The 60305-nt window shown below is 44.0% G+C and overlaps 1 protein-coding gene across 1 annotated transcript; it reads right to left on the minus strand.

Moving 5' to 3' along the window:
- Nucleotides 1-3669: 3669 nt before the first annotated feature.
- On the minus strand, nucleotides 3670-55278 carry LOC148593167 (syncytin-A-like). Its single transcript, XM_088531965.1, has 4 exons — nucleotides 55217-55278; nucleotides 54441-54535; nucleotides 33315-34061; nucleotides 3670-3812 (listed from the first exon to the last, which is right to left on the minus strand). Exons 1-4 carry the CDS (start codon nucleotides 55276-55278, stop codon nucleotides 3670-3672), a joined length of 1047 nt encoding a protein of 348 aa, XP_088388091.1.
- Nucleotides 55279-60305: the final 5027 nt, after the last annotated feature.

Here is a 60305-nt window from a genome sequence, read left to right on the forward strand (position 1 = left end):
CACTATTGTTGTAGTGGTAAATAATACTGGCAGGGAGTCTTAAAATGAATGAAAAGAGTTACTTGTCATAGACTATTAACTTAATCATTGCTTTAAATTACGGTGCTCATGATTCCTCTCTTATTAAAGGAATTTAACTTATATTTTATGCTCACACTATTAGCAGAAACTAACAGCAGAAACTAATGCGAAAATTATTTTAATGTTCCGATAAATTACAAGTATTTTATGGCGAAACCCCTCCCATCTTCCAGGGGGAAGGCCCCATGGCGGCCAGCAAGGCCCTGCCGTGCCGCAGCTCCAGAACGGACCTTCTGCGCCAGGTCCCGGCCGCGCAGCGCCCGGCCGGGCCTTCCTCCGGGCCTTCCTCCGGGCCAGCAGCCATCTTCACTGGGCAAGGGCTGGTCGGCCACAGCCTGCCTGCTTCATACGCTGCCAGGGTATTTGGAAGAGTTAATGAGGACAAAATGAGTAGAAGAAAAAGTACCCAGTGATTTCTGTTCGTTAGAGAGACACCATTTTAACGTAAAAGCCAAATCTCATGCTGGTAGTGAACCTGAATTGTGTGTAATTACCATTCTGTTATTCAAAATACTATTATTAAAATAACTCCCAGATCAAATATCCGTGCGGCTATCGTAGCTGAATTAACACAGTGCTGAAGCTCTGTATTTATTCTGTGGTTGGGCACATTTGCATTGCTATGTACGGCTGCTCGGCTGCGGAGGGCCCCAAGGGGAGGCCCTTCCCAAGGGGAAGCGCGGCCTGCCCGCCAGAGGAGCCAAGGGCCCCTTTGCCCCCTTTTTTTCCAGGATATGTTGGTGCTCATAGGGAAGTTCTGATGCCCAAGTGTCAGCCCTGTGCTTAGGGACAGCTTTTCTGCATAGGGGAAGCTGGAAACTCACCTCATGGCTCCGCCAGGCCCGGAGCTGCCAGCGCTCACACTTGTGTCGGTAGCTGAGGCCCAAGAGGCGGCATCGCATTCGAGCCCATAACAAATGCAAATGCAAAGAGCGAAGCACTCCCGCAGATGTTCTTAATTAAAGCAACCTAACCCAACCCCCATATATTCTAAAGGAATAACCCAGCAAACTGCCTTACTACTCCCATATGTTCTGAGTCACTGCTGTGGCTTACTACAGTGTTATTATTTTCATAAGATTAAACCATTTTCTAAATAATCCACCTGCTAAAATAAACACTCCCACTCTTCAAATATTGCCGTTTTGTTTTCCAGACTATGTACAATCTGGACTTATTTTAGATGAAAAGAAAAGATAAACTCTGAAGAAAAGAACTGTATTTTGGCTATTTGAAACTACCCATCTTGTGTGCACATCTGCTCCTCTGCAAGCTGGGAGTTCTTACATTAGAAGAGAATCATAGTTACTTAGCCAGCGAGGAGCTAATGAATTTCCAGCATCAGCCCACTACAATCTTGGCATTTTAACCTCCTAAGAACTTGGAATTATTTCTTTATTCACCTGACTTGACTTTCAAGTAGCCTTTGTGATAATAATCCTGCTGCTGTTTCGCATGTTCACACATATTTTTGTGCTCTTTGACACTCAGCACCTAGCAACTTGGCTCATTCACCTTCAGCTGATATTTTTCCCATGCCTTCTGAATAAGACAGCATGCAATATCATCTATACAAGTCACACACTTGATCTTTAAAGAAAAGCCATTTTTTTCCCAAAGACTCTTCCTGTTTTCCTCCAGCTACAGGCTTGCCTATATCTTTTGAACACTAAATCATGCCGGTTTGTGATTTTTTCCAAGTGCTTTTATGCATCTTTACTGGAGATTCTTAGAAAATTGCACAAGCCTGTTTTACTGATTTCACTTTGAATGCAGCTCACAAGTTAATGTTGTCTGTTAATTAGGTAGCTAAATCTGAAAAAAAAAAGAGTAATGGTTCTCATTTGAAGGTAGTATGCTGTAGAATGCGTTAAAGAGGTGAGCCCAATTTTTAACTGAGAGGCTTTAACTAGAGCTGACATATGAACTGAGTAAGCCTACCATGCCCAATATAGAGATTTTTGTATAAACATAAGTGTAAAAAGGGTTGTTTTAGCTGTTATATTCATATATATTCTTGCATGAATTAGCCTTATGAACGAGCAGAAACAAATATCCCTTTAATTGTGTAAGGAAAATGCCGCTGCTCCGGGAAGCTCCCTGGGGATCGCACTGCAGCTCCTAACTAGCTCCTGCCTCTCAGCAGCGACCTGCTTGGCATCAGATCAGTAAACACAATGCGCAAGGATAATATGTTTGTTCTTCACCCACAAAGACCCTGAATAACACAGCTTCTATCCAATTTACTGCCCAGATCTATATGTCTTTTGTATTTTGCGAAGCCCTGAGTAAATACCATGAGCGTTTCCTCCGTGTCAGACCTAATTGAAAATGGTGCAAAGCCTGGCTACAATGCGAGTCAGGTACGACGTGATAGATGAGAGTGATTCAGAAGATCCAAAGCAGTCTCTGCCAGCCTGTAAAAGATCCTGGTCTTTGATAGGAAGAGAGGAAAGAACAATATTTGACATACCTGAGCATACGTTACTTTTTTGGAAATGTTTTAATGACCTATACATCCATAGGAAATGAGAGAGTTGTATCACTGTAGGTTAGAGCCTTTCCTTCATCTCTGCATCTCAACCCTTTCCATATAGAAGCCTAGGAATTGTGTCAGTCAAAGAATAAATTTTGAACACTCTATGCATGCCAGGATAGCATTAAATATTAAAGTAAGATACTAAAATCTTCAAAAACCCAGTTCTAACCTAAAGTATGCAACACATGAATATTTCGCATTAAAGATTTCGTAATTAACTTGAGCCGTTCCCTTCAGCATCGTTCCAGAGGCCCACGAGGCAGCCCGAGCCCCATGGAGGAGGGTGCGGAGCCTGCCCGCGCCCGCGGGGCTACCCGCTCTGTCCCCTTTCATCCTCGCTGCCCCTGCCACCGGCAACCAGCCACCTCCTCTGTTTCTTTTGGGTAAAATACATGGAGTTTCCTCATCTTCAGCTGTAAAATAAGCTGCTTAGACTCGGGGTCATCTCTGTGGCTTCCTTTTCCAATCTGTCTCTATCTTGCTCAAGCGCAGACACCACTGCAGTACTGCCGTTTTCTCTCCTGAATGTGATAGAGAATTGCACACAGGACTAAAAACGCCATGGTCAGAACAGTTTAGTGAATTGAGGTTTAAAAAATATAATTTATTATATGACTTGATATGATTTATGATTATATGATATGATTTATGGTATTTTAATTATGAACAGTCTATGAAAGAAGCCTAGATTTATTAGGAGAAGGAGGCTGGAAAGCAAATCACCCCAAAATAAATTATGTGGTGTATTTCTGTAAAAAGAACTTTCTCCAAGTTATTCATAGCAGCAGATTGCTACCAAGAGGCCACTAAAGAAACCTCTAGCTTTGGTGTCTTCCAACATCCTTTCAACTGGCCTGGTCCCAGGTTCCCACCATCATAACACGGTTTGCAGTGTGCCTATCCATTAACACCCGCTCCTGCCTGCTATAAAGATTTGGGAGGGAGGCCCCTGTGAGCACAGGATTTGGCCCAATATTTCAGTGATATAAAAAAGAAGAAAACACAAACAAAACAAAACAAAGAACCAAGTATAACAGCATTTCCACTCTTTAATCATCCCCTCTTTCCTGATCTGTTTGCTTCTTCTGTCTCACCTCTTCCGAGCCCAATTCCCATGGCCACGCGTGCTCCTGCCGCACTCCTGCCGCGCTGCTGCTCATCAGCGTCATCTGGCCACTGATATCACTCACATCTGTGCAAAGCGAAGACAGACCAGGGCAAATAGCATTAAAAAGGCTGGTAGTTTCCTTCAGTCGATGTGGAGACAAAGTGACTGCACAAAGCAGGATGGTGGTCTATGATAATGGGCAGAAGAAAAACTGCAGGTTCAGTGGTACAGACTATAGCATGCATAGTTTCTGTCTAATCAAAGTAAACATGCCATTTACATCCGTGTCTAAAAGTCACTGGGTTTATGTGGGAAAAGGAAAGTCATCAGCTTTGTCGGCAGTGACAGGAGGTACCTCCAGTCATTCAGACACTAGCGTGTGTAACACGGGGAACACCGTTGGGGGGGGTTCCATCCGATGGGAACGGACGCGTGTCCCCGCTGTGTGCGGCCCGTGAGGTGCCCGGGGACCCGCTGCAGCCCCTGGGGACCCGCTGCAGCCCCCGGGGACCCGCTGCAGCCCCTAGGGACACGCTGCAGCCCCTGGGGACCCGCTGCAGCCCCTAGGGACCCGCTGCAGCCCCTGGGGACACCCTGCAGCCCCTAGGGACACGCTGCAGCCCCTGGGGACCCGCTGCAGCCCCCGGGGACCCGCTGCAGCCCCCGGGGACACGCTGCAGCCCCCGGGGACCCGCTGCAGCCCCTAGGGACACGCTGCAGCCCCTGGGGACCCGCTGCAGCCCCTAGGGACCCGCTGCAGCCCCTGGGGACACCCTGCAGCCCCTAGGGACACGCTGCAGCCCCTGGGGACCCGCTGCAGCCCCTAGGGACACGCTGCAGCCCCTGGGGACCCGCTGCAGCCCCCGGGGACACCCTGCAGCCCCTAGGGACCCGCTGCAGCCCCCGGGGACACGCTGCAGCCCCCGGGGACCCGCTGCAGCCCCTGGGGACACGCTGCAGCCCCCGGGGACCCGCTGCAGCCCCCGGGCCTCTCCCGGGCTTTCCGCCCGCGTCGGCAAAGCGCCGGGATGCTCCGAGCCCCCCGCGCGCGGTGTCAGCTCAGGGAACCGCGCGGACCCTCCCCGCTGCCCTCATGCTCTCTCTTACAGGCTGTTATGTTTTATTATTTCTGTTAATTTGCAGAACTCATTTTAGAGCCTCGCTCAATAACACATAATAGAACTAACAACATTTACTTTCAGCAAAATGTCAGATTATGGATGGAGGGGAAGAGAAGGGGTTTGAAGAGCTAAAACCATGCACTGACAAAACAATAAAAGAAAAATCAATCTTTATGACAGATGAGAGAGTGAGATTTACAGTGTAATCAGAAAGGCACAAAAAGATTCATGGTTTGTCAGGAATGGTATCTAGCAGCATTATTCCGTAGATGGAAACACAATCACACTAGCAGGAGCTGTTTCCTTATTTCCAAACAAATCTTTCAGCACACTTTGTTGACGTGGATAGCTAAAATGTACGGATCTTGGTGCTTCATCTGTATTGGTGCAGGCCACCTTTCATTGAGCTCCTGAACTTTCCAAGCCTTCCGCTTTTTTGATGTGATCAGCTGGCACACAACAAACACACAGAAAATAGCTCCGGATAAGCAGCAGCCCCGGTGAAAGCGCACGATACAGCCCCCTCCGCCCGTGCTGCTGCACATTCAGAACAGCAACTAGAACAAAAGCAACGTAGATCTGTTCTAAGAATGAGCTTCAGGCAATCAAGTGATTGTTTTGTTTTTTTCAGTTTTATATAATGCCATATACGTGAGCAAAATGATCAGTTAGGTAGAGTTTAAAGAAACACTGATCTGTGAATTTAATGCCATGTAAAGCTTAATAAATACTTCGACCTAAACCAGTTTAGACTGCTTGGCATTATTAATCTAAAAAGGGAAAATCACACAGCAAGAGCCTTAGGTGATTTAAATCATCCAGCTACACAAGTGGAAAAACAAATCCTTCCTTTTTTCCTTTTGTAAAATTCCTTCTGCTACGTGATGGTTATCCTGGCCTTCCAGGTCAATCCTTTCTCCTTTGCAGCTGGCAAGTAAGATGACATCCACATCTTACTGAAGTCTATAAAAATCCTGGCATCAGGATTTCACATATAATCCCCCTCACTTTCATGTTGACAAAAGGGGAATGGAGCTTCATTCATAGTAGCTGATATCTGTTTGAAACAGAGATCACAAACTGAGCAGCAAAGAGAGCACCCAGCACCTTCCTCTGGCAGGCAGAGAGGCGAGGAGCCGGGGCGGCAGGAAAGGAAAATGCCGAAATGCGCACCCATAAATACAATTTAGATGAGGTTTCTTTGACAGCACTAAATGAACCTGCAGGAGGGAGAGTTTGTGGGCTTCTTGTGCTAGAGTTCTCATGGGAGGTCTGTTCCATAGCCACAGACTTCACTGCAGAGAACAGTACCCTGCTACTGTCCAACTAATGGGACGAAGGAAGATCAGCTATAAAAACTGCTCAATTAAAAAATTACCGACTGTTCCGTAACTCCAAATATATCATTTAATTAATAACTCAGAATGGGTAATTCGGATTGTTTCTGTGTATCTGAATCCATTGAAAGGATTCATAGCGCCTCATAATCCTCAGTTTGGGATGACAGAATTTCCCCAAATCAGTTACTGTCTTATATAAGTTACTGTAGGAAATGTAGTAAGTCTTTCTATAGAGCATTATGCACCTTACCTAGGTCAGACTAGGTGAAAGGCTAACAGAAGAGATTTGAGATAGCTTTTCAGAATATAAATGGTATTCCACGTCTCCGTATCAGGCCAGGTGAGGTGTGTGCAAACAAATGTCTCCAGAGAACAAGTCTAACTCCACTAAAACGTAAGCCACCCATTGCAAAAGTGGCTTTCATTTGCACCGAGATGCAGCTCTTATTTATATGAGATAAGCAGGCAGTTCTGGGAGACCAGCAATGCGGAACAAGAAGCTAAGGGGACGTGCAGCCTGTTTTACGAGGCACCAGAGGAGGCGTTCAGCAGCACTGCAGGTTAAGGGCCCGGTAGCTTGTGAAATTTCAGTATTAGGAGCAAATCCGAGTTCTCTTTTCACGACCAGCACAGCGAAACGCATCCATTTCACAGCGGGGCTGTTGTGTTGGACCGTCTAGCCTTAACAAGAAGCATCAAGGGGGCAGAGGGAAGCTCTGCCTTCCCAAGGGAGAAGCCTTGTCTCCAGCAAGTTTTAGTTGTGTTTCAAAACCAATTGTTTGACAGCTCCCAGAAACTACTAATATGAAGAGGAGTCAGTGGGCACAGTATGGGGAAAATAGTCAGACCTTTATACTTAAGGCCATGTACAGTGCTCCTCCAACAGGTAACATGACTTTTGTTTACAAATGTGCTGTCAGTAAAATTCTATATTAGCTGGGCAGTTAATGTATTTTTTTTTATTTTTTACTACAAAGAAACATGCTTAATATGCTGAATAAATGCAGATAGTTTGTTTAAATTAAGTTTAGCAAGTTCGTCCTACCAGGTAGTCAGCTATAAAGGATGCCTCTAGACAAAAAAGCTGCCACTTAAAATTTGTTTTGAATGAGGTACAGTTTTATTCTGGTCTATCCTACTTCTTTTCAGTGCATAAAATTCAGACATATGAATGATAACCTAATACTTTAGTTGAATAATAGTAAGTTCTGGTGAATTAAAACCAATTTCCGTAGCAACTGAAGTATAAGCAGTGTACTGCTGAGATAACTACAAAGCATTCCTGCTACTGCTGCGACTTAGGGAGTAGGTGGTAGGTTCAGCCTGTGCAACCGATGGGCCTGCGGAAACAACTTTGTGATATAAAACAGCGTTGGTTTTTATTAACATGGTATGAACTGATTTTTTTTCTGTAGATGGTTAGAAATTCTGCAGTTTTTCTGCTGTCTTCAGTATAGGCAGTAATACACGAGGGATTATAGTTTTGCTTTGCTTATGTCTTTGAGTTTGTATCATTTTAAGTGAAGGCAAGCAAGGATGAGGAGCAGTTCGTGTTGCTTCTGTATGCTGCGGTGGGAAGCTGGGGGAAGTTGTGGAGTCATTTTCCTGATGCTGTGGTGATAGCGGGTGAATGAAGGGGGGAATCAGTGCGGCTGGGACGCGGGGCCATGGCAGGGGACACAAGTGTCCCCTGCCGCTGCAGGGCCCGGGCGCTCGGCCGCTGAGCCCTCCTGTGCAGCCGGGCACAGGGGCCTCGTGCTCAGCCGCCCACGGGGCGGCCCCAGGGACAGGCCTGTGCTCCGGCCTGTGCTCCGGCCTGCGGCACAGCAGAGCTCCGTGCTCTGTGCGGGACACCAAACACTGCCTCAAACCTAGAGAACACATAGAGCGGAGCTCCAGCTGCAGCCCCGCGCAGGAACGCTCTCTGCCTTTGCCTGGCAGATGCTGAATCACCTAGTGCTCCGCGTCCTGCACCCGCACATCCCGACCTCTTCCCAGAGCTCCCCTCGCTGCCAGCCACAGCTCTGGGGCAGCGGCAGGGCCACACGTGGAGCAGCTCGAGCGGGCAGGTTTCCGCAGGGCCCCACGTGGAGCAGCTCGAGCGGGCAGGTTTCCGCAGGGCCCCGCGTGGAGCAGCTCGAGCGGGCAGGTTTCCACAGGGCCACACGTGGAGCAGCTCGAGCGGGCAGGTTTCCACAGGGCCACACGTGGAGCAGCTCGAGCGGGCAGGTTTCCACAGGGCCCCGCGTGGAGCAGCTCGAGCGGGCAGGTTTCCACAGGGCCCCGCGTGGAGCAGCTCGAGCGGGCAGGTTTCCGCAGGGCCCCGTGTGGAGCAGCTCGAGCGGGCAGGTTTCCACAGGGCCCCGCGTGGAGCAGCTCGAGCGGGCAGGTTTCCACAGGGCCCCGCGTGGAGCAGCTCGAGCGGGCAGGTTTCCACAGGGCCCCGCGTGGAGCAGCTCGAGCGGGCAGGTTTCCACAGGGCCACACGTGGAGCAGCTCGAGCGGGCAGGTTTCCACAGGGCAGCGCGTGGAGCAGCTCGAGCGGGCAGGTTTCCGCAGGGCCCCGTGTGGAGCAGCTCGAGCGGGCAGGTTTCCACAGGGCCCCGCGTGGAGCAGCTCGAGCGGGCAGGTTTCCACAGGGCCCCGCGTGGAGCAGCTCGAGCGGGCAGGTTTCCACAGGGCCCCGCGTGGAGCAGCTCGAGCGGGCAGGTTTCCACGGGGCAGTGCATGGAGCAGCTCGAGCAGGCAGGTTTCCACAGGGCCCCGCGTGGAGCAGCTCGAGCGGGCAGGTTTCCACAGGGCCCCGCGTGGAGCAGCTCGAGCGGGCAGGTTTCCACAGGGCCACACGTGGAGCAGCTCGAGCGGGCAGGTTTCCGCAGGGCCCCGTGTGGAGCAGCTCGAGCGGGCAGGTTTCCACAGGGCCCCGTGTGGAGCAGCTCGAGCGGGCAGGTGTCCACAGGGCCCCGTGTGGAGCAGCTCGAGCGGGCAGGTGTCCACAGGGCCACACGTGGAGCAGCTCGAGCGGGCAGGTGTCCACAGGGCCGCGCGTGTCTGTGCCCGCGCTAGCATCACCGTCCAGGAGGCTGTTCTGCAGCCCCAGGGCTCACGGCATTCCCAGGCCACCTCCACAGCTTGGTCTTTCCTTGGCTGCACAGAAAGCCTTGGCTTTCGGGCCCCAAAAGCACCCTGCACACCAGTACACTGCACAGCTCTCTACGGCTCCTCTTGTTTGTCTGCTGTTGTTGCCTCCCAGGGTAAATTCAGTCAGCTCAAGATTTGTAGTAAAGCCAAAAGATCAAAACTAGTAGCAAAATGTACAAAGACAAGTTCAGATTCAGCCAGAGAAAACACAATGGAGGTTTTCCCCATCTCTTAAAAGATCACAGAGACAGACTTGCAAAGGAGATCCCTAGGGATTTGCATCCTGCACCCAGGGGTTCTCTGGCAACATCCAATTACAAGCTAAGACATCCGCAAGGTTTGAACATACGTCACAGCCCACTGTGCACATGCAGGTTTGCTCTACCCCCAGCCACTGTCACCGGTCAGTGATCTACAAAGTGGTTGCTGTAGAGCACCGCAGCAGGACAGGTTGAGGCCGGGACAGAACCTTCTAGACCATGCCCAGGTTGTCACCACTGCCATCACCACGCAGACAGATCTGGCTGCCTTGGCTCCCGTTTGAACACAGAAAACAAATGAACATGAACAAAACGGATAATTTGGATTATGAAAATGTGAAGCACCGTATATTAGATAAAAGGAACTATAATAGCAGCTATGTTATTTGCATATTACGGAAAATTAGTTCATCATTCACACAGGTCTGCTTCACGATAGCAACAAATCAGTTGACTGATAAAGGCAAAAGTACTGAGAAATCACATGATCTTTTGGCCTACTGACTCAGTGAAGAAAATGTCAGTGTTGTGCTGTCTCGGTGTCCTCTGCACGTAGGCTTTGGTTGGGGTGCTCAGCATTGCCATTTACCATTCAAAAGAATTCAGAATAGAAATCAGAGCAGAGAAAAATCTTGAAGGCATTAGCTTTATGCCACAGTGCTCCAAGGACTAAATAGAATCCTCAATTCCCTAAGATAGCTTCAAAACAATGAGTTTACCATGTGCGAGTCAAGCCATTTGTTTGCACTGCTTTCTTCTTCATTCTCAGATGGTGGGCAACAGTGGTTCTATTTTGCACAAAGTTCCTTTGCTCGTATTCATCCATAATCATCAACAAAATAACTTAATATATGTAGGCGACTATAATGACAATAAATGCTGTGTAGGCGGGATAATATATGCCTTACTGTCAATGTTGCATGCTGATTAAATACTCTATTCTGGTCAAATGCTAATACATTCTAGGAGCACTTTTCCATAAACACTCGTATAAAATGTGGCATAACAAAAAGGTGATATGAATAATATATTGAAATAATCTTATATGCATGAGTTTAAAGAACCATGATTTTTCTGTAGTGTGCTGCTTGGTATTGGCACTGAAATGATCTGCATGAAAAAACTATTCATGAGAGCTTCACTTCCACCCTAAATGCAATACACCCGTCAGGACAAAAGTAGCATCGAATCTCAATTGGAAGTGATGTATTCGTTTTTAAATGAACTTTGCTACAGCTCATTGCTCTGCTGCCACCAAAAATTATATAACATCTTACACTTTGATGAAAAATTAAGTGAAGTAGAAAACCAGTGAAAAATAAATTTCTGCAGTTCAAGTTTAAAGAAACTTAGATCTGAGCAGCACTTCTCTCTCAAGAAAGGTCTTAAAAACGATGGCACCCCCTAAGTCTACCTGTGTTTTGTTTCTTTGTTGCTGTGCTGGCTTTGAGTATTGGACCACAGTACAAAAAAGTGATTGCAGTAGTGTGATTCATATGGGAGACAACACCCATAGTAATCACGAGGACTATTGAAATGTGTTATTGGCTTCAGCAGTAAGGAGGGGTCCAGCTAGAAGGAGGTCATTAACGTCTAGTGGAATGGGAGCAAGCAGGGCCTCGTGGTTTCAAGCTGGGATGCTGCTGCCCGGATGCAGATGGGCAGATGTGCAGCGGTCTCTGCAAACTGCGTGCGGACGTCAGCCGCGCTGCAGGCACTGGCTGCTGTGCAGGGCCGGCCCCGCCAGCGCGTGGCTTTGGAGAGCAGCACGACCTGTCCCTTCGGGCCCTCGCCGCAGCGCCCGTGCTCAGGAACCGGCTGAGACGCTGCCACGTCGGGGCCCTCGTGTCACCCAGCCCTGGCACGCGTCGGCCTGCGGCGGGCCAGCAGGAGCGAGGGCAGCGGCACCGCAGTTAATGACATTTCTTGGGATATTATCATTTTCTATCCAGGCAAAAGAATGTAGGGCTGACAGTCATACTAAGCAGAGCACAGACTGATCAGCTTGATTATTTATGCAGTTCTTTTAGATCAGGGGTTGTAGGATAGATTGCTTCTCATCACAGATTCAGGGTTTTCAATTAAAATATATTAATGCACTGAATTGGGAGTATATGTATTCCGTACAATCAAATTCAGTTGCAGATGAAATAAAATGTTAGCAGTGTTAGCTTGATTCAACCAAATGTTTCTCTGGTTTCTGTACTGCACAGTCCCTTGCACGGCTGCACATCTTAATGGGATACTGCAGTGCAGAACAGGGGGGAATGTGTGCCTCGATTTTAATAACTATTGCCTTGCTTTTGATGGCTTGTAGCTATTGATTATTTCTCTTCTCTGATATAGTTTAGATTTTTCTTTTCTATTTTACAGTGCAGTAACTGGGAAACCTAGGGATACGATATCATATCAAGTCCGGAGTAAAAATGCTCCAGGTTCTAATGCATTTATATTTTAATTACTATATTAATATAGTGAGGATTTTAAAGAGCAGTAAACAGCAGTGCCCTGAATAGTGTCTTGATTCTGAGCCAGCTGTTCTTTATTCTGCAAATATATTTTCATTAGTGATCCTGAGCAAAAGGTTTAGCACATTATCACATAATAAGGTAGTTTAAAAGAACGTGTCCTGCACCACAAAGCTTAGAATTAAAAAAACAACATGACAATAATGTTTGAATGATGCTACATATATTAGAGCTAAAAACACATTAGGAAAACTGTAGCACTTACAGACAAGTAACATAAATGTTTTTCCAAAGCAGTCTATTAGAAATTGTGAATCAGTTCTGGCTTTGTGCAGACCCATGAGCAGTGGAATTGTAGTAGATAAACTGGCTGCATTAATATCTTGTTCTCAAAACATATTTATAGATACATCTAACATAGTTGATTTGCTAGGTGAGGACCTTGACATAAAATATAGATTTTGTTTAGAATCTTCCCTGTTCTATAAAGATCCTGAACATAAAAACATTAAGGGAAAGCAGATCTTTTATTTTCGTGATTTACCTCAATAAGTAATGGACTTACTGGACTGCCCAGGTGAAAAAGTGCATGGAGTCTGTGAGCAGGAAGAAGCTTATTACAGGGTGAAGTGTACATACCAAGTCACAGTTTTCTTTCATCTGAAAGATACGGCTTGGGAATCCCTGCGAAACCCCTCGCCAAAACACGTCTGGGGCCCCAGAAGGACCTCTTTAATACTTAGATATTCTATTTAATTTGCACCCCATGTGCAATGCAAAAATCAATTACAGCGGAACACTGTATTTAAATGATATCAATCCAACTATGCTATGACAGTTTGATTTGACCTTTTAGAAAGGAGTCCAGTAGAAACCAGCCTAGACATTTTCAATTAAAACTGTAATAGCAAATTAGTAAAAGGGATCTGATTTACATTTAACTGAGAAGAAGAAATAGCAGATTGGATGAGTTCCATAGGAGGCAGACTAAAGCTCATTTCTGTGACTGGAGGATGACACTATAGCAGTACTATCGCCCACTTAATTCTTTTTTTCTTAGAGCAGGTCTAATATACCCGAATATGCAGGCTTTGTACTACACCCAGGGCTTAAAAGAGCTTGACAGATAAAGCCCAGTGTCTTTGCTTTCAAGTGCTAGCTCTTAATTATGTGGCTCGGAAAACAAGATGAAAGTGAATTTAAAAGCCAAGTTACTTTCTGTTGTTAATGTTGATCTTTCAAAAAATGAATACAATGGATAATGGAATTTACATAGCTTACAAAGCTAAAGCATTGGCATGTGCACATCAAGCCATGTGCACAACCTTCAGCATTTAAATACGTTCTCTTGAAGTGAATTTATGATAAATAATTTGTTTATCATAACGAGTGCTAAGTTTTAAGCTAATGGCTGAATTCATGATTTATGCTGACTTTGGTGTTCAGTCTCTTGAGCCCCCTACGTACGTGGCCTTTGTTTTGGCATGTTCAAGGCATTTGACCTTTACACTGCATGAGCTTATTTAATTATAAGATGGTACGAGCTGGACTGCAAAATGGAATCACTCAGTGGTAAAACCTGCATGTAATGTGACGCTGCACACTGAGAGCTGGCAAGTATTACACAGTAGGGCTCCTCTTGCACTGGGGAAATCACTCAGCAGAATTACAGCTTTGGATGGCAAAGCTACTTAGAGGCAAATAAGGTCAAAAAGCATTAAGGAGCAGGGAGGGAAAGCCTAGCAATATTCATCAGTTCAGAGCATAAAGCTTCCATGTCAACTGCTAACAGTTCAAGTAAATGTTTGCATAACAGTTCGCTTACATAAATCAAACTACTGCTAGCAAATTATTTCTATTCTGTAATGTGATGACTTCTCTGCAAATGATGAAAGGATAGGTGGGACTCAATATCCTCTCTGGTGACACATTTCTGTGGTGCCAGCGGGCAGTGGCAGAACGAGCAGTGTCACTTTTGACTCTCTTGGGGAGATGCAGGTTGTAGGTTTCAGCTTTCACTGTGCGATTCCATGCAGGCAAAGGAAAGATGTTTTCTGGCGTTCATGACTTTCATGGCAATCCTAGAAAGAGCCAGTCTTTAACTTACATATCCGCACACCATGGATTGTGGGATTCCCAGGTGGAAGAACCTGAGGAAATACAAATTAGAAATTCAGGATGGGGAAAGATTGAGTCTCACCCCTTTGTTTTTATGTGTGACCCACTTACATGATGCAGCTCTTGGAAATCTGCGATGGGAGATCCTTTTTTCATGAAGTTGATACATGAAAGCAAATGTTTTCCCATTAATGTTAGTATTGCAAATTAAAAAAAAAAAAAACTTTTTGCAGAAGACCAGTGTTCCTTCAATTGTACAAAAATAATGGTGAAACATCAGTGTTATTTAGCAAGTATAAAACTATCCCTTTAAAAAGAGTATTTTTAATGGAATTGCCAGGTTTGATGTGTAAGATCTGATGACCCACAGTAATCAAATGCTCTCATTACAGAAACTAGAAAAATAAAAGGTGCAGATTTAATGAAAACCCTTTATCCTATGACTGAAAGGAGGAGGGGTCCAACGTTGGGGGGTTTACGTATGAAGTTGTGCGCATACAGCAGAGTTGTGCTAAAAAGCAACGGCGTGTTCTCCTAGTAGGGCTCCCCTGTAGCTCCGTGTACGATGGCGTGGCCTCTGGATCTCCTGCTGAAAGGCAGGTGTTGCCGTTGTGTCCGCGAAGGGCTCCCCGTGCCGGCCGCCTCGCCGGGGGTTCGGGGTGCCGCGCGCTGCTGTGCCCTGCTGAGGCTGAGCCCTGCTGAGGCTGCACTACTGTGTGCAGGACAAGAGGGATGTGGAGCTGCTGGGGAGAGTCCAGCGCAGGGCTACGAGGATGATCAGGGGCCTGGAACATCTGCCCTGTGAGGAGAGGCTGAGGGAGCTGGGCCTGTTCAGCTGGAGAAGAGAAGGCTGAGAGGGGATCTAATCAGTGTATATAAATACCTCAAGGGAGGGAGTGAGGAGGATGGGGCCGGCCTCTTTTCACTGGTGGCCACTGACAGAACTAGAGGAAACGGCCGGAAACTGGAACACCAAAAGTTCCACAGGAACTTAAGGAAAAAAATTTTAACAGTGAGGGTGCCAGAGCCCTGGAACAGGCTGCCCAGAGAGGTTGTGGAGTCTCCTTCTCTGGAGATCTTCAAACCCGCTTGGACGCAGTCCTGTGCCACGTGCTCTAGGTGACCCTGCGTGTGCAGGGGTTGGACTGGATGATCCCTAGAGGTCCCTTCCAACCCTTGAGCATTCTGTGATTCTACTGCTTTAATGAGGGAGGACAAGCTGCAGCCAGGGCAGCAGAAAGCAGAATGGGCCCTGGGTATTAACTTATGAGTTTGCATAAGGGATTCATAGTAAATACTGGACTTCCCTTCTCATTTCCACTCTAGAGAAAGTGAGGTAGAAAGTGAGGTACATTCAAATATGTAAATAAAAGAAAAAACAAACTATGAATAGATGTGTTTGGATCTTAGACATTTGCACAATAAAATACACAAGTTAATACTTATAAAATGTGTTTCCTACAATCAACCTTACTGACTGAAATACATACTAGGAATCCAAAGAACGGAAATATGTACTACATGTTCATAGACTCAGACACAACAAGCTGAATATAAAAAACTTCAGATATAACTATATGTGTAGTATATATGTGTATTCCATACACATACCTTAAACATGAAAGATTATAATTTTTATATTGTGCTCAAAAGACTACATTTAGATTAGGCAAATTTGTTCTGATTATACTAATGATTGGACAGAATAAAAATCAGTCATGACAACCTCTTTTTAATGAATTTCAGAGTTTTAAAACATTAAAAGGAAGTATTTGGATATGTCAGCAAATAATGCTGTATTTTAATACAGATCAAATAAAATAGCATATTGCCAACTTCTGCCCTTGTCTGTGCATGGGCAGCTTTCTTGCAAGCAAATCGTTGCCTAAATTGTGTAATATATACAGGAATAATCCTGAGCACAGCGTCGAAGTGTTCCTGTATAACGTGGCGCTCGCATGATTTCAGAAGCAGATTTCACGTTCTGGATGAGAACCATCACATCTGCCTCTATCTTCTGCTGATGAAATTTCTGCTTTGAGTCCAATGTACAGTATCTGTGTCAAAAGATCAGGTATTGTGTTTGTTTGTTTTCTAGCTTGCTTAGAGCTGATAACAGTATAAGCCAAGCGAATCCAAGGAAAAATAATTCTTTACAGTACACCGGTCACCCTTGCACCATGGCAAAAAGTGTTCCCATCACAAGTGTGAACCCAACTGCATCAAATTCTGCTTAAATATCATCAATCAGCAACACAGAAAGCACTTTCCTAAAGCTCCTGTAGGGATGGACGGAATGAAACCAGGCAGTGCTTATTGGCTAAAGCAGCAACCAGGTCAGTGCATTTTTCAAATAACAAATCCAACACTGAAATCACGTTCCCATTGCATACACACATCCCTTAGTCTGGCAAATTCACCACGTTAATCCTTGATTACAATAAGGATTTCATTCTAAAGCAGTATTGCAGCTAATGCTGCAACCATAACTGGTGTGAAACCATATATAATATAAAACCACTGCAGGATGCATTTCCTCTGTCTGAATGATCATTAGCCACAGAGAAGATAAAGCCATTTTAGTACAGTAAACAGATCACTTGTATAATGAGAGATGATTGAATTACTTCTCCCTACGTTCCTACTCCTTCTGTTAAAGATTGTATTTTATTCCAGAATCAGGTTGTGGACTGTACATTGTGTTACAATTAGAAAATAATACTAATATATATATATATTTCTCTTTTTTATTCATTTCTAAATAAATCTCAAGACGACAGTGATATGGCGGGAAATTTAGTTTTTAAAAAGTGGTTTACAGTAGCTACATTAAACAGATGCCTTATTTATGAGAACTGAAGGATTTTTTTGAAGAGAAACAATCCCCTACTCCAAAGGTAACTGGAATCATCGTAGCAGGGGGTGTTCTCCCTGGGGATGAGTGCGGTGGGACGGTGTCTGTGTGTGAAGCCAGCCGGACAGCGGGATGGTAGGAGCCTGTGCAAAATGAGAAGCTGATGTCTGAAAGGCGCCTTGAGAGACCCGGCTGGGGTCGATATTCCCTGGAAGCTGGGCCTAGCCTGACCCCTCTAGGATGGGCCTGGGCCTGGGAATTACCCAGCCCCTGGGAATTACCAGCCCTCTTTACTTCCACAGGAGCTGTGGGGGCTCAGCATCCACAAGGTTGCTCTGGGAAGCGCAGTTCCTTTCAGGAGGGATTCAACCAAAACAGGATATAAACAATGCTACAGTACATATTCTATCTGTCTCAGTAATTTACTATTTGCAATTAAAAAAAAGCCTCTAAAACCAATAAGGAAATTTTCCACTCGGTAACTTCCTTGTAACCTTACTACTGTACAATGCTTGGGAAGAAAACCACTCTTCCATTACTTGTCAGAAAAAAGCGTACCTAAGTCAGCGAGAGAACTTCTCTCAAGATTAAAATATAGTGAATTTTTCCCTTTCTGATTTGTTTTAATTAGTTTAACCTGAAGTTAACAGAGTCTCTAATTCTTTCCAAATCTCAGTAACTGCCTATAGGGATCAGTGTATTTATTTCCTGCATCTGTTCTCCAAATTAAATCAGAAAATGTTTATAAAGGAATGGTTCTGGGTAGTCCCTGAGGAAGCTCTTACGGAAGCGATGCATTATAGAGATGCTGCTTGCTGCCAGTGATCTTTGCATTGCAGCATGGTTAGAATCTTTCTTCGTCAAACTTTTTTTTTTTTTTCCTTCTTTTATATTGTACTAATTGTAGGGGAAATATAACACCACTGCAGGGTTAAAATCTGGCTCCGCTCAAGTCAATGGCAAGACTGCGTTTATTTCAATAGATCAAAGATTCCATTTCAGATCTTTATTGTGCTGTCAGGATACTGAGCAGACTGTGTGTCTCCAAGGTACACCGAGTATCAGATGGTCGGCCCTGGTGTTATATTGCAAAATTACTTGCGTTTGCTCTACTATTAGCAACACTGAGGGTTATTTAATTGCACGTATCAACACAAAGGAATAGTCAGTGTGTCATTAACAAAAAACCGATGCTTAACACTTACTATAAAGTACCGTGTGGAACTATGATCAAATCTGACAAGTCCAGACTTAAACAATGTACAGCATTTTCTGATGCATGTAGTATTTTTAGTAGCAACAGACTATGACATGAGGGCTGCAGCCTAGTAGGATATACCAGTGTTTCTCGCTTCTATGTCATATTTTGTATGGGTTTAGAGAAGATGGCCTCTGTTGTGCATTGTTTGTGAAATGTTTCTTATCCCAGAGAGGTGTACGATGTAAAATACGTCAGTGAAAAGTGTATATTTTATGTGAGAGGAAAATACATTTTAATAAAGGTTAAAGCTTTGTTAGCTGTAAAAATGGCAACTGTTCAAGTGTACAGTAACTTCTTACTAATGTATGAAAATCTGTGATATTTTTGATTTGATTGTATTTGTATTGCCCAAATAAAACATTTTGGCTGTATTGTTCCTAACTGTTACTTTGTTTTGAAATAGGAAAGTGCATGTATTACTCAAAAATGTATTCAGTTACAATAAGCAAAAATCCATCTTCAATTGTAATATGCAAAATGAATTTCCAAAAATATTTTTCTGCATATTGTTAATTAATGCAACACAGAACTCCTCTTCCAGGGCTCTCAGCAGAGAAGTGTTGGTGGAGCCAGAGCCTTAAGGAATGTGTAAGAGCCTTCAGTGCGGAGGACGGTGCGATGGACCCTGCAGAAGCAGAACTTGAGGTGCAGTGTAAAATAGCAGGGGAGGCCTTTTAGCCATCATGGCCTTGTCCCTTACTTTTTTTAGGGAAAAAAAGAAATAAAGATTCAACTAGAAGTCTGGACAGAACAAGCCAGCTGTATCCAAATCTGTAAGGATGAAAATGCTGATGCCAGAGAACAGTTAAACGTGACTGTTTTTTGATTTTGATATATAATAGCTAAGCTCTTCCTTTCAATAGCATAAACAAAACTCTGATGCATCACTTGCCTACAGTGCCTGTTTGAGTGCTATTTTAAATGCTCTGGTGTCATTTGTCTGCCTGTCTCCTTACAAAATTGAGTGGGCTGGGGAGGAGGAACAAAATGAACTATATCAAAACAAAGCTAGCGTTTTAAGTTGGGATGAGGAGCAGTAAAACTGTTCTGCATTTTTCAGCATCCTTGAAAAAGCATATAATGAAATTGTGAAATTGTTCTTTATGGGGATAAAGGTGTATTAGCATTGATAATGGAAATGTTAGAAAGTGCATAGCAGTAGAGTCCAGAGAAAAAGATCACACACACAGTGTGGCTGCTTCATGATGACTAAACTGCATTTGAGTCAACAAAATGCTCCTAGTAATCAAACCAGATTGCTAGCACTGGCAGCTAAGTCTGTGAGCAAACATAATACAATAGAAGTTCACAAAAAAAGAGGAAATTAACCCTAGGTTGCTTGTTTATCAGTAAAATCATAATATCAAGGCAGTTTGGGGACACAGTGGGAGATGTAGGAAAAAGAGGCAGCAAGCTGGGGCTGGACCCCGCGAGCATATGGAGCAGCTGTACTCGGAGTCGAACGGAGCCGAGGAGGTGTCGCCTCTGGGAACCCACCAAATAACGAATCACAATTGTCTGACACATTTTTTTTTTACATGCATCAATTACATCAACAATGTTTCCTAGCCAACCCTGCCAAGAAAATACTCGTGCTGCAGCTATTTCTGTGGAAGTGGAATAACAACATATTAATAGATCTTTTAAATTGCCTTTCATTCCCAAGGGACCTAAAAGCACTTCAGAAACATTTGCACGCGCCGGTGCCGCGCGGAGCTGCGGGTGCCCGCGGGCGCCGTGCGGTGAGGCCGGGCGCGCCGAGCGCGCCGAGCACCCCGAGCGCACCGAGCGCACCAAGCGCACCAAGCGCGCCGGGCCGGCTGCAGCGGGAGCCGCGCGCACGGAAACCCGCGCGCGCGAGCACAGCGCTCGGCAGGGGGGCCGGAGCGGGGCGACGTGCTGGGAGACGAGACCCCGGGGGACTCGGAGCAGCTGCGTTCCAAATGAATCCGACTTCATAAAAATGAGAGAATTTAGGCAAACAGAATATAAAAACACAGAGAGAAATTAGTACAGGCTCTGAAGAGCCTGATGCTACTATTTTCCCAAGCAGTTTTACCTTGAATAGTCCTTGGTGAAATTACATTGTGCTTTACGGAACATTGATTATGAAAAATTGTAATGAGAGGTGAATAAAATCAGGAGCAATACCTTCTGCAGCATCGTGTTTCTCCCATCCGAGGCTCTGGGATTCCCGTATCAGTCCTGCTGACCACGCAGCTCTGAACACCAAGACTCTCCCACTGACTTAGGCAGTTTGTGTTGTGCTAATTCTTGGCCTGACAAAATTTTCCCTGCCATGGAGTTCAAATATCCAACTTCAGTAACACACGCTTTCTCTTGAGATTTGGTCTCACCTTTAATGACTTAAGTCAAAGGTGATTGGGGATCTCAGGCCACTGCCAAATCCCATTTCAGTCCCTAAGGGCTACACTCAGTAGCAGACCTGAGCACGGCTGGTCTCACTCCTCACTGCGTGGGCCAGACAGAGCTTACAACCAAGAAGAACATCAAATTGAAAACACGGCACCTCGGAGATGCCAGTGGAACAGGGCACGTCCTTGAAATTCTCTCCATTTGCTGAAAAAACTTCCCTGTTTCCAACTGCACTGTTTCCACCTAGACAAAGTCGCGGGTCACTGGTGTGTGCCTAAGTGCAGGTTGTGCGTGACAGCGAGGGCACTGCAGCACTGACTCTTGTTGAACTGTCCTGGCTTCCCACTGAGGACAACAGGAGCGCGTGGAGCACCTACTGAGCATGGCCAGTGCCAAAATGAGACTGACGTCTTAAAAGGTGATTAAAAAATGACGACGATGTAATTTCAAAGCAGAAAATGCGGCTCCTTATACTCAATGCTTTTAATGGTACTTTAGAGTACATAACTTTGCAAGTCTGCTTTGAAAAAGTACCCGGTCCCTTAGCCCCACTTGGCCCTTGAGAAACTGACTGACCTGTCATGGTGCCACTTCATGTGACTCAGAGCCAGGCGGTCTCCGTGTCACCACGTGCGATCCAAAGGCTTCCGCCGAGCACGAGAGCGTTCCTGCTGCTGGAGCGCACGCTCGGATCTGTGTGTCGTGCCATCAACCCGAGAGCTGCTGCTAACCGCGGAGGAAACGAACCGCACCGAGTGCTGAACCTGAAAATCCTCTCAGTAACTATGTACAGCGTTCCCAAGGATTAATTTCTTTCTGTCTTCAAGTTAATGAGTTGAAAACAAAAATATATAGTCTCAGGCAACAACAATAAAAATATTTATCGAAAAGACACAATCTTTCCAATTGGATTTATTTTACTCTTTAGCAAAGCTAATGTGGAATGTCAGGTTTCTTATTTCAGGGAGAAACACAAGGTTTTTTTTTTCCAATTGGAATCAGATGGTGGCTGCATTTAATTCTGTTTGTTTTTCCCAGGGTGTATTCACCCTTACCTGCTGAATGCGTCGTCTCAGCTATGAAAAAGGAAAACAAATTGAATTTTAATCAAAAGGTTTCTATTCTGATCACTGCTGGTCTATTTTCACTTTATAGTTACCAATAAAAAGTTAAAGAGTATATCACCCACTGAATTTATTTTGATTGATTGCATCTGCCCACTCTCTTGCATTCTAAGGTACCTCATTACTGTATGTTCAAGAATTTCATTTTCTAGCATGTGTAATAAGCCTTAAACTTTATGTAGCTAATTGGTTCAGCTGGTGTTCCAGGGCCTTAGCTGAAAAGCCAATAAAAAGCACAAAAGGAGAGAATATTAATAGTTTCTACTTGGTAAACATAAGCTTAAGAGCTAGTTTTTGCTTTAATTAATATACGGGAAGCAAGAATGCTGTCTTAAAAATGGAGATTACTAGCAGATTAAAGACTATCTTGCAGGGTTTGTTTTTTTTTTTTTTTTTTGGTATCCCACACACATTTAGCTATTCATGTTCATACAGATTCTTTATCTCTGAGCTTGTAGGTTGTGAGATAAAAACAACAATTTGTATGTTAAATCCCGCACCAGCAAAAAATATACAAGAACCCTTTAAGCACCATCTTTTACTTTACTAGAGGATCCTTTCTATTATTCGTTCTTAATAGAGCAAAATATATTTTTCATTCTGTCTTACCCAAGATATTTGCAAATGGTGAAAAAAAAACGAAGCCGTACATGTTTTGATGATCTGAGGCATTTTAGAGGGAGTAACTAGAATATGATTCTTTGGCTATACAGGTCTCCAGTGTGTTAATTGATGATAATATGTCACCAAAATGTAACAGATGATTTTGCTGAGGAGGTGCGTGTGTGCCCTGTTTGCTCCTTGTAGGCCGTGACTCGAAGGAGCGTCTGGCCCGTGTGGGCAGCCCTGCCCGGCCGCTTCCCCCACGCCTGGAGCTGCGGTTTGTGGGTGTCTGCAGGCACAAGCTGCTCTGCCCGATACCCGAGCGGGACTTGTTGGAAGAGAGATCGCGCTGAGACAGGCGCAAATCAGTTCCTGGGACTCACGGACCATCTCACAACAGGCAGTGCCAGACACAGGCCTGTCAAGTCTCACCCGTTGTACCAAGTGTGGCCCCTGGCTCTCCGGTGGTGCCCCAGGGCGTTTAGACGCGTTCCCGTTGGCTCCCTTGACGCTGACCCTAATCATCATCGTGGATGATCAGGCCAGACCACCAGGCTGCCCTCCTCGCCCTGCATGGCCTGTGCCCCCTTCCCCGTCACAGCCACGAGGCCCAGAGCTGCCCCAAGGACATTCACGTCCCAGCACATGGCCAGACCTGCAGGAGGGCATGGCCCAAAACAAGGGCATCCTCAGGACATCCTGCACCCAAGCTGCTGCTCCGGGTCTTGCTGGCCAGGCCCTCCATTAGATTGGTTTCTAATGAACAGCCCCGCTGGAAAATGTGTTTTCTTGCTTTTTCTACACAGAAATGCCAGCTAGGATTTTTAATGGGGTATTTGACTTGCTTGAACAAATGCAGGCCTCATTAGTTACTTTCTTTCTTTTCAGTGATAGGCAGTGGTAAATCCCACACTAGACTTTTGTGACCGTCTCAGATAAATGTTGCCTACAGCCCTAGTGCTATCTTTTAATAAGAACAAATCTTGCTGCTACATGATTTTCTGTTCTTTCTTCCACAAAAAAAGAAAAAAGAAATATCTGCTGATGTGTTATGCTTCCCCTATCATTCCTTTGTTGGTAGAAAGGCTCATTTTTCCAATATACCTGAGTTGAACAGATATGATTTTCTTTGCTTAGAAAAGACACCAAAACAACAAAAACAAACTTTGTCTTTATTAGCTGGCTGGTTTCTTAAGCCACCGTAATGACAGTATCTGTTTGTAATACCGGTGTATCCAGAACCCCTGCTATCAACACAACAGGCATAAAATGCCGCTTTGCAGGGTCTGTGAATCATTATACTTTTGCAGACGCTGCAGTGTGGAAGGTACTGGTGATTTCTATCTACCATCTCATGCCAGAGATCACCTTTTCAAGGCACATTTTTTTCTCTAGTGCTCTACGCTTTTAGAGATGATTGATACACTCAAGGAAAGTTCTGGAGGGCAAATCTGCCTTCTGCAACACTATGGGACTTCACAGCTGAACCAAAATGTGCCTTTCCCCCCTTCCTGCCACAGAAGAGTTAGACAACTTGTCTTTTAAAAACATGAGCTCTCCAGATCAGGTTCACAGGTAAAAAATGAGAAGAACGAAAGTTATTGTTTACTGCAAATATTCTTCCAGGTCTGTTTTGCAGAGAACATGATTTTTTTTATATATTTACATTTTATATATATTTTATATATTTATATATATTTATATATTTCATCCCTTGAAACACTAGATACAGATAAAAGTTTGGAGAAAGTGGCAAGTCATATCCCTACAGACAGTGAGGCAGCCCTCAGAGTAGAGTGGAGATGCTCTTCAAGCGTCAGTTGACTCTGGCGTTTCTTGAGGCATCCAGTTATCTGAAAAGATAGCACAGGCTGACAAGTTCAGCTTTGCCTCGTTTGGGAGAACAAAGAGGTGCAGCTGTCTACAAATGGCACTTAGGGCACTGAAATGAAGCATCTTTCAAACTGCAAGATCCAATATACATCTGACGATCTATATTATCGCTGCTTGGCATCTGAGTTGACACCTGGCTGCAAGGTGAGAGGAATCTCAGATCGCAGCAGGTCCCAGCAATGGCAGCACTGACACGTGTGTGGATTAACGTGTCCTCCCTTCCGCAGCCCACACCAGACCGAGCGAAACTCTCCACACACATATACACATCCTTTCTTTCATTACGTTGACCATCAGTCTTCATCTTATGGATATATGCCTAGGCAGGCAGGCAGGCTAGCATGGGAATACTTCAGGAAAACAACTTTGCAAACGGATTAACTTTAGCCTTCAAGTAGCGCTATTGTGTGCCCTGCCAGCTGTCAGGAGGTGTTTCGGTGAAGTGCCAGGCCATGACGCGTGGCGCCGCAGCATCCCGCGAAGCAGGGTGAGTAGCCCCGAGGATGCGACCGCTTAGCGCACTACGCCAACGTCGACATCCCGCTCCCGGCTGGCTGAGGCAGGGCCGCGCGGCCCCTCGCCGTGCCCTGGAGACACGTCCCTGTCCGTGGCAGCTCCTCGCGCTCGTGGGGACCCTCTGCCCTGCCTTGCTGTGCGCTGCCCCGCGGTGCTGCGAGGGGGCAGCGGCCCAGGGCCGAGCCTGCTCCGGCAGCCCCCGTGTCCCCAGAACGCGCGCAGGAACCAGCGAGACGGTGTCACCGCGCGTGCCCGGGGGCGTCGCTGCCCCGGAGACAGGGCCGCGGAGGCGCGGGGGAGCGCGAGGGCCTCGCTGCGAAACCGGCGGCACAGCCGGGCCCAGGCGCCGGCGTCCGGCATCCCGCCCTGCCGCACACTGCGCTCCTGCGAAGAGCAAGGCAGGAAAAGGGAGGAGAGCATTAATGCAGCTCCCTCATAACAAGCAGGTACAATATATTGTAATTTTTCTTCCTAAGAAGTGTTTATTTTACTGTATTCATTTATTTGCAAATATATTGGGGAAGAATCCTCCTTTTTGACCTTTCAGTAAACTGATAGTTTGGTAAGCTGATAGATTTACACTTAGGCCACTTAAATATTAGGACAGATTTTGCCATCACCACTACTTCCATTTTATCTTTGCTTCACAACCTATAGAGAAGGTTGTAATGGAACAGGCCTTACATCGTTCCAGCAAACAACGAGCATGATTTGTATCAGAAACTAGTTTCAAAACAGGTTTTTGTTTGCTACCATTTTTTTAACATAAAGGACAACTATTACCCGCTAATCTGACTGTTACTCATTGTCAATAGTCTTTGAGAAATCTTCTTCACTAGTTATGTTCAGGGAGCTAAAAGAATAGACTGTATTTCAGATAGCGTAAGTTAAGGTAAACAACAAGTTCAAAATAAGGGCTTTGTATGGGAGTCAAGTTTTAGCACAGCCTGAGGAGCCTGCCCGCGTTCATCCACACAGGTCCCTACCAGTGCTCACTTGCTGGGCTTGTCACAAAAGCGCTTTTTATCTCTTACCTGTCCAGGATTCGGATTTACTTCATACCAGCTGTTCAGCTGAAGTCAATAGGACTACAAACGTAGTCAATGTTCATCAGATAAATCCTAAAGGTAGTAACATTTGGAAGAAAAAAACGCATCTTCACGTTGTCTTCAGTTGTCTCATACCCTCCATGAAGCTACTTCTTGCTCAAAAATCCATTATAAAAACTTTTTTTTTTTGCACGTAGATGACCAAAGTTCCAACACAAGGTCATCCAAGCATCTGTCTCTTTATAAATATGTTCTCTGAATGTACTGTAGCAAAAGCTATCTCCTGTGAAACCTAATTTAATACATTAATGTGGATCCATAAAACAAAGTCAGATATTGTATGAGCAAAGTTATTTACAGCAGTGGAATCTTACTGATTGCAGCAATAAATAATACAGTACGTATCACTGGGAAATAATGTAAAGTCGGTTAATCCAGAGAAGCAATGAAAGGAACTGGGACAATTCTGCTATTACTCTAATGCAGTAGTTTCATAAAGGCAGCTTTCATGATTCCACTTTTCAAAGTGTCAAGCAATTCTGGTCTAATATTGTTTTCTATCCTGTTATAAAGCACCCTCCACCCACTTGGTAATAATTTTTTGGAGATCCTTACTGCTCTTTATTGTATGAGTGAAACTGCCAGATGCTAGTTCAAGCCCATGGAATTGTAACTCTCTTCAAAATTCCCAATGAGACACTAGCAAATTTTCGGCTTCATCCAGGGCCACAAGTTCAGTCCGTAACAACTGTTTCAAGTTCCATGGCTGTTTATTTAGGCTCAACGTTGGCAAACTGCCACAGCTTCTTTGTCTGAATCCTATTAAACCACTTTCACAGCATTATTTCCAAAGTAAAATCCGTAGCTTTCTCTTGCTTTATGATTTACATAACTTAGGCATAAACCAAGAAGAAGAAAACTGCTATTTACCTAAGAAAAAAATTCTCAGAGCGCTTGCTAGCTGACTTATCTCCACTGCAGCTACAAGCATTTCCCCTAATGAGAGGGAAAGAAGTCTCAAAATATGTATTATTTCTGGGCTTTAAAAGAACTGGACTAGGCCTTCTACCCACCTTCCCCTCGCCTATCTTGATTTGTGTAGAATCCAGACTGTTTTCTCCTAATTTAAGGTTGGATTATGGCACTGATATACAGCAGGGTCTGTACTGCTCTACACCGAAAGAACCCTGCAAACCATTATGCTAAATGCGTTAATTACTGTCTCAGGCTTTCTAATGTGCAGGTGAACAGTTCCCCCTGCTGCATTGAGGTAGACTTCTGTCTCCCTTAATAGACCATGCAGTGTAGAAGAACTAGCCTGGGTAAGCCTTTGCATTAACACATGGCAATCTGCGCTAAACATACAGATGTACCTAGTTATATTTATGTTGCCAAGGGGATAAAGTTTCCTTGCATTTATTCCCTTCAGTCCTGCTAAAACCAAGCATGATCTAGAATATAATATTGCTTTAGTTTTCCAGTGCTCAGTATAACTCCTCAGAAAATCGTTATATTTAAAGAAGTTTTACAGTGTTTTAGGGGCCTGCTTAGTGAACACTAAATTTAAAATTTCTAGAAGATGCTTATGTCTTCCCACGGCGAGGCGAACTGAGCAACAAAAAAAGACATGGTTGGGGATGTTCTTTCTAGGTTCTGCGGTAGTTCTGCAGGGTCTGCCTTGAACTTGACCAGCTCAGGTGCTCAAATGTGACATATCTGAGGTTGGAAAATGTTCCCACCTAGTCTTCTTTTGGTGAACGAGTTTTAAAACTGTCTTGGTCTTTCAGGAATAGGGCTTGAAGGACCCCATCAGGAATGTATCTGAATTCCTCAGGAGAATGAGCCTTTATGTTTTTATGCACATTTCTGATATCTTCAAGTTGCATATTTACCATCTCGCTGGGAAACTTCAGAGAGTACTCATGTAAACTGTCAAGCTCAGAACAGTAGGACAACTGTTTCTGCTACTGAGTACCTCATTAATTCAAAATGCTCTGTATATCCACAGTGAATTGAGGGGTTGTAGCGAGAGCTAGGGGACTTAAATTATAAGTAAGTTGTAAGTATGAAAACCAAGCCTGTTCTTGAGGTGTAATTGTGGTATAGCCAGGTATGAGGGCTGTGCCCCTTTGCTAACCTGGTGCTTGCAATTGGAGGCACCTGGGGTGCTCCACAAGGTCCCCAGCTGCTCCTCATCTGACCAGGTGAGAAGATGGCTCAGTTTGAAGCTTGGTGGTTGGACACATGTGTGTGCTGGGGGAGCCCTGCTTTGAGGAGTCTCTCCCAAACCAACTGGAAATGCTGCCGCGAGGACTCCTGCAATGAAGACTCCTGTCACCTCTGAGCAGTGACTGACCATCCTGTGCAGGAGATCCGATTCCCCATTAAGGTATTAGCATCTGCTGAGATCCTAATAATTTATTTTCCTTTTAATAAACATTCTGTCTGAGTGTTTCTGTAGTATGATGGGGGGAATGTGGATATAAAGGTAGAATTTCCTCATCTCCTGCTCTTCTGTTACCCTATTGACTCCTCCATTGTACCTGTCTGATTTTAATGGTCATCTGTCCCTTATGCTGTCATGTGGAGACAAAATGCTATGATGTATCATGTTTTCAGGTGGGTTGCCCAGATATTCCTTTTTAATTCCTTTTTGTAGTTGTTAAATGGATGTATAAACAATGCCATCCATTTTATGCAGACACGTGCAGCTCTAGCACTCCATTTTATTGGAGCAGTTAAGATTTGTAGTAGTGGAAAACAAAGTGCTTGGTACACGTTTGAAGATGGCTTGTATTTCCTCTTTAAACGGTAAAGCAGCATATGGGCTTTTCTAATGACAGGTTTTCTTCAAGTCCGTAGAGGAAATAAATACATTTCTCACAAGTAGACAAACTGATCTGAACTGCTTAAGAGGCAAAACTCTGCATAAAGTGGGACTATATAACCTGAAATAAAAACCATTCACCTATCTTTGCTGGTGGAATAATCCAACACCCATCAGTAGTTTCAGAGACCTGACTCTTGCTTCTCTAAACTTGCCTCCTTTTGACCTCCAGAACACTCTGTGTCAAAAACAATCATTACTGGTGTTTTCTGTTCACCTGCAAATACCTGGAGCTTCTCATTTGTCCAGGGGCCCTCAGCTGAAAAAAAAAAAAAAAAAAAAAAAAAAAAAAAAAAAAAGAAACAGGCAGCAGGTACGGACAAGCCCATTTTACAACCCTGACTGCTCATCTCTCAGACCTTTTAAGCATCTTCTCAAATAATTGCATTCTCTTTAAAAAATATTCAGGGAAATGCACTCAGGGCCAGGGTGAGATATTTTCAGGGTGAGATATTTTGGCACCCATGGGAGGTTGTTAATTTGTTTTTCTTCAGCTGCTCAAGGAGAGCTAGAACTGGTAAGTGAAAAGGCCCTCCCGGTGCAACTTTGGATTACAGAGAATTCACGCTGTTGAGAAGGTCTCATTTGGATCAGATCTTAGTGCTTTTACCATGTCTCCAGCCATTTTGTGTCCCCATGCTGTGCTTGCTATGGTCCATGCATTCCCTCAGCTTAAGAGTTAACTTCCAATATTGAAGTTCTCCACTCTGTTACAGTAGAAATTCAAAGTAAGCATGTTTGATTTGAAAAGATTAAGGTTACATTATCCAAATAAAAGTGGACTGTCAAGAAGAGCTTTGAGAATTTCAAGGAGAAAAATAACAGTGAAATTGTATTCCTTTTCTCTTCCTCTCTGTGGATTTAGTTTTATACTCTGTAAATAGTCTAGGAATCAACCAAAATAAAAATGCAGCTATTTTTGTTTGTATAGAATTGAAAAATAACAGGTATGCGTAGAAGCTAGTCTAGAGTTGTATACTGTTTTATGAGAGCTATCAAAACTGATAAATGGAATGCGTATTTGTCAAATTTTGTCAAGGGAATTAGGGAATGTACTTCCCTAAATACACAATCTAAGAGTGGATGAGAGAGAATGTGGCTGCTGCACATCTAGGTGTGGTTCTGAGTCCATAAACATGCAAGCAGAAGTGCAATTTTGTTATAGTGGTTTGCATACTGATTCCAAATGAGCTCTACTAGCTCTAATTCCATAAACACCCAAAACCTGCATTGCTGCTGATAAAATGTTCTTCTCTGCTTCCAGCACCACATATTTGTCCCTGGCCCGTGTGATATTTATGCTCATATATTTATGTACGCCATATCGAATGGTTATGTATAACCATTTGTCTGGCTAACTAGGAAATTGAACGGGAGAGCTAATCTTGCTTTAAACTAATCATTTTTTTCTTGGTGGTTAAAACCAGTTTCACTTGCTTAATCCAGTTTAGTGCTCTCAGAGTATTTGTCAGTATTTGCATGATGAGAATTTGTCTTCTACTACATAAAGCAATGCAAATTCTTCCATAATGATTAGTAATACCCATCCTAAGATACCTTTCTGGAACTGAAATCTCAAAGTTGGCAGAATATGACAGATGTGTGCCTCCTTATCTGACTCTCCAGCTTCGTTAGGGTATTCCAGGCTGGGCTGCCATCATTAAGAAACCCCCAATCTCCAGAATGTTTCTGAAAATGCAGCCTTGCCTTTACTGTTCAGCCCATTTAAGTGGACACCAAGCCAAGAGGAGCAGCCCAGGTGTCCGTGGTGAGGGCTGTGCTTCCCAGATGTACATAGTGAGGGCTGTGCTTCCCTCAACCCGACGGGAGAGCAGCGAGGAGCCGCCTGCCAGGCTGATCCCCGCGCAGGAGCGACTCTCGTCAGGGCACGCGCTTGCTTCCCACAATTAGGAATGCACCTTTTGGGCCTGCTTCATAATCTGGGGGGTTGTTACAATATACAAGTAGGTGTTCATCCTCCACTTACTTTTTCTTCTCTTTTTAAATATATTTTGCTTTAGCAAACTTTAATTTCTATTTTTTTCCTCAAAAAACAACCTTAGAGAGACTTGCTGGATTCTCAGTGAAACCGATAAAACCAAAGAAATGCAGAGATAATGGTAGAAATTCTCTTATGTATTTTTATTCTTCTTCCTCTGTCAAGTTTGAAATGTAAATTACGGGAACCTGCAGCTTGTAGTGCTTAAAGATAAATGTGCAGTTTTAAGTCAAAAATCTCACAAGAGGAAAAACTACACTGCAAGGATCCCTGGGCTCAGTCCATGTATTTCTAGCTCTGAAATGCCACAGAAGGCACAGTTCTTAAATTTTATCCATAATATGACATGTCAAAACAATCTATGCAGCAAATTAATGCAAATGTGCAGTATGTGAGATTTACTAAGGGCCAGATGTTAACTGGCTCTTTATCTCCCCTATTGTTTTTGATATTCAGCATTAATAACATTCCAGATGTTTTTGATAATTATACTTTTTTTTGGCCGCTAGTCTAGGAAATTCCATTAGTGATTTTTTTCCTAAAGAATCCAAATGGCTACAGGTCAAAACTCCAATAAAAGCCATCAGTTTGCTTTTCAAGCCACATTTGCTTGTTCAGGAGCAGCAGGAAGAATTCTGCCTTGCTTGCCTGAATCTACCTCTTTCAACTCACTATTGAGAAGGGTTGAATTTTTGCTACTTCCAAAACTACAGAGTTTTCTTCATAGAGGCGTATCAAACTTTAGCTGTTGTTGGGGTCTCCAAACAATATGCTAAGTTCAAGCATGCAGGAGAGGGGAAAGTTCAGGAAACTGCTAAGGGCAATACCTGCTGCAACAAACAGGTCTCGCCCTGAAGAGTCAGGAAGTCAAGGAAAATTCCAAGTATCAGCTCATTATTTTTGAGCATTTCTACACTTAAAACCTTTATGCCACATGAACTTGATTCATTCTGTATCTCTTGAGGCACTCGGCTCCTAAGATTGTGATAATTGAACTGTCTTGAGCATGGTCTCGGGTCGCTTGAAAATTATGCCGTCAAGCTGCCTCGGTACTTCCTCTGTTGGAGAGGCAGTGCTCTCACAATGAAAACGTGCCGAGGATTTGGGGGATTGCATTTATTTCTCTCTGCTGTGACATCCTTTGCTGTGGCTCTGTCCAGATCCCACAGGGAGCTTGAGGTTTTTTTTTTTTTTTTTTTTTTTTTTTTTTTTTTTTTTTTTAGAAGTAAAGGCCCTGCTTGTCGTCTCTCGCCCGTACACCTGACATTGCAGATCAACGTTAGCCTGAAATATGTGTTGGAAAATGTCTGCATTCCCTCACACTCCGGGGTATTCCCCAGTCAGGGATGGCAAATAACTACCTTCTAAATGCTTCACTATTGGTTCAAGTGAGGGTATCTCAAACTGTGTCCAATTTATGCTTGTGTTCTTTTAAATCCCTCTTATCAATATTCTCTGGCAGCAAATACAAACTCAGTAAATCCCAGCTCCACTGTGACAAGTTTAAACCGAGAAGAGGAAGCTGCTGCGCTGCGGGATTTCTGACACTTGGCAAGAGACGAGCACAGGCTCTGGCCTTGGGGTCCAAGCAGATAAAGATAAGGTGAGTACGAGCGACGGGGCGGCACGACGGAGCGAAACGATGGAGCAGCACGACGGGGCGGCGTGACCGCAGCGCCCAGGGCAGGCGCACAGCCCAAGGAGCCTGGGTTCCACGGCAGCCCCGAGCCCTGCGAGGTGCCTCCCTCACCGACAAACAGGAGGGATCACGGGCTGCGCTTCACCTGCTGCTCCTGCGCCCAAAGGAGAAAACGTTTAACCTGCTGCTGCTGCCAGGAAAGCTTCTATAGCATCAGACTAAATGACAGCTTTTGAACAAAAATACAGCTCTGACTGCTAATCCTAGATTCTATTTCAAAGCTGTCATGACTTAAAGGTCAAGAGATGCCACTCTTCTTATTTCTAGCAGAGTCCTTCAATCTTTAAGTTCTTCCTCAGCTATACGATTCCATTTACTTCTGTAATGTGCATAAAAGCAAATGCAGTTTCTCTAAGTTTAAAGGATTCTGCTATTTAGAAACACTTCTGAAAAGGAAGTGAATCATATATGCCGAGGCCCACCCCGCGAGACGGAATGAACGACACTTCAATGTGAAGCAGGTTCAATTCGTTTACTATTCTCTACGGTGTAGCTTTATACAATTCTATCACCTGTAAGCGTACACACGCGCTAAGCAACAGCATTCTCATTGGTTAAGCTATAGTGTCCATGCATAACTAGCTTGCAGCTGGCTGACATTCCTTTCCGATGCTCTATTGCTGGTCCTCCCGGATGCTTATCTGGCTATGGCCGGCCTAGTTCATTAAAAAGTTGCTAACGAGCGTTATCTTCTCCGGGTGGCCTTGGTTCCCATCGCTTCAGTTCCCGGTTCTCACCGCCTCAGCTCCTCGGTTCTCATCACTTCAGCTCCTCAGTTCTCATCACTTCAGCTCCTCGTATTCCTGTAAAAGTGCTAAGGCCCCAACATTTCCCCCTCTTTTTTCAAAAACAGAATTAGCGGTATTATGCATCAAGCGTTGCAAGTATTGGCAAAAGCAAGGTAACATAATCACAAGCACGAGTATAACCATCCCGATCACGCACAAGTGGTACAACATTTCTGTAATCCATGGTCCTAAGCCTAACGATCTGAGCCAATCTTCTAATCCCCAACTTTCTTCCTTCAACTTGTGCAGCCCTTCTTTCAAGAGTGCAATCTTTTTATGGATAGACTCTGAATGATCGGATAAGTTTAAACAACACATACCTTCAAAATCCTCACACCCATGCCCATGTGCTAAAAGCAGAAAATCTACTGCGGCTCTATTCTGCAATACTACATGATTTACACTAGCTACATCTTGCGATAGCTGATCTAAAATGTCTGATGTTAAATTTAATTCATTCCTTGTCCAGCATGCTAGCTGTTTCAAGGAAGTCATTGCTCGTGCGGCAGTGCTCCCTGGGATAAGCAGGGACACGAAGATAGTTTTGACCCTTGACCAAAATCTTGGATCCCCAACTTTTGTACAATCTAACTCATGTATCGATCGTTTCTTCCTTTTGGATACAAAGGTCATCACTTGAGATATATTAGGGTGAAACAAACTCAGTCTCCCCAGATAACATGGACCTCCTTGTGGACTGGACGGTACTCCGTTCCATGCCCGGTCTCCGCATATTAAAAACACTCCTGGTGGTAGCCGTTTTGCAGAGAAGCTCGTTAATTTACATTGGGTATATGTGTGAAGATAAACATCATTAATTTTCAGCCCCGAGTTAACTGTTGCCCATTGCGATGTACTTTCTTCAAGTGCACCTTTGCTATGCAGTTCAAAACTAACCCATCCACCGTTTCGGGTGGTATTTGTGGCATTCAGACTTCCCAACAAGTCTAATTCCTCCGGCGGGGAAGTCAAAGTGCCATTCAGACTTTTGATGATTTCACACTGCCAGCACCCGTCTAACTGTTCTGCCGTTCGCTTTGATCGGTAAGAGCACATAGTAGTATTTAATAGAGTATCATTAAGCACAGCAAAATTAACTACGTACCCATTGAATTCTTGAGGTTGCCAAACAGGGACACCTATCAAACAAGTACGAAAAGGGTCTCCTGGACGTTCCAAGCTAAGACAGAAGGCACTTTGGCCTATCTGATTAGCTATGGTGACCCAAATGTTCTCCCTCTGCTGAATTTCTGTCTGCCATTTCCCCTGCACTATTCCTGTCACTGTTATCAAGATGATTACCAAACAGCTGAACCTGGTCCATTCTGACATCCTGGTCCATTGATTGTTCCTGTCTGTTCCGCAACCACGGTCGTACCCACTTGGCTGGTACCCAGGTCGCTCCATCTCCTGCAAGTACACAAGCATAACCCCGTCCCCACGTAATTAACTCGACTGGACCTTCCCAGATCTGTTTCTGCGGCCAGAAAACTTCTACCTGCACCTTCTTTCCTGAAAGATCAGCTGGGTTTTTAGAAAAATGGGTGAAAATAGGTATACTATCATCATTTCGAGGGTTAAGCCAATTTAAGATATAGCATGCTTTACTGATTAATTCGTAGGGACCCTTCTCCCCCTCTTTTTTCAAAGCAAACAATAATCATAAGGGATACCTGTCTGATGGGTTATATCTGCTGTCCCACAAAGGCAAGAACTCTTAATTTGGGTATAATTAACAATATGCCTAAGAAGCATGACATATCCATTAAAAGCAGTATCAGCTCCTATAATAGCATTAAAAGCAACACTACCTCCTAAAAGCCACAATATACAACTAATAACAACAGTAACATTTCTTCCTCCCATGTTGTTCTGCAGGCTCACACTTGCACCAGCTGCTTGCCTGCTTCATCTGATGTATGTGAGTTTGCTTCCAGCCAAGGTCTCACCCATTTCGCTGGCACCCATCTGGTTCCAGTATCTGTAACAACACAAGCATACCCTTTCCCCCAGGTTATCAAGTCCAAAGGTCCCATCCAGTTTCTGCTTTCAAACAATTCTTCCACAAACACTTCTTCCACATTATCCACCCTGTGACCATAGTCACTCAAGCTTCACATGGAATTGTTTAGGTGTTAATATTACATGCCCTAAACATGATGCAGGTAGGCAAGTGATTGCACATTGGTACATTAGACGGAGGAAGTTACAGAAAAGGAAGGGAGTCTAGTTCTACAAGAATATATATACAGAAAATATTGCAGTTACAATAGTAAGTAATTGAGTATAACAAACTTTGTATCCACCCCGTGACTCCAGTTACCATTGTATATTGAAATTTAGTCTCAAATTAGAGTCTTAGTACTTGGGACATCAATTGGGTCATCCACCTGTAAAGGGGTATAAGCGGTGAACTGAATCATCTTTACGTTAATAGCTTTCATTATAGTAGATTTTATACAGGATATTGCTATACTTAGGACAATTATCATCACAATGAACATCACCACATATTCTATCAAACTGAATCCAACCAGTGACACCAAATCCAAACCAACTAAACACCTTCGCCAGCCAGCTAGTGATTCTCAGAGTTCATGGGTGTCTTTTGCCACCTGTCGCATCTTCTCTGATTGGATATCCAGGTCCTGTGTAACATTAGGGATATAAATGCTGCAGTCGGTACTGGAGAGGTTTAGGTAGCCACAAAGTCCATTTTAGCATAACAGCATCAAGTCCAGTGCCATCCAGTTCTGAAGAGCCATTGTTGATGTGGCTTGTAATTGTCGATCGAGCAACTGTATACTAGTATCGGTGGCATTAGCTAATTTTTCTACTTGATAGGCTAGCTTACTTAACCATAATCGCATTTGTAAGACCAAATCCAAAAAAAAAAAAAATCCTTCCATCTAAGACAGATCTTGGGAAGTACGGCAATCATTACGAGGCACAAAGTCTTCACTTACTGATTTATATTTTATGCTGCGATTATGGCACAGCCTATTTTTAGGGAAATGTAAACTGGCCAATAGTGTCTGACCCAATTGTGTTGTTCCCAATTGGAGCAATATATCACATTTTAGCAATACCACAACACTGGCTTGTTTGATACTGAACCGAAATATGTTCCACTATGTCATGGTCCTCAGGATGCAATAGTATGGTGAAAAATTTTGAAAGGTTCTCTGTTTCCATTTCTATTTATGTTTGCATAGCTTCAATTTGGTTTCCTCTCTGTCCAAGGATACAAGTCAGAGTACAGCTCACAGTCCTCCACCGGTGGGGTGGGTGGGCAGGGGAGGTGGGGGGGGGAACACCATAGTCTGAGTTATTCCTGACTTTACCGTTTTCAAATTCTGGACTTACTTGTTGTGATTATTCAGCCCTCTCTGCTGATATATATGTTACACAATAAAGATCTAAAAACCACAGATACAAACAGCACAAACACAATTTCCATCCAGTGGCACGACCTCACGTAGCTGTGCACTCCGCTAGTGAGTTCCACTGGTTGTCGGCAGGTCACTGAGACTGAACATTCTCTCGAGTTGGCAGATTAGAGGGTTGCCGATAGGCTCCTAACTCGGCGGGCGTCCCCGCAGAGACAACGTGGGTCTCAGTGTTAGGAGTCTCACCCCTCCTTTCTCTCTGCTCTGTCTGTTTATGCCCGGTGCATCCTGCCACGTAGGGCCAGTACGTGCCAGCAGGCAGACCAGGGGGCGGACAAACTCCGCCTTCAGTCACATAATCTTCCCTCCTGGGTGCGCAGGTGCGCATGTCAGTAAATTGTCCCAGTCGTCAGTCTGAGGGTCCTGCCTTTCTCATCTCCCTCCCTCTCGGGTGTTTGACCTTCAAATTAGTTTAGAGGATGTTTGCAGTTAAGTTGGCTACAAGCCCGGTCGAGCAGCCGCCTTCAACTGCTTTCGGAGGAGGTCGGCTCTGAGCCTGGCTGAGCAGCCGCCTCCGCACTCCTTATCGCTCAGCCTGGGCAGGCAAACATCTTTCTCAGGGTCTTGGATTCTATTTTGCACAATAGTTTTATGACTCTACGGATCATACAAATTTCCACCTTTCAACCATACCTCATGTCAGCAGCAATATACAAAGGATACAACACATAATAGAGATGAACATAGCAAATAGAAATAATAGCCCTAATAACGGTTTCTATCCTCACTTAAAGCATTACAGTTCTTCAACCCCCACTTTTAAAGACAGATCAAATTCCTCTGCACCTCCCCCTTGGCTGTTGTCAAGCCCTCAGCAACATAAGTTTCCTTGATCTCATTCGCCTTCTCTTCCCCGGCCCCCCTTCTCCTTTTTTCAAGGCAATCTAACAAGTCCTGGACCCAGCCAGGCCATTCTTCAGGTGCGACGGTGTGGGGGGGGGGCGGGTGGATGCGGGGGCAGACGGTGCAGGCGCCGCAGGTGCAGGCACAGAGGCAGGCACGGGCGGGGGGGTTGTGATGGATCTCCAAACACCAGCGGTTTTCAGTGGCGTGGCGGTCCCGGTCCTGAAGTGCTCGCAAAGGCTGCCGTGGCTCCGATGGCCACTTTGCTTTTGGCTTTCACATCGGATTTGAATACTAGGTGGGGCTCAGCTTTGAACCCATTCTCTCTGCACCAGATCGAAAGCTTGCAGAGGGTCTGTTCATCAGTAGCTTGCTCCAGGGATTGCACGAGCCTATTCACCAAATTTCCGTAGGACTCCCGCAATCCCTGCTTCACCATCGTAAATGATGGGGTCTTTCGTTCTGACGGCACTAAAAACAGCGCCTGCTTCACAGCATCCACGGCTGCGTTACGCTCACTGCCTCTATTCTCCAACTTCCCTGAACTTTCTGCCGACTTTCTCGCCACTCTGGCCCTTTCCTCAGCCCCCGTCGGTGGTCCTGTCTCCTCCCCTTTCCCTCCGCGGATTGCTTTCCGCAGAGCGGCAGCGACTTGGGCCTCCCCGTGCAATTGTTCAAGCATTAGCTGCACGGGACGATATATTTTCGCAAGTCGACAAGCTTCCTTTGAACCTACTTGCACACCATCCCACAGTTCTTTTCCCACTCGCTCCCAGGACTCGAGCTTATATACCTGAGAAGTTTCTTCTATGAGTTTTTTCTGCTTACAAAACAGCAGCAAGTCAATTAAATCGTCTTTTGAGATCTCAGTTTCAGTCTTTTGAGCGAGCTTTAACAAACTTTCTATAATAGCACGCTCCGTTGCTGATGCAGCAATTTCCATCCTAGTTGCTGATGCAGCAATCCCCATCCTGCCCCTGACTCACCAGGTCAGTCCTGACTCACTAGGTCAGCCGTGGCCACGATCCGCCTCTCCCGGGCGCCCAGCTACTTCTCCGCTGGCTGCAGGATCCCTCGCGTTCTCGGCTCCACTCTACCCACGGTCGTATCACGTCGGGGTCACCAGATGCCGAGGCCCACCCCGCGAGACGGAATGAACGACACTTCAATGTGAAGCAGGTTCAATTCGTTTACTATTCTCTACGGTGTAGCTTTATACAATTCTATCACCTGTAAGCGTACACACGCGCTAAGCAACAGCATTCTCATTGGTTAAGCTATAGTGTCCATGCATAACTAGCTTGCAGCTGGCTGACATTCCTTTCCGATGCTCTATTGCTGGTCCTCCCGGATGCTTATCTGGCTATGGCCGGCCTAGTTCATTAAAAAGTTGCTAACGAGCGTTATCTTCTCCGGGTGGCCTTGGTTCCCATCGCTTCAGTTCCCGGTTCTCACCGCCTCAGCTCCTCGGTTCTCATCACTTCAGCTCCTCAGTTCTCATCACTTCAGCTCCTCGTATTCCTGTAAAAGTGCTAAGGCCCCAACACATATATTATTGAAACCAGAAGTATTGAATCACACAAGTACTGAGACTCCAGTCACTCTGGAGTACACTTAATTTTTTTTCTGTTGAACAAACACTTACAGGAAACAATAAATATATAAAAGGAGCAGAAACAAATAACATAGAACTGAAAATTTGTTTCTCAGAATGTTACAAGGATGTCTCTGATAAATAATTCTTCCCTAGTATTGTTTGCCCAAGAATATGGCTATACAAAGCAGTTAAGTTACTTCTAAGAGTTTGTTCAGCCAAAGTTTTTCTCCAAACCAGAGTTTCATGAAGACGCTGCTAGTCATGGTTCTCTCTATATGGCCTAAACTGCAAGGTATGGAGGCTCTGAGGTGCGCGCTGTCTCGATGCCCTTCAACAAAAAGCGTAGTGAGTGTTTGGTGGCCGATAGCCTGACCTGACACAGGGATGTGCGGCGATGCCGTGCGGCGATGCCGTGCGGTTGCGGCGTTGGCTTTGGCACGACGTGCCCCTCCGCACCGGGCAGGACGGGGGTGCATCCCGCGGGCCTGGCAGCAGCCGCGTGTCCCCGGCCCGGCGGCCTGGCCGTCCCCACGCGCTGTGTCCTGCCGGCCGTCGGCAGCCGGGCGCTGGCAGCGTCTGTCACCCAAACCCGCGTGGGACAGCGTGAGCAGAGCTCTGCGCTCGTGCTCTCTGCCCCTGCGGAGAGGTTAGAAGCCAGGAGTTAGCTGCGAGTTTGTGTTTTGTCAGTGCCTTTGACTCAGTTGTGAATATAGACAGCTGGAGAGGGGATCTGATAGAGGATTGTTACAGCCCCATAGCACTTGATTATGTGACAGGGGAGCATCGAGGAATCTGCAGAAAGGAGCATTTGTCTGGCATTGCCATAGCAACCACATAATTTAATCCGTGTGCACCGATGTGAGCGCGTGTGTTTGGCACCCCCGTTTCCATGGTGCAGGAGGAGGCAGCGCCCGCGCGGGTCCTGCTCACACTGCGCACGAGTCACCGCAGCGCGCTCGGGCTCAGGGGGCTGCTCAGACCTCCCGCCTTATCTACCCCAGGACTAAGAGTAGCCTGACATTTCACTAATCGTAAGGGCACAGTGCAAAAGATAAGGAGCAGAGGCCACCAGAAAGCTGAGATGCTTCTTCAGTGCAAACACAAGTCTCGGAGGCCAAAATGCGTAAATCTCAGGATGAAGAAAAAATAATTCTAAAAAGATCAGACAATTCTCCTTCTCCTTTCTCTCCTTTTGTTGTTCCATAAATCATTTTATTTATGTAATGGAGAACAATAAAGAAAGCTAGACTGAGAAAACATTTTTTTCTGGGAAACAGTAGAATGATTGATGTTGTGCAAGAAACACTATCTAAGTAAAAAAGCTTTCAGGGATGATTTACTAAAATCTACTGAAAGACTGGATTGGGATACTGCAAAATGCGAACTAGTCAGACTAAATTAATTAATTAAATATTTGGAGATGGCCATGAATAGTTAGAACTGAACAGAAGGAAAAAAAAAGTGTAAGTTTTTTTTCAGTATAAGCACACACTCCATTCTATAAGTAGAAATGAGTTAAGAATAACAATGTAGCCCACATATCTAAAGACAGAACAGAGCTCTTCAGCTTAAATAGTGGAACTCTTATCTGCCTGCCATGGCATTTGTATGACAATGTATTAGCACTGCAGCAGAATAATAATTCTTGGCTGATTGTAAGCAAACCATTTTTCTAAGTCTTGTGTTCCATTCTCTTGTTAAGATAAAGCACTGGCGAGGTGCTGTACAATGAGCATGTATAGCATGAAGTGTCTAATAGAATTTAGATTTATATAGCACCATTCACACTCAAGTTGTCCCGAAGTGCATTGCTTTAATGCAGTAAGTCAGTGGCTGTTTGTGCTGTGCTTGTGTGAAGCAAGCATTGAGTGCCACGAGGCAGCAGCTACAGCTCACACAGAGAGCTGGGTATCCTTTTATAAACAAAAATGAATAAACAAACACCAGCCTTGGAACTGCCATTGGAAAGGTGCCTGTGAGTTGCTATTCCATGTAAGGAATCAATTGTTTGGGCAGTGACTCTGGTGAATCAGTTATCTGTGTGAGAAGAATTTTGCACGGTCAGATCCTGTGAGTGCCACAGGGCAGACGGACACGTCCCGTCTCTGCAGGAGGACAGAGCTCGGGTCCGAGCCCATTGCTGCTGAGACACTGGAAGAAAAGCTCTGGGCCTGCACTTCAAACAACTCATTCCCCTTCAACAGCGTTCGTTCCAGGCTCTGCTGCTCTGGGATCTGTTGCTGGTGCTGCAATTCATATGGATCTGGCCTAGGGGCCAGGGCCACCATCACTGCCTGAGCTCTCTTGATAGCCTCAAGTGAGGGTCGTCCTGTACCAGGATGCAAACGGAGGGGCAGGGAGGAGCAGCAGCAGGCGGCTGTGTAAGGAGGAACACATATGAAATGTGTTTTTCTGCCTTCTCTCTTCATCAGGATTTTCTGAGTATGTTTGTTGTGCCCTTCGCCCTGGCATCTGAGCAAATCATATTTGCTTAAATATGATAAATTTAATATTGTCAAGTACGTGATTAGATTGACAGTTGCTACGGTGATGAAGTAGGGAGATTTATTTTAAAAATGGGCAGAGTGGTCTATCTGTTTTACATGAGATTCCAAATTTTGTGCTCAAAGCTCTGTAACTCATTACTTGGTGGCAGCGTGGGCAAAAGCTACACTGCAATGAAGATGAAAATGCTGATCGGAGTGCTTAATGTCCTGTGGCAGAGCAAGGACTGTCTCTTCACTCAGCTGGAAAAACGAAGAAACAATTTTGCTTTTCTTGAAAATTGGTAGGAATGTTTATTGTGTTGAGATATTTGTCCTTGGTCAATTGAAGCATAGATGAGAAGCTTGAGTCTTATCATTCTGTTGTGAATATTTGGTGTTCTGCATAGCCTGAAATACATTTTTTCTCTTGCTTCTTCAGATTTGAAGCCTTGGCAATACACAACCAGCACAGTTACTCAAAAGTTATTTCTACAGATCTTGCCTGGTTCAAAATGTGTTTTATAGATTATGACACGAACTAATTCAAAATTTCCAACTGTCTGTAGGTCTTCACCCAGATGATCCTGCATGCCCTCGCTGTGAAGGATGAAGCAGATCAGTGTCCTTGCGAGCGGGTCCATGCAGCATGTTGCTGAGTGCCTTTTGCATTGAACCTCACCCAGACGCACTCCAAATTGCCTGTCCGTGGGGTTTATACATCTCTTGCTTTGAATACGAACTCAGAGGTGGCTGCAATTCTGTAGTGGTGCACATAAAACACAACAGAATGATTTCAGACAAATGCGGATGAATTGCAGGGTGGGGAAGCTGCATACGGTAAACACGTTTTCTGTTTTACTCTGTTGTAAGTCATCACACTGAATTATATTTCTATTTGGAGTGAGAAACTGTTGTTCTTTAAGATACTCAGCTATGTCTCCTGCTAGAGGGAAAAGCAAGCACAAAATATGATCAAATGCTGTGCCTGTGGTGAGGAGCCCCAGAAAGGCCTCACAAAACTGAGTGAGCAAAAATATGGTGGATAAACTGCAGCAGAGATAAAGGTAAGTTAAGGCATATGTGGGGAATATGTGGTACTGAACTCAGATAAGGCAGAATGAAGATAATCTGGAGCTCACCAAAACCTGAAGTCAGTGAATAAACAGAAATTTGAAATGCTGTTTACCCAATACCCAATATGAGAACTAGGAGGCAGTCAGGGAGACTAGGAGCAGGTTGGTTTAAAATAAAGAAATCAACATAGTTCTCACACAACAGGTCATGAACTTCTGGAGCGTGGGCGCTAAAAGGATCGGTGGACTCCAAAAAGGATTAGACAAATTCATGAACAGCAGATCCATGGATACTAAAGGTATTTGGAAGGGATTTGCCTTCTAACATCCTTAATACAACTCTTCCAGATTCTGGGGCAGTACAAGGGCAATGGACAGCAGAAAATGATAAGTGTCAGGTGCTCCTCTGTTGATTGCCATGTGAAAGAGAAGATACTTGGCTAGATGGATCATTACTCTGGTCTAGCAATACCGTAATATTCTTATCAGTTTGCTGAAGGTTTGGTAAGCTTTTTACTCATCCTAAATTTTAAATACAAGTCCATCCTCAGACATCAGTCTTAGGTAAAGATTTATTTACCTTCCTAAATGAAAAATACATGCTGTAGGCAGTTTCTAATGACAACTAATAAACCAGGCTGAGAGAGGTCATATAAATGGTAAACAATGTTGCTACATCAATTTATAAATATCTCTTATTAAATATTAAAAGCTTTGCTTAATGATAATGTTATGAAATGAGTTGGATGCATTTGCAAGAGGTTTGGAATAACCAGGTATGATCGGAGGATTTCCTTGGAAATTACAGAAAGAATATTTGTGTGAATTTTCCTCAGAAAAAGCTTTTTTTCTCATTCTACAGAATCCTACAGCCATATTTCACTGATAAATAGCGTGGTGTTGCAATGTAGTCCTGAGCAGTGTGATTTATGCTCTATGAGTAAATTCTATTGTAATTTATGCTCCGTGCAATCCTACTACATGTCTCTGGGATTGCATAAGACAAATCAGAAACTGCTAAGCAGCAACTTTAAGATTCTTTACAGTATGTATTAGGAAATAGCAGGCCTGGAAGTCACTACCTGAGCGCAGGAGTATAAAGACAACCTCAGTTCACCGTGATCCTCCCTCTCCCGGCCGTGATGGCGCCGGGCAGCGGGTCAGGCCTCGCTGCGCTCCCCGCGGCCGCTCCTCCGTGCGGCTCCTCCGCTGCCCCTCGGCTTCCAGCGCGGCACCGACATCCGCGCTGGTGGATGGGGGCTCCTGCTGAGCGCAGGCCCTGGGTGCCGGGGCAGCCGCACGGCCCAGGAACCTGATAAGAGAATTCACTGCTCCTCTGCGCAGGCCAAGCAGGAGGTAGGGCCGGAACGACTCTGTGCCCTGCCCTTTGCGCCCTCAGTCCTGACACTGCTTTCCCGTGTAATGCTGTACAAGTGCCTTGTGTTCTCTGCAGCTCATTTTTCCTGTCCGTAAAACAGAGATTCATCTTCCTGTGCTTAATTAGTTCAAGATCTTCAGAAGAATACGCTTTAGTAGCGTTAACTATTACTATTTCTGTGAAATAGGCTGCATATACCCGGTTTGCTATATCTTTAACAGGCTACATTACAGAGCAGCATAACTCGAAGTAATGTAATCTCATGGGAAAAACAAGATGGAAAAACACCAAAAAGCCCTAAGAAGCCACACCAGTGACTAGCTACCAACTGATTAATTTATTATAGCTTTAAAATAAAGACGTTATAAATGTAGACATGAATGACAGTGTGGGCTATAGTATTTATTGTATCCTAGGTATAGCTCTATGTTGTAATTTCTCAACATGATCTGTTACTAATTTTGGCCCCTCTGAACTGTGTTCACTCACCAGACCTGCACATCTATCATGTCAGCTTTTCTGTTGCACTTTTAGATGCACAGGGAGAAAGAATAAGCAATAATTTTTCTTATTATGAAATGGTCATTTAAGAGAACACCGTACTGCTTCACATACAGGGAGGAATTATTCTCTGGCAGCTGGTCTCTGCAATGAGAGGTGTGTTGGCGAGCTCCACGCTACCAGCAGCCCGAACCTGTGTGCAGTTTGCTCACTAATGATCCCCCGCTGCTGCCCGCCGTGCTGAGCCGTGCTGAGCCGCGCTGAGCCGTGCTGAGCCGTGCTGAGCCGTGCTCCCCTCCGTCCCCGTCCGCGTCTCGGTGCGGCGGAGCCAACACCGCTCGCTCACGGGGCGTTCCTGGCGGCTGCAGGACCCGGGTGACCGCTCGGGAGCACATCGCGCTTTTACGGCAGTGACACTCGGCGCTCTGAGCCGTGTCTTTGGCCGCTTCAGCCCTGCAGGTGCACAAGGGTCTCCCGGTTTGGCAGAGGGCCGGCCTGTTGATTTGGTGCTTCTGGACATGATTTGTCACTCCCCTCGCCTTGCATTGCACAACCTTTTTTTTTTTAACCTCCCTACTGGGTGTTTTAGAAAAAGATTATGTGCTTTTCTTCTGCAAGATTTATATACAATTTCCATCTCTTCTAGGTAAAAAGAAATGGCTTCTCTTTACACATATTAGTCTAATGTAGAAATTAATCTCTAGAAATATCCACACAGACTCTACCACCTCTAGGTATCTACCTCTAACATATAAAGCATGGAATCATAAGCACCTATAATCAAAACACACTAAAATAATCCTTTTTCCTTTTGTTATTCTTTCCTTTTTTTCCCCAAAGCTCAGAAGTTTGTATAGTATTATGTGTCATGTCTCTGAGGAGGACGTTCTTATCTCTTAAGTGTCTCTGACTTTGAGATCTGTACCTTCTGACTTCTGTGATAATGAAGCATAAAAGATAAATAATGAAGCATAAAAGATGAAGATTTCTTAAAGGGAGATTTATAGCACAAAGAATAATATCTATAGTTTCTTGGGGATCAGTGTTCTTTAATAATTTGTCAGACTACTTTTGAAGTACATGCAAACACTTTCCCCCAAAAAACTACTATTAGCACAGATCTTTGGATATTACTAACACAAAATCACATTTCATTGCCACAGATGCCCTGGCAGCTGTATAGAAATCCGACAGTAGTTGAAGCTGATGGAACATAACTGACAATCAGTCTGCTGGGAAAATAAAGCAAAAAGAGTTAATCCTAGAATGAAGGAAAGGCAGATGACTAATTTTAGTGAAGAATAAAACCGAAATGAAAAAACAAAAAATATAAGATATAGCAAAGAAAACTAAAAAAAAAATCTTTTCAGTAGTCCAAAATGTCTAGAAAATGGATTTGCAACTCTAATTAACCTGTTCTAGCAGAGATGTTTTATTTGGTGAGATGAGAATTTTTTCTCGGCATGACAAGACAGAAGTATTAATTTTCTCACCAGACATCCTGGTTGGCCACTGGTATTTCCAAACTTCCAGACTTCACCTCCTCAGGTTCAATGATACTTATTATATATAATCGAAATGAAGGAGAGGTTGGATTTAAAATATTCTACGAAAATGATGAAATGATGAAAAATACAGTTTTGCTGAATATCTCAGGTATTTCTCATTCAGATTTTCAGTGCCCTCAGATTATGCTAAATTTCAAAGTATTCTGTAAAATTCAGTATCAGTTTTAACTGCTTTGAGTACAGCTCGGGAGGTATTAAATTAATTGCTAAAACGCTTTCCCTGTACAATTGAAATACACCCGCATTTGAAGCTCGCCCACAATGCAACCAGTATGTGTCAGATTTCTGCAACTAGTTTATCCAAGGAAAATTGTCTTCCACTGTTGTATTGGACATGGGACTAAGAATAAAAAAATAGCAGCTTTTAAGAAACTGAGGAGGCTTGATGTGAAGGTGGCACATCGGAGCACATCGGCCTCTGGCATATGCATTCACGCACACAGCTACATGCATAAACTGCTAGATATGCTAGTACACAGTTTGTGTCAGACCAGCAGTTCATAAATATGACAATTTATTTGCCAAATTTTACCCTTTCAGTTATGCTTAGCATCTTCTGCAAGCAACATTTATTTTCATTTTTCATTAATTTGTAAGCAATATAGTATTTCCCAAAGTTAACACTAGCAACAGCAACTGCAAATTATGATGCATAGTAAATGTTCAACTCATTTGATTTCCATACATCAAAAATACTTTTTGTGTTTTCATTGCTGATTCAGTTCCATCACTATCTTAACTATAATCAAATCACTAATGGATCGGCAATGCAGTAGTAGCCAATTATTCAAAAATTTATATTTTCATATTTTGAAATATCAAAAATCATAGAGAAATATATTCACTTTTAAATCAAGGCTTTAATTTTTATCTCATTTGAAACAGTAGTTAATTATGACTATCACTATAAGTATTTGTATCAATAATAGTAGTTAATTATTACAGAGTACATAAATATGAATTTACATTTATGTAAAACCTTTATTGTATCTAGTCAGTTCGTTTTAACCATGCAACGCTATTTGCTTTGCTATTGCAATCAAGTGATCTTTGTGAATGATTGTGGATAATGCTGTGGTACATCCTTATTGCTTCTGCAACAGCTACTATATCATTTTCTGTATTTTCCTCTTAGCAAGATAAATATTTCTGGGAATTCTGTTCTAGCTATATTAGAATTATTTTTATGACCCACTCCATTTGCATGATGTCTTACATCTGACAGCCCTCCATACATAACTGGGAAATTCCTTCTGCATAAACAGAAGGAAGCCCATGGCAATTATTGTTGTCTTTATTGATACATGCCAGATCATTTCCTCAAACATGCTAGAAAATACAAAGCTTTTTGTGGAGAATAAGAGGGACATATTTTCATTATTAAGTGACTGTGATACAATAGGAATGTAAGTCAGCCTGTAAAACAGCACATCAATAATAGGTAAGGTCATCCATAAATTCTGATTATGCTCTCTTTTTGCTATAACTATACATGAGGTTTACTGCATAATGAAAATGTGGCATAAAATAATCTTCACACAGCAAAAAGGCTGAGTATGTAGGATATTCATAGCTGAAATTATTTTCCTTAGAATTTATTTGAAAACGCTCTTCAAACTTACCATTGCAATGGCAGTGAAGTAACTTGTATATGAAGTTTATAGAAAATTTTGTCATTTGAGATCACCACATACTTGATCTTAAGAAGCAGATTGTTTGGGGAAATGAAACAGCTTTTATCAGAGACAGGTCAGGGATCAGGGTTAGAAGTTCCTCCTGGAATGTAAATAGCCAAAATACATCTCTGTTATTGCCAGCACTTGGCTTCCCTTCAGCCAGACCTTGGGATGTCCTCGGCCGTTTCACGGAGTGCCCAGGGAGTCTCTTCCCCCGGGTTTTGGAGGGAGTCTTCTGGCTTGGTTCTCCTCTGAAACTTCCTGTCCTCTGAGAGGCTCAAATGGAGCCCATGATTTTTTTCCTAGTTTCACCGCATGCATCAGAATCCCCTTCTAGGGTCTCTTCAGCAGCACAGTAACTGCTGAACACTCAAATACCCCCTTTATTTATAAAATGGACTTTTGAACACAAGGTGAAAATTACAGAAAGCTCAATATCCCCACTAAAAATGTCTTTCTTGACATCACCTTCAGTTTAGACTGTCAGACCCTGTCAAAGACCCTACTTGGCACAGTGCTCACTGCATCTTAACAGCCAAATGCAGTAATGACCTTATCTGAAGTGAGTTCTTCAGAAATCTTCTCCTCACCTGGGGTACAAGCAGTGCGTTCAGAGGCACCGTCTGAAACAGGGTGCCCCAGCCACAGTTCTCATTCTGGGCAGTTTGGTTCAGTGCATCCCTACCAAGGCAGAGCGTTCTTACGACAGCACACAAGATTTTCCTTTTAAGCTTTGTAATTGTTTCTGTTAGCTTGACTTTGAAAACAAGATTTAATTAACTGTATCGTTGCTTTGTTGCTTTTCAAAAGTATGACTGATTGATTGATTCACCATTTTCTTTGTTCTTCTGACAAATGAATAAGATATGGACAACTGTTGGAATGGGGGATGCAGGATTATCCTAGAGGACCAACCAAAGCTGCTGGGCAGGCCTGGCCACCCTGTGCAGAGGGAAGCTCCAGGTTTATTCTGTCCTGCACCTCCATCCCCGGGCTGGACAGAGCGCTGTACTGACTCCGCAGAGCTGCTTTGCAATACTTGAAATACTCCACATTCTGCAAATGAGCAAAAGTTTGCATATGCCGGGTCAGCAGACAGTGAGCTCTCCCTGGGTATCTTGCAGAGAATTCCCTGCAGTCTATAAAGACAGTAATCTAAGTGGAACTGGATCAGCTTCAGGAAGTTGTCCAGGTGTGGAGGTTCCCATTAGAACGGGACAAAACCACCGCTGCCTTCTCTCCTGAGGCTCCCAGCGGCCCTGAACACAGCCAAGGGCTCTAGATTAAACTGCAGCATGAGTTTGATGATTGTTCCTCACAAAGACCTGCAATATTGACTTGCAGTCTGCACACTGATTGCCCATGGCACCTTCCTGAGAGGAGTTTGGAACAACCGAGGTTCATCACAGCATTATGCAAGAGAAATTAAGCATTGTCTGATGCATTTTCCAGCAGTCACAAAAAGACAAGAAAAGCTGGCTGCGGATTTCAGAGTAATCGCTGTATAAACGGATGCAGACACTTGCCATAAGGACAAGTGAGGCCTGGGGCCTTACCCAACATGATATGTGCACGGCCGTCTTCTGGCTTCGTGCCGTGCAACCTCGTCTGCCAGCTTCATTCCGTATCGTTTTACCTCTAGGTAAGATAAATAGGATAGAGTCATCTTTGCTTTCCAGTGAGCTTTGCCTATTTATCCTGGCTTTCAGTTTCAGCTGAGACACTGGGTTCAGACAGACATTTTTCAGATAGTAGCTGATCAACTTAGTTTTATTAATTAGCTTTTGACCAAAATAAGTCTTTTTTGTAAAATCTCAATCATTACAAGTGTAAAGACAGGGAAGATTTGGTCAGCATGGTAGAAGCCGGGATGCCTGTTGACTTCACAGTCTTTTGAATCAGATTTTTAAAGCATAAATTAATCTAAATTTTGAAAATTGTATAAATGCTTTGATGCCCAAGAACTGTAGTCAGTGAAAGATAAAACAAATATTGGGAGCTCTTGCAAAGGCATTAAAAAATACTTGGAATTGGTTTTAAGTAAATAATAGCGCTGGAAGCTGATGTGGTACTTGTGTAGCATGGGGATGTGGTGGCATTTCCCCTAAGAATGAAGGAATTCCGTTGAATCATGAAGGGCCATAGGAGCTTGGGGAAGAAGAGAGAAGGGGGAAAAGAAACAAGCAAAAAAACATGAAAGAAAAAAACCTTGCAGTTACTAGCTGGAATTTTGTTATAGGGAAAGGAACATGAAGAACTACACAGAATGAGTTTTTTTGTTTTGAATGTATGCAGATGAAACCTAAAATTACTCAAATATTTACATTTTTGTCAATGGCTTTAATCCATTTTGACATTTAATTGTACAAAGCCATTTCCACAACAAGACTATCTGTATTTTTTCAAACAAATTGTGTTTTGAAATTAAAAAAAAAAAAACAGCAGCACATAAAAAGCTGCAGATGGAGTTTTTATATTCAGTTGTTTTCTCAGTAGATGGAATATTGAATCCTTCACCCATTAAATGCAACCTCACCACAGATTTGCTGCACCTGCTATTTTACATCTCAGTATATTTGATAGGGAATATTTACGGCCCGTTCCAAACGAGCTGCAGAGCGGCCTCGTGCGGGGATGTCACAGCACGGCGATGACACCTGCAGGACAGAGCTGCCAACGTGCCGGCCTTCGGCCCCGAACCGCCTCCCTTCAACACGCCGAGGAGGCAGCAGCCGTAGAGATACGCTGAGGTGTTTAGAGCCGGTGCGATAGCGCGCTCTTCATGTCCCATTTACTACGTGATCAGGGGCAGGAACACGCCGTCCTCACCCAGAGCTTGCAAACGTCCTCAGATAGCCAAGGGCTTCTGGGTGGCTCCGGTTTATGGCAGCTGCCGGCACCAGCAGGGCCGCGGGCCCGAGCAGCCCGACCCCGCGTGGGCCGTGTCCATGGTGCCATGGCTGCCGGCTCGCCGAGCGCCCACACACGAGGGCTACCCCAACCCGGGTCTGCACGCGGTCGCCCGTACTGGCATGGCTATACACAGCCTCGGGTGGGGACTGAGATCTCACCGCAAATCTTTGGGCTTTTTCATGTTTTTCAGTCACTAAAAAAATGGAGTTGTTTGGGGAAACCAACGGCACTGTCAGTAATGGAGACATGAGGTGGCCACGCGCTTGAGTAGCCTCAGAGCTGTGGGTCGCAGTCGATGTTGTTCCTCACGCGCGCGGACGCGAGCACGGCCCTGGCCCGCTGAGAGCCCATGCGGGGGTCAGCCTGGCGCCAGCCGGCCTGCCCCGCTCGAAACGGGCTCCTTGACCCACCGTTCTTCTTGCCGTGGACACTGTCCTCTTGCCTGAGGAACAGTTTTTAGCAGGACTGTGCTGGCATTCTTTATACTTATCTTCCCAAACACAATACTAAGTAGTAACCAAAGGTGAATCACAATGCTGTGGTTCGTAGAGTCTTCAGTATCTCCAACATCAGTCCTTTGCAGCAACACAATCTATTTGAGTTTGTGAGGATCCATTTCTCGTATTTTCCTCCCTCTAACAAAACAGAATTGTAAAAGATGCAGTAACAAAAATGGTCTGGTTCCGAAAATTGTTTTGACAATCAGCAGTTGACAATTTAGGACCAGTGCTCTAAGATTCCATTTCAAATAGAAGTAATTTGAGGCACTTCCATCAATTAAAACAGTTCAGAATTTAAAAGCATTAAAAAAAGGGGGGGGGGGGAGGAGCAACTTAAAGCAGAAAAACCACCAGGACTGGGCAAAACTGTGAAGAAAATGATCAAGTACAGAGCCAGCAAAAAAGGAACAAACAACAGATCAGAGAGGCAGTGGGAAAGCAAGTGTTATCTATACATGAGAATATTTGGAAAACGGAACATTTTTCTAGTGCCAGTGAGATTACTTATTTTCCTCAAGGACTTTAACCTTAAAAAAAAACTTGTTTTGCCTCAAAAATAAATCAGAAAATTTTCAAAGCCATATGGATGCTTTATTTTTGTCTGGAGTGTGTTGCCATGCAACTTAGAGAGGCATCAGCTCCCTTGCAATGATTGCCATGAAACTTCCATCCAATTCACTTCATTGTGTTATTTGTTATGAGTTTTGAATGACCTCGTATCCATCTGTCTATATGCTGTTTAGTTCTCTTGCTACTAAACAAGCAAACCATAGCATCTTGACCTTTACTTTATTGTCACTTTTCCTCAGCAGTGCTATTAAGGATACTGGAGATAGACTAGTACTTATGGTGGCTATTAAATCTGCAGACTACTCCAGATCTTTATTTTATTCTTTTTATGTAACATGCTGCTACACAAACCAAAGAGATCTAAAGGGGCTCTGGGTATAAATACTGTTTTTCTGACATATTTGGATGCAACAAATGAAGAAAAAAAGGTCCAATAACTAGACATCAGATCTGAAAATATATATTTCTAAAAAAAAAAAAAACATTGGAACAGATTAGTAGGAGGTGCAGTGGGTCATTCTCCATGTCCAGAGACATTTAAGTCAAACCTGGGTAAGTTGCTGGATGCTGGTTTAAACTCACTGGGTCAGGAGTAAGGGTGGAGAGGAAAATGTTAGAGCAAGAGGACTGAGCAGTCACTAACGAAATGAAACCATTCAGCATCCAAGAAAGACAGACCATTAAAGTTTACAGGAGCAAAATATTAGCAGGAAAAAGTATTCTTTAAAACATAGGAGAAAAAGGAAGCTAATTCTCTGATAAACCATTTTTGTAATGAGCTGAGATCAAAGGGCAAACTGCAGTGCATTAAGCACTGATGTCTGTTGCCATTATGCTCCTGCAAGCGATCTGTGCCACGTCATCCCGCAGCTGTGGAGAGGAGGAGAAGCTGTTCCCAATTTGTTAATTCGGCTTTAAATGGCCAGGTTCAAGCACAGTGTGCTCTGCTTCCTAATGGATTCACTGGGGACCTGCTGTAACAAGTTATGTTTTGTATTTCCAGGCAGAATACCAATTCTTCTGTGCAAAGACAAGGTAAACAGGTATAACCAACACTTTTTAAACAAAACTGGAGAAGATAATGCAACTTCTAAGATTAAGAAATTCAAGGAAAAGCTATGATTCTGCTGAAGGCAGGAAATTCCTACCAGTACTTGAGGAATTGGCATAGTTAATTTGGGGAATAATAGGCTTTCAAAAGAAGATGCATGAAGGGAAGGGGCTGTTGTCTGGCAGTAAAGAGATTTTCCAAACTTTGTAGCAAGCCTTTGCTCACAGTTCTCATGCCTTGTCTTTCTTACCACAGGGATTTCATATCCCATGCCTATAGAGGCAGAACAAGGCATTCTGTAGTGGAAACCCATGAAGACAGGATTTTGGTTCAAGACAGTGCTGAGTGTCTCTAGGGAGGGCAGACACCAAGGAGGCTTCCTTGGTGAGCTGAGGAAGTTCCTGGGTGTACCAAGAGTTAAATAATGATGAATTGATGAGTAGGTGGGAGAAATAGCACTGACAGGTGAGTATAGACCAACAGCCCTTGCGGAACAGATCCAAGCCAGGGATTTGCTCTCCTGCTGTTCGTACGGGAATGCAGCACAGGCAGCAGGGGTAAGGGCATCCTTGTGCTCTGGTTTTCATGTCTGTTTTGGTGCTCTGTTCCTCAGGTTTGTCTGAGAACTCTTCCCCTGTAAATTTGGCAGAGCATTGTTAGGTTTTTCTCTCTTAGTTCCACCTTGGGAAAGCGTAGTGGTATGCTTAATAATCAAACATTCCTGAGTTGTTAAAAATATGAATAAACACATTATATATTTTAAGCTATAATAACTCGCTTAGGATGTACTGCTTTCCCAGTAGAGAGAAGTTATGGATCATATTAATGAGTGTTGGCTTTGGCCTTCTCAAGGAAAGAAGGCAGACAAACAGCCCTGCCTCCTGGAGCTGATACTTTCTCTTCTTCCATTTCAGTATTTTCTTAATATGAGATAAAAGTCAAACTTGCCTGTCTCTGAACTATCCTGTGGGAACAACATCCCAGAATGATTTTAGGGAGAGTGGGCAGCCAAGGAAAGCCTGTTTACAAGTTGCATCGGCAGTAAGGACAGAAACACAAAAGAATAAATCTCTGGATTGTAACTTATTATAAATTATAATGAAAATGCAGAGAGGAATTTTTGTTTCCTCTTTCTGATCTTAAGTGTAATTTTAACATGGGCATTTTATTTAAAAACAAAACAAAAAAGAACAGAGTTACGAATCATCCCTGGCAAAAGAATGAGTCACGCACGTTGGCAGAATGGTTAGCTTATTTGTTGGCAGCAAATAAAGTGGTTCTTAATGAACCAAGACAGGTTATTCTGAAGGCACTGAAGAAAGGAGATCAGGTGTATTTTCTTTTTAAGATTCAAAAAGAGTTACATATTTTGTCAAGGTCTCACTGTTTTTTTTTTTTTTCTTTTTTGAATAATGAATGAAGTTGTTTTAACAGAGTGCTAATGCTGGGAGTGCTGGGTGAAGAAATTCAATTGAAAGCCTGTCACAAGACTCTCTTATTTCACTGACAAGAGTTGTCATGCTCCTGTGACACCTGATGTGCAGAGCACAAACTGATAAATAGCTTAAAAATGAAATTGTCAGTCACCATTACCTTGCACAAGCAATTACCTCTCCTGGCGGCCTGGAGCACCAGGCCGGAGACCCGGATGACCAGTCGGATGGACACGGAGAGGGGGATCCGTGTGGATATGATATTTCCTAGCCTGAAGGAGTGAAGGAGCAACTTCACAGCCTGCTGCAGAGGGGTTTTTTTAAAGGGTTTGTTGCTAATGATGATTCTGGAGATAGGATTTTTTTTTTTTTTCCTGTGCTTGCAGCAGGCAAAGTGTCAGATAACGCTGTGAACATGCAGCTAAAAAAAATGAAGGAGAGAGAGGACAAAACATGGGCAATTTCAGCTTTAGGCAGGAAAAAGAAAGAACCCTGCACACTCTTGTACAAATTCCTCCCAAATTTTTAGGCCAGATAGCTCCTGGGGAATTATTTAAATTGCAAGGTTTCCAGCTGCAAAATAATATTTTATTATTTAGAGTTAGGATGATGGTGCTCACCTGGTTTGCCACCTTCATTCCTTACTGACACCAGGAGAAACACTTGAAAACCCAGTGTTTGATGATGCTGAGTGACTTTAACCCTCTCCTTTGGGTTTTTCTCATGGCTGGAATCTTCAGGAAGACTCTGGGAACGGCTGTAGTATAACCATAGCAACACAGGCATTTTGCACAGCAGCCAGAAGTTCTCTTAACAAAAAACCTACAGTTGCTAACAAAATGAGGACGGATTTAGCTCCTGCTTCCATTAATGGATGCAAGTATGCTGAATGCCATTTTGCTTTGTAGGGGGGCAGGACTGGGGACGTTGTTATTCTTGGTGCTAGCTCCTACAGATGGTTGGGTGTCACTTTTGGAGGAATCGCACTCGTGCCGGTCACGTTGCTCCTCGCCATCCCGCCCATCCTCTGCTGCCCCTTCCACTCCTGTCATTAACAGAAAACCCCTCCATTTCTAATCCGTGCATCCCAAGGTAGTTCCTGTCGCCCGGTCTTCTGGGCTGGATTTAGCAGTGCAGGTGCCTGCCGCGTCCCACGTGCACCCCAAGCATCGCAGAGCTCTTTTCACACACGAGTTCTCCAGCTGCCTGAATAGTTACGTGTTTTGCACAAGGTAAGCGAAAAGAGGAAAAGGGAAACAAGACTGTGGAGTAATGTGTAATTATCCCTTTCTCCAGGGAGGTCTGTACTTAAGAACCATTTTGCAAAAGAAAGCTTTAACCTAGGGTCTTCTGTACCTGAAAGAATTTGTCAACCCATTGATTTTGTCTTCAGGTCAGACAGACATAGCTTTTCCCAAACAAACTATTTTTGTTTTTTTAATTTCCTCCACCTCTGCTCCTGCCTGGGCTTGCAGGGTAGTCCAGCACGCTTTCCATTCCCCCTTTCCATTCCTCGCCTTGCTCGCCGTCCTGTGGATTTGCCCTGTGCTCCCGGAGCAGCTCGCTGCTTCCCAGGGCTCCCCGTGCAAACAGCAGCCTCGAATTACGGTGCTGCTTTCCAGGGCAGAAACAAGGGAGACGTGTCAGAAAAGCAAACAGCTCTATTTGGGGTTGAAGGGCAACCACATTTGTGACACAGTTTCCTGATACTGTCGCTTTTGTGATTCACAGTCCCATTCTGCAATAAAACAAGCAAAAATAGCCACTTACTCCCTGACATGGTATGAAAGGAGCACCAAAAATGCAGAGCAGCCTAACTCTGACTTCACAGAATCCTAGGCTGGTGTAATTGAATTTACAGCAGCAAAATATAGCTAATAATAATATTTCAGATAAAATAGGTACAAAAGCTTTTAAGTTCAGTTTCTTTTGGAGTTGTTGCTGACTCTTTAGGTGTACTACCTGTGTGTTTTCATCAGCTGAAATACGTGTGAGTGGACTGTACTACTGATTTCATAGACAGAATGCCAGAATAAGTGATGCTTTGTCAAATAGATTTTACTTATTTGTACACAGACATAGTAGAAAATAAAGATTAAAATAGACTGGTTGTGAAGGAGTTGACTATTTTGTGGCTAATTTACATTTTTGGACACTTAATGCTAAAATTCTGTCTCATTCTAGGAGCCAAATTCTGACCTACAAAACTTCCCACACGGTGCTGTTGATTTCCGTAAGGGTGGAATTTCTGAACTCGCAAATGAAAGGTTTTGACTAAGTAAAGAAATGCAGGCATAAATCCTGGGAAAGTTGTGAAGCCCTCCAGGTATGAGGGAGCAGAGCAGGGCTGCCCGCTGCAGGGTATCTGAGCGCTCTCAAGAGCTGGGTGCTCCGATGCCGCGGTGACGAGTGGCTCTGGAGAGGACAAGTGGATAAAACACCAGACTGCCACGCCGTTGATTTCAACAGCCCCTTAATGCTGATACCATGCAGTGTAAACGCAAGGGAGGACTAGCGAGAAAGGTTAATCACATCTTGTTTTGCTTGACAATGAATTCTTAAATGATGAACCCTTTTCAACCTGGCTTTTAAAAATATATCTATTGCATCTTTGTACATGCCTCACCTTTCTTTCTCTATTGGCTGCACTTGCTCATTAAGTGCTTGTGCTCAAACAAATTTGTATCCACAATAATTTTTTCATGACCCAAGGTAATTATAACTGTCAGTTTTGATAAAGGGAGTTATTTATTGTATATCTGACTGTACATGGTGGTCAAAATGTCTTTTAAAAATTATAAATATTGACATGTGTATTTTTCTTATGCACAGTAGAGGTTTAAAGTGGGTATCTTTGCTCTTCCTGCTGGGACTAGGAACTTACTATTCCTGCTACTTCCATAGACCCTATCAACATTATGTGTCTCAAAGAGCAGAGCTGCTGTCATTTTAGTGTCACCTGCTCACCTGAACTGCCATGTTTGAATACTAGAAATACCTTTTATTTATTATTATTATTATTTTTTAGAGAGGCATTGAGTTGCCAAGGAAAAAGGAGAATTAGGTAGCTTCGTGGTGCATGTGTGACTTGCTGAAAAAGCAAAAATGAGAAGTCTTTGCTTTATTCCTTCCTGACAGAATGCCGTGATCCCAGAAGGGAAACCTCCATCCATTCCTGAAGGACGCAGAAGCGGGTCAGAGGGAGGACGAAGGGACCGACGGGTGGGTGAGCACCTAGTACCGCACACCATTGCACAAGGCTGCGAGAGGACTCGCGGAACAAGCTGCTGCTTCTACCTCGTGCGTGTGCCTTGAGAGAGGAGGGGAATTATGGCAGTGTGAACTCTGTGGTGGAGGCTCAGGTGCAGACACTAAAGACTTCCTAACTACCTAAATTACCTTCCTAAATTAATATGCAAATAGGCAAAATATGTGTTACGAAATACAAAGTCACTGAAATTGAGAGTTTTCAACTGATCAAAAACATAAACATATAGGGTACAACATAAATATGTCTCCTGTACTTACAAGGAACACAGTAAATTACAAAGTAACAGAGGAAAAGATGTTTCAAAAGGTACACAAAGTCCACAAGCCATGACAAGCATGGTCAAAAAATGCTTAGAGCTCATTATGACAGACCAAAACCATTGCAGAAGACCAAAAGCTGCAACCACGGTTAGTCTGGGGAAGAGATCAGGCAAGATCGGGCATTCCCGGGATTCCAAATGCCTACAAGTGTAGCGAACGCGTTAAGTCTCCAAAGAGGCTAGGACACTCCAGCACACCATGTGAGAGAGCAAGGCACCTCCAGAATTGAAGGTTCCTGCCAATTTAGCCCAGCAAATGTCAGGATCAGTTAGTTCTTCACAGAAACCTGGGGAAAGTGTCAGTCTTGGAGCCTCATGCCAAGAAGCAAACACGTATTGCTGACCCCCGCGGGTGGCTAAGGACACCTTGAGCGGGCGCTGGCGCGTGGCGCGTAGTGAAAGCCGTGACCTAGTCACCGTTCCAGCTCCATGGACCAGCCAGCGCATGCCGTGCTCAGAAACCCGCACCCCACAGACCGAGTGTCCCACCTCCAGTAAGAGCTCAGGGTAATCAGTAACCTTTTCAAGCTCCATCTTAATTTAGAATCATTCTTCCCAGGAGTTTATTTGAAAAGCCATTACAGATCTTTATTTCCTGTATGGCTAAATTCCTTTTTCTAATTTCTATCTAAATATATTCACAATCTATTCATTTGATGTTGGCATTTTTTTCTCTAACTCAGAGGATTTTTATCCTTCATTTATATTTACCATCTCTGAATGCATTAATGAAGAATCATCATCTCTCAACCTGTACTTGGCCAGAGTAAGGGAAGTGAAGTTCTTTTAATCTCCACTCATAACATCAATATTCAATTTTCCTAATCAACTAGTTGGCCTTCACTGTACCTTTTCCAATTTATATTCATTCAGTTAAATGTGGGCAAAAAATGCAGTCATGAGTGCTTTCCTCAGTGCTTTTCCCTCTTCCCTAAAAATGTCCCACCTAGATTTGCACTATTTTTATTTATTTATTTATTTTTAAGTTGACTTATGCCCCTCTTCTGGTTCTTTTCTCCTCTTTTGTTAGCTCTAGTTGAGAGCCCTTTCTTGTATTGCTAAATCCCTTACAAGCAGACACTAAGTGCATGAGTTTGTGGTATTAAATTTAAAATCACGTTTATCAGTTCAGTGAACCAGGTACCAGTTTTTTTTGCAAGACAGTGAGTCCTCATCAGTAATGCCCAGCTTTTGCAATTAGCTCTTACCATAAGTCAGTAATGAATATATTCTGTTAGGTGAGACACAAGGTGATCTGTGAAGAGCGTTGCCCATGGACATTCTCCATTGAGACTGCTGCTCTTTTCATCTCCCCAAAAGCAGCCCAAAATGAAAAAATACATAGATGTCTGTAAAAAATATCATCATCTCTTTCTGTGACACCGTTCAGCCTGTGAAGGTACTGCCATGTTAACTGGAGAGGCAAGAATCCCTGAGCTCTCAGCACAATCTGGCTACCTAACACAGTGGAAACTGGCACAGCGGTGAGCAGCCAGGCTGTTAAATCCAGCTGGGCTTCTTGCTTAACCCCAGAGGCCTCTGAAATTTCCCTTCCTGACCTTCCAGTTTGACAAGGCAAGATCTTCTAGAGGATTATCACGCAAAATTGGGTCCTTACCAATGGATATTACCGATGGTTTCCCAATATGGTTCCCTATTAAAGGAAAAAAAAAATCTTGGAAAAAATATACCGATGTTAAAGTTAAGGACTTTTAATTTTGAAGAACATCTACTTTATTTGTTCTTTAAAAACTTTATGTACATGAATAATGTCAGCTACAGACATTTTTCAGATCTAGCTAACCACAGAATACCTAATTAAACACAACTGCTGCATTTAAAAGCAATTCTTCTCGTGCTTTGGAGATAACAGGGTCAGTGCAGCTCCTGCTCCTCGACTCTGTCACTTTTAACTGTATCTTTCACATATCTGGAAAGACAGCTTGCCTGCATGGGTTACTTCTCCTAAATGATAAGGTGAGATACTACTTTATTACACATCTGTTTTGAAGGGTGAGTTTAAAAGCTGAACAGATGTTCTGTGACTATAACAGTAAATCCTAAGCTGTATTGTAAATGTTAACTAAATTGTGGGCAAATATATGTTTGGATTTTCTCGTCCAAAGGATGCACTCGAGTGTATCATGAGTCCTTATCTACTTCTGAGAGGGAGTGCTAGAGCTAAGACAACTGTCTGACAGGTAAAGTGCACCCGTAGCACAATCCTCATTGCAGCAAAGGCTGTTGTCAATCAAAACAAGAGGGGAGCTCAGTTAGGGAATGCAATGTTACTGTATTGCAGGAAAAATGCAGTGGTGAAGAATGGGCCGTTTTCATAGTCCCTGCACATTCGCCTATTGAAACTCCATGTTGTTTCTAAATTGTATGTGATAGTGAATGCAAAGGATTCTGTAGTATTCCGATCGTGGAGGCAAGGTGTCAAGGCAATGCA

The sequence above is a fragment of the Tinamus guttatus genome, unplaced genomic scaffold (assembly GCF_059628265.1).
Source record: "Tinamus guttatus ecotype Peru unplaced genomic scaffold, ASM5962826v1 Tinamus_guttatus_pri_ptg000441l, whole genome shotgun sequence".
NCBI lineage: Eukaryota > Metazoa > Chordata > Aves > Tinamiformes > Tinamidae > Tinamus > Tinamus guttatus.

Bases quoted from the DNA above. Each gene is read 5' to 3' on its own strand.
- LOC148593167 (XM_088531965.1), bottom strand. From the start codon at position 55,278: ATGGCGAGGAGCAACGTGACCGGCACGAGTGCGATTCCTCCAAAAGTG. The intron at 34,062-54,440 runs GTAATTGCTTGT...AATGGGCAACAG, and splicing joins GCTCCAGGCCGCCAGGAGAG to TTAACTCGGGGCTGAAAATT. The intron at 3,813-33,314 runs GCTTGATGCATA...CGCTTTGCACAG, and splicing joins CTTTTGCCAATACTTGCAAC to ATGTGAGTGATATCAGTGGC.